Here is a 72089-nt window from a genome sequence, read left to right on the forward strand (position 1 = left end):
ACCCTATGGGGGGGTGAGCCCCGCAAGGACCCCACGGCGGCTGAGCCCCGGGGCCGGGGGTTCTCGGAGCGCCGCAGCGCCGAGCCAGCGGAGATCCGCGCTCCCTCCGCGGCGGCCTCTGCAGCCCGGGAAAACGGGAGGGAACGGCCAGGCTGATGGAAGGGGAATACGAATGGTAGCGGTATGCAGGCTCAGGTACTTTGGGGCCACGCTTGCGGGGACAAGGACAGGGACAGAGAGGTGCCATGGGGAGCGGGAGTCGCGGCTGGTGCCCGCACGGGGGATCCGCGCCGCGCACGTCCCGCCGGGCCCGCAGGCGCAGACGGCTGCTCCCGTTCACCCGCGGCGGTCAAATACCGTCTGAATTACATCCTTGTAAATATTGACTGTGGCCATCTTCTTCGTTCCTGCGCGCAGAAAACCGAAACGTTGCGCCCGGCGGGGCCGGGCTGCTGCTCCGCGGGGCTGCGGGGGTGCGGAGCGGCGGGGCCGGGGGAACAGGGGCACACCCGTGGGAGCGGGAGCGGGCCGGGGGCAACCGTGGGCATCGCCTGTCACCGAGCATCGTGCCTCTGCGGGAGCGCGCCCGGGATGCTAAAGGCAGCGGGCCGCCTCCCGACTTGGACTGCCAGCTAATTTGCAGCCCTTGGGCTTATAGAGGGGACGCACGACTCACAAGAGAAGACGGGGAAGCGTGGTGGGAGATGGTTCCTGGCATGGCATCATTAAACACCGGTGTTAACGAGTGGCACGCGGCTGTGGCTACGCCCCGCTCCCCGACGGGGGTCTCTCCTGCGGTCAGCGTGACACCAGCCGGTGTCCTCAGCCGCCTTCCCCGGGGGGCTCCCCCATCCCGACGGTGAGCTGCCCAGCCGTGCACCGCCGCACCCTCAGATGCTCCTGACCGGACTCCTCCCGCCCCTCCACGCAGCGCCCCTCGACGCCGCCGTGCCCGGGCGGAGCCGTGCCCCGGCTGGGGCTGCCGGGGTCCCCGGGCCAGCCGTGACTCCCCCCGGCCATGGGGAGCGGCAGTCCCGACAGTGCGAGTGGCTGCGCGGCGGCTGTGCCTCCGGGCGCCGGCTCTGCGCATTTGGTGGTCGTTAAAAACAATTTGTTTCCCTCCCCGTTCGGGGAGGGGGAAGGGGAAAATCATTCCGGGGGAGGGGAAGGGAGGAAAAGGGAAGGGAAAAGGGGGGAAAAAAGGAGTGAGAGAGAGAGAGAGCAAGCGAGACAGAAACACCAAAGCCGACAGAAAACCCGCGCTCCGAACTCTTGCGACACAGAGTGAAGAGCGCGGCGGAGGCTGGCGGCGAGGTGCGAACGGGAGCGGGCCGGGCCGTGGGAGCGGGCCGGGCCGAGGAAGCGGACCGGGGCTGGTGGGGGGGCCGTGGGAGCGGGCCGGGCCGTGGGAGGGGCGGGCTGCCTCCCCCCGTGGGTGGGCAGGCGGCGCCCGGTGCCTCCGCGCTGCCCCCCCGCCGGTCGCGCCGGGCGGGTCTCGGCGGTTCGGCGCGGCTGCCCGGTGACCGCTGCCGCCTCCCCGCAGCGCACAGCGAGCCCCCGCACCTCGGAGCCGGCGGCCAGCACGACGGCGGCCCCCAGCCCCCCACCATGAACACCATCGTCTTCAGCAAGCTCAGCGGCCAGGTGCTTTTCGAGGAGGACGCCAAGGAGCGGGAGCGGAGCAGCCGGTCCTACGTGGGGGTGGTGGAGGGCCCGCACCACGCCGAGGTGCTGCTCCCCGACAGCCCGTCCATCAAGGAGAGCCTCAGCCTGCGCAACCGGCGGACGGGGTATGCCGTGCGCTCGTCTCCGCGCCGCGCACCGGCTCCGGGGGCGGCCCTGCGCTCCCGGCCGCCGCGTCGCCGATTTGGGGTTGCGAGATGGGTTTCTAGCTGGGTCTTTGCCCGCGGCCCCGGGTTCGTATTTTCTGGGATTCTCATTCCACAGCTATGGTGGGAAATTCCTGCGATAGGTGATGCAGGGGCGTCCGACCGGGCTGGAATATACCAGACAGAGCGCTCCTGTCCGGCTGTGCTTGACCTCCCCCTCTGCCTCCGAACAGAAACGTACCGGGAACACCGGGGCTCCACCGGCTCGTTCGGGCGCTTTATGTGATTCAAGTCTCCAAAACGGAGGCGCCAGGCGGGACGTGTGGGACCCGGGGGCCGGGGCGGCGGCGCGGCCGATCCCCGCGGGCAGTGTCGTGGCAGCGGGGCCGGGGCGGCGGGCACGGCGCGGCCCCGGCACTTGTTCCGCCGTTCCGCGGGCCCGCAGCGCGCCGAGCGAACGGGCGGGAAGGAGCTGCGCTGTCCGTGCGTTCACAGAGATGGCATTTAGATCGGACTAGCGCGGTGCCAGTCGGGGGCTCGATAACGTGATATTAGGATCGGGTTTGCTAAAACGGCAGCTGAAGCTAAGCCGCCCGAAGCCGATTTTGGGGTTGTTTTCTTTTTTTGGTTTGTTGTTTTTTGCGGGGGTCAGAGTTTTGGTTTTTTTTAGTGCCGGAACAGGTGAAATTGAAGGTGATGAGAGGACGTGCGAGCTCTGGCGTGTTGACAGCCGTAGCTCGGAGGGTTGAACTGGCGTGCGCTGACCAGACATTTCGGGTTAGCGTTACAAAGTAAAGATCGAGGAGCGCAGTCAGGCGGCTGCGAAACCGCGGAGTCCGGGGGAGTTGCTTGTGCTGACCAATTTCCCCGTAGCGATTGCATCAGCTCGCAGTTCTACCGGCGCTGCTGGCCCACGGGACGCAGGTGTGTGTTGTGTCACCGGGATGTTGCTGCGGCCGATCCCGGGGCAGCCGCGGGACCCGGGAGGCGGCGGCACGGCCCAGCCCGGCCCCGGGGCGCCCCCTGCCGCCGGCAGCGGCACCAGCGCCGCCCGAGCCCCCTCCGCCCGCAGCGCTGCCGCCGGCCCCAGCCCGCCGCCGGGCTTGCCTTAGCACTCCCCCGAGTTGTTCACTCACTTTTTATTGTAGGCCTTTATTTACAAAGGGACTATTTTTTAATTTTTTTTTAATCGGAACCCGACTTTCGTTCCCCCGGCATTCGCTGTTACTCGGCAGGCGCGGGGCTTTGCGGGCTGCCGCGCGTCGCTGCCGGCGGCATTGGGAGCGGCATGCCGGCTCCTCCAGGAGCACCGCTCGCCGCCGGCTCCGAGGGGGGAAATGATCCAGGAGCTGCTCGGTGCCGCGGGTAACTCTTAAACATCAGCGGGAAATAAACCCGGGCGGGGGAATCGGGCCGGGCTGGCCCGGGGTAACGCGCACCGCAGCTGCGGGATGCACCGTCGGCCGTGCGAGGTGCGGCCTGGCCGCGCTGGAAAGCCCCTCTGTAGACAGACCGGCCACACTCCGGTCGGGTGCCGAGCACCGAAAAAATCGGGACACAGCCCTGGCCCCGCTGAAATCCCCGCGGGGCCGCCGCCGGGGCCCGCAGCATCCCCGCGGCCATTCACCAGCTCCGAGTGCGCTCGCCCAGACCCTGCACAGGGCAGTTCGGGGAGCCGCTGGCATCACCTTCTCTTGAGCTGTCGTCCGGGCCGAGGGTTGCGGATGTGGAGATCCCCGAGCACCCCGGGAGGGCCGGGCTCGGCTTCTCCGGGCAGGGGCAGCCGGGGCTGGGTCCCTCCTCGGACGGGGCGCATCCACCGCGCCGCGCTGGGGAGCCCGGGGCAGGCGGGCAGGGCACGGGCAGCGGGCACGGGCAGGTGTCCCTCCGCTCCGCTCCTTTCCTCAGCGCCCCTTCTCCGCGGCAGGGCGAGGCAGAGCGGCGGGAAGGTGCGGCACAAGCGGCAGGCGCTGCAGGACATGGCGCGGCCGCTCAAGCAGTGGCTCTACAAGCACCGCGACAACCCGTACCCCACCAAGACGGAGAAGATTCTGCTGGCCCTCGGCTCCCAGATGACCCTGGTGCAGGTAAGGAAGGGAACCGCTTATCCCCACCTCTAAAAACCGCTCCGAGGCGTTTCATGGACGGGAGGGATGGGGACAGCAGCATCTGCCAAAGCTCCTCTGGGAGCTGAGCAGTGCTGGGTATTGGGAAGCATCGGTGCAGCCAGCAAAACCGGGGTCCTGTGCACATCCTTCTTCCACTCTCCCCTGGGCTCCCCACCCCAGCAGGACTGGCTCTCTCAAACCAGAATTGTCGTATCTTAGCTATCGTGGCTGGAGAACTGCTAAAGACAATCAGCAGAAAGTGTGTGCTTGCACTCCTAGGAATAGATGCCCTCGTCCTTTCATCTCATTCATAAATACGATGAAAATATTTTTGCTTAGTCTTTCAAAATTCTCAAGTAAAAAATATCAGTCATGGGAGAATTAAGCACAGAATAGAAATTGCTGAGGAAATTCCAGGGGAGCTACTCTTCCCTTTTGAAAAGGGGGTAGGATGGAAACTGTTCTATTGTTCTGATGATAATTGTCATCACCTGTTGCACAGACATCAGTGTTACCATATACACTGTGTGCATTGGCTCAGCACACACACTCTTGCAGGAATTATCATTGTAATATAGTTAGACATGGGGAGTAATTGTTTTGCTCTCAGGTAATTCTCCCCTGAAGTGCCTGGCAGTTTTCTTGCTGTAAGAGGCATAAATTTTGCTGCAAATGTTTATAAATCTCACTTCTTTGTTCTCTTTGCCATCTGGTAGTCTACTGAAATATGTGGTTAAATGCTATCAGTTGCCAAGTGATGCTATCTCAGGTCTGGATGCTGCAAAGATTTATGCATTGTGAATAATCTAATTTCCTTACTGCAAGCTACTGCTAGGTGTGTAAAATGAAACCCATGTGTTTGCAGGATTGGGTCCTCATCACTCTGCCTAACACATTATGTGTCACTTTGCAAAGAGCACAAAGAGATCAAAGCAACCTAAAGTATTAGAAAGAAACGGTGGTAATTCAGCTTTATTATTTTGAGTGCCCCTTCAAAAAAACCCTGTACTATGAACTTCAGTTCTAGTAATGGCAAAATGGGAAATTTTTACACTTCAGTACCTCACTATGAAACTATTGCACTAGGAAAAACACTATAGCTTTGACAAAAATAATATTAATGTCTCAGAAAATGCCAGTTATAACTGGAAGATATAGTTAAAACGACTTCTCTTGCTTTTAAAAAATATACATGAAAGGTTTAAACTATGATTACATAAACACTATCCCTTCAATGGCACAATTCAATAGGAGTATTTTATTGGACTATGGCTCTTAGAATACCCCTGCATTTTTAGATGAGATTTAAAACATATATCCAGAATATGTATTGGGACACTTTCACATTAGTGACATCTTGAAGAGTTCTGCTGTTCTTTTAAAAATGCCTCGGAGTGAACAGCGAAGGGAGAAGAGCTGGTGGGGTTTTTCAGGATTTCTCTCTGGCAGCTTTGATAAATCCTGATGGGGATAAGGAGTGTTAGCCTTTATAAAAGCATCAAGTGAACCATGGCCACTTCTCCACAGAGTTTTATGATCTACATAAAGTGTAGAATAAAATTAAAAAGATTCAGGGAGAGTTGCTTTTAGCTCTCTTAGACCCGTGACTCTAGCAGATTTACGCTGAAGCTGAATTTGACCAGTTTTGTTCTATGAGCTGTAATATTTGAAAGAACTGTGCAAACAGGCATATCTATCTTCATTTACAGAAGCACAACATCAAAGAGAAATCCCAGGTGTTTTTTTCATCTTTTTGTGCAATGCTCTTTTAATCCAGGAATTTGATAGCATCTGTATGAGATGTAAATACATATGTCTGGCACCAGCAGTAATTCCTGAGCCACAAAGAGCTAAACACACCCTACACCCTACTTTTTGGATGCTCAAAAAGAACAAGATTGTAATTCAGTTCAAAATTTTTGTTCTCTAAGAGTGAGAGAGAGCATGGCAGGGTATGGTCCCAGTCACGCTGGGTACATGTGAAACAGCTTTCCTGAAGGCTGTGCTCTTTTAGACAAGTGGCATAACCAAGAGCAGGTTTGGGACTGGGCTGTGGGTCTGTTGGAAAGCTTTGCTTCTGTCCCAGGAGGGGCACTTTGCAAAAGCATCAACCAGGGTTGCCTATAAATTGTTTTTCTAATCTAGTAATATTGTAGGTCATCATTGGAGAACAAGGAATCAGTGTATGATGTTTCCTCTGGGTTAAACACCTTCACATTTGCTGACCTGTCTCATATTTCCTACACTTTTTACATTTCTCAGTGTTGTCCCGTGGTGTTTGCTCCCACAGTTTTCCCCTCCTGTGGAGGCTGCTGTCTGCTGACAGCTGCTGCCTCTCCCCAGCATCCCTCACGTGCTGACACCTTGTCGTCACAAGCCGTAGGAAAGGCAAAAGATACTGCTGAATATCCCTTTGGTTTTCTGAGTTTCTGACAAAATCCCATTTAGGGAATGAATGGTTGGGGTGTTTTTTTGTTTTTCACCCGGCTGACAATCTTGGAAAAGGTCTTCAGCAGCTGCCTGGAAGATGATGATGGTCGCAGTAATTTTGATCATGCAGATGTAATACTCTCCTCCCTGTGCTTTGATCATACTCTCCTCCCTGTGCTTTTCTTTCATCTAATGAACCTTATTCCAGTATGTACCACCTATCCAAAGGAGCTTTTTTCAGGACCATGACATAGATAAAACCCATTCTGTGAGACAAAGAGATGAACATCCAGTCCTGGCTTTTTTACTTTTGTTATAAGAACAAACTAATGACATGCTAATGGCTAATAATTTTTGCATCTGTATGTAAAATCCTCCACAGCTTTATTGTCATTAGTTTTTCTATCACTCAGTTGGCTGATTTTAAATTAATTTGTTCTACTTTACTAATACTTTGGCCTACCCCACTGCTCCTGGGTGCAGTGGGACAGTGAGAGGACTGTTCCAGATGCATGTCCGACTGTAGTGCTGGAGAAAAGTCAGACTCTTTCAAGGAGGTAGGATTTTGCAGTCATAAATCATCTTGTTTCTTAAGTAGTAGTAGCAAAACCTGGGGCAAATTCTGGGCTGACTTTCTCCTGTGCAGGCCAACAAGGTCTTTGGGAGTCCTCAAGGCAAACGTTATTGCAGATTTCAGTCCAGCAGTCCAAAGTTTTCTACTTCCACAACTGCCAAAGCAGGAAACCAAAAAAGCAATATAGTTTGAAAAGGCATTTTATATTTTACTCCAATTAGATTCCAATTCAGAATCCAATAACTTGTCCTATTAATATGCTACATTTTCATTTGTATTATTACCATAGTGTTTGATTTATTTTATTTTAAATTTTGGTTTAGATGTTCTTGTGAAATAAAAAAGAAAAATGGCAGTATACTCCTTCCAGAAAGAAATACGAATGTGTGTATTGTTGGAAAGAAAGTTTTTCAATACAAAGATTTGTATATCAGTCATGTGCTGCTATGGATTTAATAATGTTCAGATTTATAAAGGCGTATCTGGATTACTGGAGGAGGTGAATCACTTGATGTCTGTTCTCTTTCTGAAAGTTTGGCTGCTGTTAAGCACTGAAGCAGAACAAATTACAATAAAATTGAAGATGTGTCTTCAGAAGTAAAGCCAGAGGGTCAATATTTCATGATGCTGATATAAGTACCTGATGCTCTTAGAGAACAACTGAACTGCTGTAAAAAAATGAATGCTGGAAAGCACATCTATTATCGTTCCCCTTGGGTTTTGTCTTTTTACTTCTCAAAGAACTACAGGATTGTTACTTCACAAGAATAGTGAGTTTCATCATGTGTTTTTTCAAGATACTTCTTGGGAGGTTTATGTGACAAAGACTTCCCCACTGGCTTTTATCTAAGTATTTTTTTTTGTTGTGTTTTTTTTATTATTTTTGGAGATCACAGTAGCACAGCTTGGGACCATTGGAAAGGTTGGATGTTTTTTGGCAGCTTTGGTTGTTTCTTTTTGTAATGGTTTAGGTAAGCGTGTTGCAAACTGGCACTCTTTGTGAGTGGGACCTACAGCAGTGGACAGGCAGGTTTTTAAAGACCACGCGGATAGACAATGTAAGATTTGGGGTTGGTTGAAATGAGTGGTAAACCTGCTGTTGTCTTGGAAGGAGGCAGGTGGAGGTCAGGGTGAGCGTGCTGCCTGTGGCCATGCAGCTTGTTCCAGCCCACACACCTGGAGGCTGTCCAAGACTGAACTGTGACAGAGGTGCTGACTGTCATGATGTCTTAGAAATCAGGATTTTCCAGCAACATGCACCAGTGCCCAAAAGCTGGAAAGCAGCTAGAGACTACCCAATCATAGATTAAGCCCAAAAATCTCTTAAATGGATTTGACTAACTTTCCTTTCTTCCAAGGCTTTAATGGGCCTTGTTGTAATTGCATTTGGGATAAGAGTTCCTAGAGTGAGTTTGCTGCTTCTTGCTTTAGTTAAAGTTTTCTCTTCTAAAAGTGGACTGGAGGTTCTTTCACAATGATAGAGTCATTTAGTCTGGAAAATACCTTTATAATCATTGAGTCCAACCATTAACCCAGCACTGGCAAGTCCACTGCTAAACCACGTCCCTAAGCACCCTGTCTACATTTCTTTTAAATACCTCCAGGGACAGCAACTCAACCATGGTAACTTTCACTGGGCAGCCTGTTCCAGTGCCTGGCAATCCTTTCTGTAAAGAATTTTTTCCTGATATCCAATCTAAACCTCCCCTGATTGAATTAAATTCCTCTTGTCCTATCACTTGTCACTTGGGAGAACAAACTGACCCCCCCACCTACAACCTCCTTTCAGGTTGTTGTAAAGAGCAATAAGATCTTCCCTGAGCCTCCTTTTCTCCAGGTGAAACCCCTGCAGATCCCTCAGCTGTTCCTCATCAGACTTGTGCTCCAGACCTTTCCCCAGCTCTATTGTCCTTCCCTGGACTCTATCCAGAACCTCAATGTCCTTCCTGAATTGAGGGGCCCAGAACTAGACCCAGCACTCAAGTTGCAGCCTCACCAGTGCTAGGCACAAGGGTACAATCACTGCCCTGGTCCTGCTGGACACATGTTATGGTCCAGTTCTTAAAATTGTTAGAAATGCCTCTGCCTGAATTAAGATGCAAACCAGACCACGTGCCAAAGGGTTGGAGTCTCTGACACCACACTATTGCTGATCCAGGCCAGGATGCCATTGGCTTTCTTGGCCACCTGGACACACACTGGCTCATGTTCAGCTGATGTCAACCAGCACCCTCAGATCCTTTTCCAGCAGGAATCTTTTCATCCAATTCCCCCAGCCTGTGGCACTGCAGGGGTTTTTGTGACCCAGGGCAGGCACTTGGCCTTGTAGAACCCCATGCAGCTGGCCTTGGCCCATGGATCCAGCCTGTCCAGATCCATTGTGGAGCCTTCCTGCCCTCCAGCAGAGCAACACTGCCACACAGTTTGGTATCTCTGCACACTGACTGAGGGTGCCCTCCATCCCCTCATCTAGATTAATGATAAAGCTGATAAAGTGACCAGGTGGATGTAGCTTCATTCACCAACACTCTCTGGGCACGGCCACACAAACTGTTTTTTATTTAGCAAAGAGCACACCCATCCAAGCCATGGACAGCCAGCTTCCCCAGGAGATGCTGTGGGAAATGGTGTCAAAGGTTTTACTGATGTCCAGGTAGACACAACCACAGCCTCATCAATTAAGTGGGTGACCCTGTCATAGATGAAGATCAGGTTGTTCAAGCAGAACCTGCCTTTCATAAATCCTTGCTGGCTGGGTCTGATCCCCTGATTGACTTGTATGTGGTGTGTGATGGCACTTAAAATCATCTGCTCCATAAAGAGCAGGAGGACAAGATGCAATGTATTTATGTCATTATGAAATAATGATCAAATACTACTATTCCCTTCTCTCACAGCAGAAGACTTAAAATATGACTCATCTTTTCATATTGATATGCAGAAAGCAAAGCAATGGCATGGGAAGAATGAGCCCAAAATAAACCAAGCGTACCATGCAGAAATCACTCCTGCTAAATTTAATTGCTTTTATGTATGAATCACACTAATACTACCCTATCTTTTCTGTAAATGGCACTTCACTGATGAAAAATTTCAATATGTAATAGAATGAAGCATAATGAAATCTTTATTGTGAGAGGTTGGAGAGCTGTCAGTTTGGTAAAATGCTACAGTAACTGCAATTCTGTTGATTGGGACACTGGATTGATCCATCTCTACTGTTAAATACTTGATTTCAGAATTACACTGTCATGCAGCAGGCGACTGCTGCTTCAGCTGAGCAGTCTGGTGTGACTTTGCTAACAGCATTAGAAAGTGCATGGATTCCAGCCCATCCCTATCTCATTTACTGTAAAAACTACTGTGTAAATACGAAGATTACAAGCAAGTAGCCTCAGAAGAGAATTAGAATTACTTTGCCAGCTAGAGTTTTGGTTTTCTAACCTGTCATAGTAAACTACATGGCTTGTAAACTTACATGTTTGCCATCTGAGCACTGATCCAGTGCTCACCGTATTTTCAGTGGAACCCTGTTCAATGTAAACGTGATTTTAAGTCAAATCAAAGTGACAGGCATAAGGCACCACTGCTAAGTTCTAGCTGGGATTCTGAACTGAAGCTTTGCTTTTTCTTTAGGCACATAGTGTTTATTTTTCTCATAATCGCTTTAGAAGAGATTATTGATACAGAATAATAAGATACTTCTGTGTGATTTATACAGTAACCTTAGCTACAACAGACAGATGACAGAACTCAGGACAAAATCCAACACTAAGGTCTACAGTTTGGCTCTCTGTTAGGTGGGGTAGCATGTATTGATAAAACATGTATGAATTGCTTTGCAGGTTGAAGTAAATTAAATGGTGATCGTTCCCAGGTCAGAATATGACAACAGTAGTCTGGCTTTCTCTTTGTGTGTGTTCACAACACAAAGATGTGAACAGGGCTGTGGGCTGCTAACATTCTTTACATTCTCCTTTGCAAGTGATGCTACTCTGCCTCCTCTTGCAGAGGTCATGTCAAAATGCACTTACTCCTGCCAGGGTTAATTAGTACTTTGAACACCTTATTTATCATTTAGCAAGTATCATTAGAATGTAGGTCACTTGCCTCTGCTCTTGCTCATAGTAAAGATAGAGTTCTCAGTATTTTCTATTTTCTGTCTTTTTAAGTTGCAGTAGAATCAAGGCCAGCATTTTCTCAGGTGTGCTTTAATGCAAAGTCACTGCAAGTACACGCATCCCATTTGGTGTTTTAATTAGCACTGCTGGCACTGAAGAGTAGACCGTGCCTTTTTGCTCATTCAGTGCCTAAAACACTGTGAAATACTTGTGTTTGAGCCTGACTTTGTAATGAGTCTGTGTGCTAGAGGGATACCAACATGAATCCATTTTGCTAAGTCAAACTCTAGAAAATGCTTTGAAGTTGGCAAGGAAGACAAAACAGGCTATTGTTTAGTAGTCACCTTGTGAGGAATTGCATCTTTACTATACTTTAAACTGCTCATGACAAAAATAGCTTGTAAAATCAGCTTCTCTTTAGAGCAAATGGTGGATTTCTGCAGTGAGTCAAAGTACGTTGTACTCTGTGTAAGACTTTCCTGATGCCCACGGCTTGTCAGACTAAGAGTTCTGTTAAAGTGAAGGGAGAATTTGGGGCTTTCATATATATATGTATATAAAAAACAAGGGCTTTTATATATACAAATTTAGAATATCTTTTCTGTTCAATAGCTTTATTGTAGCCTATATAAATATCAAAGGAAATTCCTGAATACTAGATTTTAGTTTAGGATATTTAGGAAGTTGGTAATATGTTAAAGGTTCATATTAAAAATTCAGGGGTTTATTTTTAAAATTAAAAAAAAATTTAATATAAAACTGGTATTTGGGACACCTTAATTGAAACCTTGTGATAATGTGGTTTTGCTAACACTTGGGAAGGGTGGGAAGCCTGAAATTGCCTTCCTGTATGAGATTCCTGCTCTGCTCAGTGGTAATTTCATGGACTTCTGTTCATATTTCTCTTATTTGTGGTCCCCTTGAAGCATACATAAAACTCTTGAGGGCTCTATGGATTGGTGGATTTGCCTCATTTTCAAGGGAAGCTAATGGACATGCTTGTGTGCAGGTCTCAAACTGGTTTGCCAATGCAAGACGTCGCCTGAAGAACACTGTCAGGCAGCCAGACCTGAGCTGGGCTTTGCGAATAAAACTGTACAACAAATATGTTCAGGGAAATGCTGAGAGACTCAGCGTCAGCAGCGATGACTCCTGCTCTGAAGGTTTGTTGATGCTCTTTTATCGATTTTAAACAGAGTAAAATATATTTAGAAAGTATTAGATACTCTAAGTTAGCTGTAGTTTTTAGTCACAAATACCCCCAGTGGATCTGCCTTTATTGTTTTTGTGAATTAGGTGCCTCTTTTGGCTCCCAACTACTGTGCAACCTTGCAAAGCAGGATTATGTAAGTTGTTCAAGGTGGCAATCTGGCTGTGTGTTATTATAATTCATTGTTGCTAGAAAGAGAATTGTTTGTTCATTACATTCTATAAGTCCATTCCTTTAGTCTGCATTAAAGGAAAAAATTGATTACATTTGTTGGTATAAGGAAATGAGAAATCATTTGGCTGTTACTTTCCTTTGTGGAAGGGCTATAGCAATATACATCATTAAAGGGTTGATTGTGGGGCATCTTAGATGGTAAACTGAATATTACTGTTATTTAATTGATGTATTTTGCTAGCAGCTGTTTTACATAAAGGAGGTACTGGAACTCTCTTTCTTACTCAAATTAACAAAAGCAGGAATTTTTTTAAGTACCCTGTATTTTTAATAGAATTCTTCTATTAATTCTGTCTGTGAGTGCTTTTTTTAGACAGTTGTGACATGGAGATACAATGACAGGAACAAATCCTACAGAACATTGTCAGAAATCTGTATGTGAATTTTTAGAAGAGTATGTCTCGATCTGTACTCAATTTTAAATATCTTTGTTCCAATTTCAGTCTGTACTCACATTTCTTGAAAAATGTGGGAATGTACTCACATTTCTACTCACTTCCCTTGAAAAGATTGCTTGCAGAACAATTAAAAGAGTACAGTTTAAGCAAATGTACCTAAATATTCTGCAGTGTTGAGGCAAACCAAATTTCAAGTTATGATAGTAGTAATCCAGCCTATTCACACAGCTTTTTAAATGCTTATTGAGTTAGGGCACTTTCCATTTTTTTTCTACCTGTCTTGTGTTACTCATGAACAAATTAGACTCAAAGATTTTTCTATAGCTAATTAATTTAGAATACTTGGAACATCTGAGAATCATGGGAACTACTATGAGCAATGTGTGAACAGAAGCAAATGAAAATCAGTGTCTAATGCTGAAGTTACTGTCTAGTTTCAGTTATATTTATCCAAAACATGGAGAGAAAGCCTCATGTTAAATATTAAGTACTCAGTGTATTACTGTATCTTTGTTCTTTTGTTTTCAGATGGAGAAAATCCTCCAAGAAACCATATGAATGAAGGGGGATATAACAAACCAGTTCACCACACTGTGATTAAAACTGAAAGCTCAGTAATAAAAACAGGAGTGAGACCAGAAGCAAGTGCCAATGAGGATTACGTGTCACCCCCCAAATACAAAAGCAGCTTATTGAATCGGTACCTAAATGACTCATTGAGACACGTCATGGCTACTAATGCAGCTATGATGGAAAAAACAAGGCAAAGGAATCATTCTGGTTCATTTAGTTCCAATGAATTTGAGGAAGAACTAGTGTCTCCATCATCATCAGAGACAGAAGGCAATTTTGTCTATCGGACAGGTAAGGAATATTTTTCTGCATGATTTCTGTTAGAGACATTTTCTGTAGACATTGGCTCCTGGATTAAATGTCTTCTGATTGTGCCCTTTATGAGACTTCTGTCCATCCTGTCATATCACAGTGGATAATTCCTGTCCATCTTCTTACTTGAGAGTGGATTACTCCTGCCCATCCTCTCGTAGCAGAGTGGATAAATCCTGTCCACCCTTTCATTTTCTGGAGAAGTTCTACCTGCAGTATTGGAGTTAAGTGCTGTTATTGACTGCTAATGAAGCTGGTTTGCTTTTCAAATGGAGCAATGGGAATAATTTTTGAAATTACACTTACAGGCCACTTTTTGTCAGCACTAAGATGAGCCTAAGGAAGGAGAAAGCTTTTGCGTATTCTGTTACAATAAGGGAGGACTGGAGGACTGAAGTTCTCCAAGGCCACAGCTGGGAGGAGGAAGAGGGCTTTGAAATTTCAAGGTGGCTGTTTGTGACACTTACATGAGTCATATTTCCTTCAGGGGAGTGCATGTGAGCACCTTCCCCTGTTGCACAGCACCTTTCTGTCCTCAGAGTGCCTTGCCCAGTATGTGACCCTTTGGTGCTCATGCTTCTCTTAGGGATACAGGCATTAGTGAAGGCTCATTTCTGCATCACTCTCCAGAGCTAAGGGGCCACAGACTTGGCCATTAAATACCTTGTCTTCCTTTTTTTTGAAGGGTTACACATAGTTTATTATTTTAATTTTACCAATAAAAACATACAAGCATGATGTAATGTCATCCACTGTATTACCAGTCAGAGCAAGGCACATGGGACTGCCTGGTTCATGCCAATAAATTGTTCTAAGTCAGGGCAAGATCAGGACTTGCTTAAATTCCTGTGAGTCAGGGGGTGCTGGAAGGCTCCTCTTGTGAAACTTCTGTATTTCTTTGGGACATAAGGTAAAAAAAAAAAATTAATTTTGAAAAATACGAAGTTTTGCACCCCAGTCTCTGAAGGTCTCCACCAGTGTCTCAGGATTTTGACTCATTGCAGCAGCCCCTTGTGTTGTCCTGGGCCTTTCTTGGCAGGTTATTCTGCCAGGGACCACCTTGGGGGAAGCATCACTTTAGGGATGGATATTGCTGAAAAGTACTGGAGGATTTTGCAGTAAAGTTAATACAGATTTAGATTTTGCACTTGGTTCCCCTTGGCTTCCTTGGCAAGCAGGTTCAGGTGCCTTTGCAACTTCTCCAATTTGCAGCCTTTGCTCTCTCTTTTCTGGCACATTTCCTGGTGGGGGGATTGTTCATATGGAGGGGCCACAAGGCTGAGTTGTGTAGGTGGGGATTAGGAGGATGTTTGTGTGTGCAGGCTGTTGGGAATGACCAGAGAATGAGAGGGGACCCTGTAGAGAAATGGGATCTCATGGAGAGAAAGAGTAGTGCATGCTCAGTTAATAAGTTTCAAAATAAACTCTCTCTGCTTAATTTTTTTTTCTGAACATACCAAATGCATTTGGTCTGCATTATGAGTATATTGTCTGCCAAGCTTTATTTTTAAGTGAAAAATTACTCAAGAGCAGATGCAGAAGCTCAGATATGTAAACTTCTGTTTTTCTGTACTTTATACCATAATCTAAAAATGGATGCAATGACTTTCTAAAATTTATAATAAATTTGCTACTGGGTTAAGTTATTCTTGACAAATTTCAAGTTGCATTGAAAAATATGGTCATTAATGTGAAGGCTGAGGGCGGCACACTGTAACTGTGTAAATTCACCAGCTGTGCTGGAATGACTAAAAACTAGTATACTTGTCCTTAAAGTTCCTGAGTGACAGTCCTGGAACTCCTCTTGAGATTGCATTTAATTCAGTTCTTAAATATCTTCCTTCATATTTTCACATTTTTTGAGAACAGACCAGCAGCTCTTAGGATATAGTTTTATTGGTTTTGCACTTTGAAAGCAGACAAGCAGTATATAGAAAGAAAAAAAGATCATATATATACACATTATATGCATATGATAAATATATATACATGACTTTTTTACTGTATCGTTGCTATATATGTGTGAACATTCAGGAAATACAGGTACAAATGGGCTTTTTTCACTTACAAGATTACAGTCCCATTAATGATTTTCTGATGTTACACATACAGGAATTAAACTTTTCATGAAGAAAGCATATATTTACAAGGTATTTTTCATTTATGAAAATTACCTTCAAATCGATGAAATTATCCACATGATTGTTAGTAGGGAGAGATAAATAAGGACTATATACTTTTAAAATGTTTTTTCTTTGTAATTTGAATACCTGGGTTGGCAATTCCCAGTGTGGTACAGTACTAGATCTGTATCTGTGTTTTCCCTAAAATAGCTGTAATACATTTGGGTTAAGCAAATAATGGGTATGGCTGACTTTACCACTCTTACCCTCCTGAAAGTGGCAAGTGTGTTTTGAAGTGAGATGTCGCCACTTACAAGAAGTTCCACACTGCAAATTTTTGTAGCGCCAAACAGCTAATTTTTAACACAAAGGAGCTGTTGCAGGATTGTCAAGTCCCTACTAGAAATTTTAATTTATGAAGACATGTTAAGCAGCATTTCGAGAAGCACAGAGTGAAAACTGATTGATGTTTTATTTTTGAGAAATATTTGGCAAGGTCATTGTGCCTGTAAGGACGGGAAGTCACTGGAGTTTAAACTAATTCTCTATTGTGCTTTCCTGGAAAGGCAACTTTTTGTAGCAGATCAGGAGTAAGAAATCATCCTCGCCCTGTCTGGTTCTGATTAGGGGCTGGACTGTGATTTCAGGTACATCAGTGTGTCTGGAGCTGGTTTTTTTGTGTGCCCAGTGCTGGGGTCAGCGTGGCCACGCGTGTCCCAACAGCCTGCACCAAATTAGCGGCGTATGCGTGCAGCGTCCAATAACAAAAACAAGAAATTGCAGTTTAAAGTTTATAAGGAAAACGGGTTGTAGAGGTTCCCATTTCAGTCATTAACATGCTTATAAACACGGGACCATATGCTACTCCGGCTTCATGCAACTGGGAAATCCCACATAAAGATCAAGGACAGGCTGTATAACTGACTGTGGGCAGAGCAGCCTCGTTTATACCTCCGTGCAATTACCGTGAGCTCATGGGCAGCAGTTTGGGAGCTGGGGCAGGAGCAGCAAGCCCTGAGCAGAGCCCTGGTGGGTGCTGTGCCCTCAATTCCCTGCCCCATGCCCGGAGCCCTGGCGGGTGCAGTGCCCGCACTGCCCTGCCCCATGCACTGCCCTGCCCTTCCCCATGCCCAGAGCCCTGGTGGGTGCTGTGCCCTCAATTCCCTGCCCCATGCCCAGAGCCCTGGCGGGTGCTGTGCCCACACTGCCCTGCCCCATGCCCTGCCCTGCCCCATGCCCAGAGCCCTGATGGGTGCAGTGCCCGCACTGCCCTGCCCCATGCCCTGCCCTGCCCCATGCCCGGAGCCCTGGCGGGTGCTGTGCCCTCAATTCCCTGCCCCATGCCCAGAGCCCTGGCGGGTGCTGTGCCCACACTGCCCTGCCCCATGCCCTGCCCTGCCCCATGCCCAGAGCCCTGATGGGTGCAGTGCCCACACTGCCCTGCCCCATGCACTGCCCTTCCCCATGCCCAGAGCCCTGATGGGTGCAGTGCCCACACTGCCCTGCCCCATGCCCGGAGCCCTGATGGGTGCAGTGCCCCATGCCCTGCCCTGCCCCATGCACTGCCCTTCCCCATGCCCAGAGCCCTGGCGGGTGCTGTGCCCACACTGCCCTGCCCCATGCCCAGGGAGCTGGAGCTGCTGCAGGAGGCAGCACGGGCGGACAGTGCTGGCAGCCTGGGGAAGAGCGGCTGTCACGGGTACGGCACAGCCTTCCCAAGCCTGTCTGTTGTAAGCTGATATTCCTATGTATATAACAGGACATACACAAGTGTGTTCACTTAAAGCAGAAAATTTCAGTTCAGATCAATCCTGGTGCAAGTATAATATATAAGTATAGATAATTGGTCAAATATGCATCTTAAGCTGATGACTGAAAGGCTCGGTTCAGTGTTTTTGTTTAGTGAAAAAGCTGTGTTGGAGAACTGCTTTTCACTAACTGCTTGGCATGCAGTCACTCACAGCGGGTTCTCTGTGTGACAGGAATAAGTGAAAGCAGACTTGTCTACCCCTATTTGTTTTACAAATGCATGCAGAAATAACAGTCTTGACTGCAACAAGCACTCCAGAAATCTACAAGGAAAAGATCTAATGTTTGTAGTGAAGCTGAATATTAATCTAAAGAGGCAATGTCAGTCTTTGGTTTACGGATCACTAAAATGCTGACTTCTCTGTAATCAAGCTGCAGTGCTCCCTGAGTGCCCTCTTGTCAGTCACCTGCAGAAACAAAATGTTCTGCATCGTTGTAGCACAAGGAAATGAAAACTCCCAGTTTTCTGGGATATTGTTGTCTAGTGAAGGAAAGGAAAAATTAAAACGAGAAAAAGAGATGAAATGGCAGGACAGGGAGTCCTTTTTCTGTAGGCAGATTTTTCATTGATTTCACTTTATATGTTACTTAGCACAGTAGAGAAGCCAGAACAAATAAAAACAGTGAGGAAGCTCAAGACTTGCAGGGCTGGAAAAGAGGGTGGTTTTAAACAAGCGCTTGAATGACTGGCCGATTTTTGAAGATGTTTGATCTCTATTTTTAGACATTTATACTCAGGAGTGCGCTCTGTTTCTGATGTTTTCATTACTACTGACTTTTTGTTTCCTCTCGCCTTCCTTTCTTTCTTTCCTTTGGATCCTGCAAAGTTGGTGATTTATAAAGCACTATCCTGGTCATTTATTGCAGCACACTGAGCACCTCTGATGAGACCCTCATCACTCTGCAGGATCAGGGCCACATTCCTACAGAGCACTTGAGTGTAAGGGTGTAGCCATGCACAGAACTACTGTAGAGAGACACGAACTGCAGAACAGTGCTGTGATTTTGTGTGGTCCTTGCCAACTTCTCTTCGCAATTTAACATTTTTAGAAATTAGCATGTAATTTAAAAATAAGCCATAAAATTTGAAAGCATAATATGAACACAATGGAACCTGTTTTCAGAAACAACTCAAGGGACGTACAAAAACTGCTCACAGCAGTGACTTTTGCAAGTTGGATCTAAACGGTGCTGGAAACTTTGGGGATACGTTGAAATAAATGGCAACCTGGGAAAGCTGAAGGAGGTCTTTTTTGCAGATCCTAATGTCATCCAGAAGTGAAATGTAAAAGGTGAATGTCAAGTATAGTATTAAATGCACACAGCAGCATAACTGCAATTTGAAGGTTACAATTTAAGATCGAATTTCTGCAGGAATTTTATTATTACATGACCTGATTCGTCTACTAAAATAGCATGGAATTGAGAATTGAGGAGAAGATTGTGTTTAATTTACTGTTCTGTTGTTTTTTCTAAAGAAAGAATAAAAGGAAATGGCTTTACTGCACGGGAAGCGTCAGGTTTAATATACCAGATGTGATAGCCCAAACCTAAGAGCTTTAAAGATCCCACCCATTCCCTGCTAGTTTGGTTCACTCATTGCATTTCTTTCAGTTCAAACACCAACAATCAAATAAGCTGGTTTTTAAGTTCTCTTTAGTTTCTTGATTTCTCAGTATTTGAGCTGCAAGGGGAATGGGTCAGGATTTTCTCCACATGACCCCAAAAAACAGTGCTTCATCAAAACTGAATCTTTTCTGTGGGAAGGTAGCAGTTCCAACCTCTCTCAAGTAGGAGAATGGAGGAAGAGAGCACTGGGTGGGCTGGGAACAGCAACAGCTGGGGCAGAGCACTGTCCCAAAGGCCTGGGCACCCAGGGACTGCCAGCCAGCAAGGGAGAGCTTTGCCTGGAGCCAGCCCTGCTGAGAGGGGAAGCAGCACTCGGGCAGTGCAGTTTTCCTGTGCCACTTCGCTCCATTCTTTCATTGGAAATGAGAGTATTTGTTTTCTCACAGGTGTAAATGCAAAAACTGTGCATTCTTGGTTTATCTGTTTGTTTTCAGATGCAAAAGGTTATGAATTTTTAAGGCTTTTTTTCCTGTTTAAAGCCAAAATATTAAAGATTCCCACCTCTATGCAGATAAGGTGTGCTTCAAAGAGCAGCATATTTGTGCCTGTTCTATAACTCAGGTATAATTGCTGTGGGGACCCCACAGAGCAGAGGTGGACTGTAGGCACATCTTCTGGTTTTGCTTCTCTTGATGTCATGGCAAATTTTCCACATGCTTCAGTAAAAACTGTCTTGAGCCACTTATTGGCTGCAGAGGATTTTCTTCAAATCAGCTTGCCTCAGAGCAGCACGTGTCAGGACTCCTGACAGCTTTATCATTGTAGGGAATGGGATGTTCCTGCATGAATGATTTGAAATGGAAAAGATTACAACATTTGACCAAAAAATCAGAGAAGGCACCAAAAAAATCAGGGCAGCAGCCATGTTTCCATAGCCACAGGCTGTTGCTGCCTGTGCTGGTGCAGCAAGCCCGCCTTTGTTTCTCCGAGACCATTAAAATTTTCCCAATGCAAATATTCACAGCAGTGGCCAAAAAGCATCAGATCCCTGTGCTTGCCCAAGACCTCTCTCAGACATGGCAGGAAAAATGTGTGGTACTGTCACAAATTTCTAACAACTATATTTTATTCTATTTTAATGCTCGTCTTTAGACTTAGTCAATGCTCCAGACCTCAGGAAGGGCTGTTCTCTGGCAAGCCTTAGGCTGCACTCATTTAATGAAGGTGTTTTCAAAGAGAAAAAAATATTTATCCCCATTTTCCCATTGTTCCGAATGTCTTCAGAATTATGCTTGGTTTTAAAGCCCGGGGCCAGCCAAAATGTGAATGTTTCAGGAAATTATGTGCATGGAAAAGCACATAGTCATAAATCAGACTTTTTTCCAGTTTTAGCTCTAGACTGCATGGTTAGTAATGAATATAATAGGGAAATTAGTTAGAAAATTAGCAGTTAATTTAGGGATATTTAAAGAGTGTGTGAAACTACAGCTTGGGAAAACTCATTTAGTGAAATGGATGTGATTCCTTCTCTCCTTCCACTGCCTGAGCAGGATTTTCCCCAGTAGCCAAATTTGCGTGCAGATCTCTTGCAGCAGACACGCCGGGCTCTCGTGCTGCCTTGCCATGTTCTGCCCTGATTCAGGGGTCCCTCAGCCTTGCAAACATCAGCCAGCTGCAGCCACTGCTGCAGAAAGAAACACTGCTCAGAGAGGAGGGCAGAGTGGGGCTCAGGGGAGACAATGAGACGAGATAAATGAGCCATGCCCCAGCTGCAGCAGAGCAGCAGAAAGCCCTGGGTGCTGCAGCCCTGGTGCAAGGGGCAGGGGCCGAGCAGGGCAGCACCAGGCAGGAGCAGTGGTTTGCATCCCAGGGATGTCTCCATAGCCTCACTCTGCCTTGGTGTGCATGCAGAGGGGCCCTGGCACTGCTGCTGTCCCCCAGAATGCTTGTGAAGGCACTAAGGACAGTGTGTCTGCTCTGCCCCTTACCCAGGAAATCCAGCAGCAAAATGTGAGTGAGTATCAGCTGGTTTTGCCAAAGGGGAGATGTATGCCAATGATCTTTAAAAATATGGCATGATTTTATACTTGGAATAGCAAAACAGAGGAATAAAACACAGAGATGTGTGCTGTCACCTCATCAGAAGTGGCTCAGAAATCACACACAACTTTGTATCAGTGATGGGGTAGCCCCTCTGAGCAGACAAAGCCATGGCTGGAGGCACATCACGGGGTTGTGAGCAGGACTTGTGCTGGCTCCAAGCCTGAAATGTGCCTGTTCTGCTCCTCAGGGCTCTTGTGGCAGTGCAGCTGACTCTGCTCCTGCACCAAGACACCTGCTCATGGCACCTGCATGAAGAAAGAGAAATGACAGGGACAAACCTCTTTATTGCCCAGTGGATCACTTTTACATTTGAAATCTATAATTTCCACCATGAGTAACCACTGCCTTACTAACATATTAATCTGTGTGCAGTGCAAGGAAGTGTGACCAGGAGGGGACAGGCTGCAGACAAGGCAGGCACAGGCGAGACAGGGGAGGAGCAGAAGGGGAAAAAAGGGCTGGACTTTTCACATTCTGGCTGGGGCAGTAAACTTAAAGGAATGGCAAGCCCATAAAAGTTTCACTTCTCTCTGGAAAAACATCTGAATTGAAACTTCACACCTGGCATGAGTTTTCTGCATGTCCCAGCCTCCTTCCGCCGCTGCTGGGGAGAAATAATGTGACTTTGGGTAAATCCTGGTGGATTCTGCTCGTAGTGCAGACTGTCCCTCGTGCAGTGTTGGTTACCTTGCTGCTGTTCGTGTTGCTGTAGTTAAGGTTGTACCTGTGTTTCCATTAGAACCCTTTTAATCTGCAAATTTATGACCCAGCTGTAAAAATTCAATCCAGACTGAAACTTGGCATGAACAGTGTTCACTCTCCCATCTGTGGAAGGGATTTAAGCAGGTACATCCCAGTAATAACCATCTGAGTTAGGCTTGTAAATTTGGAGCATGATGACTGGTGAAAAAAACTGTGAGCTTCTCAGTAGTCCTGGAGTCTGAAATATTTTATGCCTGTGGTGAAACTAGTGAAAAACCAGCTTGTTTGTATTCAGTCATATAGCTGTAAATAAAGAAAATGGTTTGGGTCTCTCTGTGTTTGCTTACATGCACAAACACATGCATTTTCCTTACCATGGCAAGATTTTTATATGAGTGGCAAACAATTGAAACTCTCCAGTCTCGTGCACCAAAGCAGTGTTTGATGATTCTCAAGTAGGTTAAGAAATTGTATTTGTGCTGGAGTAAATGGTAAAATTTATCTATTGATTGTAATAGAAAAAATTAGGGAAATAAGAAGACTTTTTTTTTTCTTGGATTTTTTTCTTTTGGATGAGATTTTTTAAAATTTTTCTTAAAATACTGTAAAAATGGATGCAGTATTGAACTGCAAAATTAGTTTTATTCACCATTGCTTCCTCCCATTTTAATTTTCTTTTCTAAGAAGCTACACAGTGAACATGCCTGACGATATAAACTAGTGATCTTATCTGATCTAGCAAATCCTATTTCCCTTTGCAGGTTTGTGGGTTTTAAAAGTAATTCTGTAATTTGAAAAAAAAAACAACAACCCTCCTATATGTGTTTAACTGAAATTTTTTGGTCATTTGTCCGTAATGTGAATAACAGAAACATAATGATGAAAGCAGTTTAGTGAGACCAGATTTCTGATATTCCATGTGTACTCACAGAGAAGATTTTGGGAGGGTTTTGACACAATTTGAGAACTGGACTGAAGTGATATCTGCATGGAATAATGCTGGGCTGTGGGTAATTTTGTACAGAACAATTCAGAAAATGTCAGAAACCTGTAGGTATTGTTTGCAAATGAGAGTTTTATCAGCCTGAAGGAGAAAGGGGAGTGCATTTAAAAACACGTGTTCTGCAAATCCTCATCTAGTGTTCATCTGTAGAGTTTAATTTCTAATTATTCAGAAAACCAGAGTTGGATTCAGTGATATTAAATCCATTTCACTATAGACTTAAAAATTTGGGTATGAGATAAAGAGACAGATGTGGAAATTACCAGTGATTACTAAGACCTGTTGAGGTCTTTTATGCTTTATGGCATTAAATTGGCATTGAATCACCACTTTGAATCTGCTAAAGGAGAAATATGTCCTAACAGCAAAAGCATGCAAAAGGCTTGTATAAATGAGTTTTATATGAGCTAAAAAAAAAAGGACCAGGAGTTTTTTAAAGCAGGGAAGAGATTTGGAGAGGTAAATTACATTGTAGAAAATCTGGAAAAGTGAAAAACTGTTCAAACAGAAAGAGATCAGATAAACATTTGAAGCTGGAATAGCTGTAAAGAAACACAAAAATAGGTAAAGCAAAATTCCAATGAGGCATGAAATCTGTTTTCCTTAATTTTTCACTGTGGCCTTGAAAGCCGATGTCAGAGACTCTATCTCTGTTCTTTCACTGATGGCCAGAAATTGAGGTTAGGATGACCAGATCATTTGGTATGGCACTGACATTTCAAGTTAAAAGGGATTGCCAAGACTCTCAGTTATGACACTAAAATATACCACTTTTTCTAGAGCCAATTTTCAGTCCCTCCCTCATGCCTCCACATTGATTTAGGCAACAGATGCACAAAAAGCAAAGCAACATTCAAAATAATCCCCTAGCTGAGGCTGGGGGAAGGCTGGCTAGTGGGCTGTAGCCAAAATTCCTTAAATGTTACAATGTTTTACATTTCTAAATGTAAAAACTTTCTTTCCAATGTGAGGTACCAGCCAAATGTCTTAGTTACGGTATCTCGGAGTGAAAACTGGCATGTGGCCTTGTGGTCATTTGTGGGTATTGACAGATTTACACCCTCCAAGATCAAGTTAAACCTTGTCGGCTTCTCCATCTCCCCTTACTTTGTCAGGGTGTTTTTTTTTCTCTCTGTTACTATTTGTCAACTTAAATACTTTTTTTTTTTTTTTTTTTTCTGGAAAAATGAAGGCTCTTCACGACCTGGCTCTTCAGGAGCAAATTGCCTCAAATTCTTTCTGCTAGCCAAGGTATTTTGTAATGCATTGCAAAACAGCGGCGGGGCTGCGCTCCTTGCCCTGGATGAGCTTTGTGGGCCAGACACTGCGGGCAGTTTTAATGAGCTCTTGGTGTGCTGGAGAATTCGTCTTGGCCCTTCCCTTCAGGGAGACTTTGGTCCCAGGTCCCTGTTTGTCTAATTGCTCTTCCTACCCCAAGGAGCAGGATCTGGCTTTGTCCCATTGTGGGATGGATCATACAGAGTCTGGACTGGTGGCTGCTCAGGGTGCAGGTTCTGGGTCTGGTGTGCAAATCCAATGGTCTGCTCCTGACTATTTATGGCAGCTTTGCACTATGGGGGTGGATTATCCTCTACACAGACACACTAAAATCATTGTCCTGCTTTTCTCCCTTTCATGCTTTTTAGCTGGTGTAGTTGTTGACTTTTGCATCAAATAATTTCTCTGGGATCATCTTGAAACAGGAGCTTCCTCCAGAAGACAGCAGCCTTTGTCCCTCTGTCAGGGGAAGCTCTGGGTGTCTGCAGCACTGTTTGTGCCAGCAGTGTCAGAGGGAGCCATGTGCAGCCTGTGAAATTTATGTCAGCTGGGGGAGCAGGGCTGCAGGGTGAAGCCTGGAGCCCCTCTCTGTCTGCAGTGCCATAATCACAATAGTTCTGGGCCTCCTACTTGTTGAATCTCAGCAGTGCTGGGTGTTTAGTGACACTTTCTGAAGCGAAGAGAAACCAAAAAAGCTGTCCTGCTCTGGCCAGCGCTTGAGATTGTAGTGGTGTTTGTAAGATGTACAATGTTTCATATATACACATACACACAGATGCACATGCATTTCCTTAGTGCTCTGTTACAATTTCTCTTGCTGTTTTGCTGTGCTTGTACCTTCAGCTCAGAGCTGGGCAGAAGTTTACCATGGCAGTGAATTTTGCAAAGAGAGAGGAAAAGAGGCTCCCAACAGTATTGTCTACAAACAGTGACATATCTTGCTTTCAAATCCCATACCTTGCTGAGTTGCTTACTCCAGATTGCCCCTGCAAATCTGAAAACCCTTTTCACGAAAGCCAGCAGAGGTGACAAGGTTGACCTACAGGTATTGATCCCATTAATCCTTTCTTTCATGGAAAGGCTTGTTTTTGCTGTCTAAACTGATGTGAAGAAATACTTGTTTAAATATTTAAATGAACAAAAATGGCAGGTGTCTTTATAAGCCTGTTTTCCTTTTAGCATTTTGTCCCAGCCTTTCTGCTGCTGTTTTCACATCTTGTCCAATGAGACTGTGATTGATAATTTCTCCTTGCTACTTGTGCACATAAGCATTAATTTGTGTTTATTGCATTTGCTGTAAATCTATACAGGGTAAATGTCCTTAATATTTTTCATTCTTCTATACCTCATTCAAATCACAGATTGACACACCTGATTCTCTTCCCTCTTATTTCAGAAGGGGTTGATAATTATCTCTATACCCAACTCAAAGGGCCTTTATCTTCACCTGATTATTGAGGGACAGGCACTCAGATATGTTTTAAAACCAACCCTTTGGAAGTGATTGGAAGTGCAGAAATCCAATTTGCCAGGATCTGGTCTGGGTTTTGAGTGTTTTGGCCCCAAAGCGTGCTACATGATGTTGACACACAATGTTCATGTGTTCACAGAGCTTTCCAAACTTCATTTTGTGAACTCCTGCTGATTTCAGTGGGATCTTTGCTCACAGATCAAAGACTGTGAGCCTCAGAGAATGTAAGTGCTCATATTTGGGTACTCCTTATCCTTCATTCCTTGCACAAAGTAGGAAAAATAAAGGCTGTATTCAGTGCTGTGGTGCTACTGCATTTGCTGAGGTTTGGGGAGCTCTGATACCTGTCTGTGGGCTTTATGGCTGCTCAGAAACACTCCTTCCCTGTCCAGAGCAGTGGCAGCACTCAGCCTGGTGTGAGCCCACCAAACCCTCTCCTGCCTCATGGCTGCATCATCTTCCCATCACGTCTGGACAGGCTCCAGACAGTGGCTCCACACTCCCCACAGGACCAAAAATCCTTTTACAGAAGGTACAGGAGACAGGTCTTCTGAGGCAAACTCCCCACGAGCCACTGGCTCCTGCCCATGGTTGCCCATGGGGAGCTCGTGTCCCACCGTGCAGCACCTCCAGCCCCCGGCCCAGCTGGGAACAGGAGGTCTCAGAAAAAAGCCAGGTCTGGGTGAGCTGGCCAAAGGGTGAGAGGGAAGTGTTGGAGCAAGGTGTGTGAAGGAGGTAGCTGGGAGAGATGGGTTTGTCCTGCCCCTCAGGCTGTGAGGGACATGTGGGTTACCCACTAACGGGGCTCAGCTTCATCCTTGGTGAGCTCTGCTCCATCCAAGGATATTGCTCTGGATATTGCTCCCCTGGCCCCCACACACCTTCCAGCTGGAATATGGGTTAGGTAAATCAGACACACCGAATTCACAAATACAGGGCAACTGTTTGGAGAGGAGAGGAGGGAGAAAATCAACAAAGGCCTTTGATATATTGGATGTCGTCTGTACGTGACACTCCGAGACCTTCAAATGCTTAAACTAAAAACCTAAATATAATTTAGTTAGTAAAAATATACCTTAGTTATAATAAAATGATAATAGTGGAACTTGGCAACAGAGCAGCTAATAAATACTACACTTTTGAAATGTGCCTGGGATCCAAGTACATACTCTTTTACTGTGTAGTTAAAGCATGTGGCAGGACATGCTAGACCAAGATTTTCTTTTTGTCTTTCCAGTGGAAAACTAAAGTTCTTTGTTTAAGTGAAGCCCATTGGGAATTTTTCTTAAGTAAAACAAGGAGCTAAAGAATTCCATTCCCTTTTGCCAACTTTTTTTTCTTTCTTCAAGCCAAATTATCGATTAATGGGGCATTAAGTAACAAATACAGCCTAGTTAGAATCCTACACTTTTAAATTTAGGCTCTTTCAATGCTTTCTTATTGGTGCTTCAAACACAGCTGAATTAAAAGATGACATATTTTATTGGAAAATACTACCCTTTCTAAACCTTTTTGACCTTATAAAAAGAAAGGTCAGTAATCTGAAAGTAATTACATTCGCATGTTTACCCCTATTTTTGAATTTTTAAATGAAAAAAAAAAAATCTGGACTGCTTTAAGGTCTTCTTCCTGAGGTTCATTCTTTGCCTTCCTCATTAGCTGTCTCCATTTCGGTACCCTATCGTTTTGCCAGCAGAGCAGCCCAGTGAATGCTTGACCATATTTTTGTCTGGCTCTAGTGAAACCGTGATCTGACAATAGAATACTTTTCGCTGGGTTTTCCTTCTTCCCCCAGGGAACCATACTTCAAGGGCAACCTGCTTGTCCAGCATATGAACATGTGGAAAATCCACTGCTATGCACTAATGATTTTCAGATGGGCAATTGTTGCTAAAAATCATCCCAAGAGCAGCAGCTTCTCCATTGTAGCACCTAACCACTGTGGGATCACATTGCTTGTAGCTGCTCTGGAATAAACCCTTTGCATTTATGTACAGGGTGGTGACATCTGCTGCATCACACATATGTGGTGACAAAATTTAGGGGAAGAAAAGGAGGTACAAGTTACAGTTGTGGTTATTTTTTGGCCACTGTAACATGAATCAAAATCTGACACTTATTTTACATTGAAAGTATAAATGTAGGAAAAAGTTGAGCTCTGCCAAAGATTCACAACAGCAAGGCAGAAGCACCCTAAATATTGTCCACAAATTAATAGCTTTGAAAGTTGTGTTTTAAATATTTACAGAGAGACTTGTCACACTCTGGGAGAGAGAAAAATGAGTTTTAAATTTTAAATAACTTCTATTACTGTTCTTAGAATATGCATTCTTTTTAAACAACTTTCACTTTTAATCTGCAATTAAAGCCAAAGTTTTCTTTTAATTTTAAAAGCTTGCCCTTGGACTAAACCAACATGGAACATTTTTAAACATTGATCCAAGCTGCAGTAGATACATTTTATTTAAACCACAGAGCCTGCAGTTGGATTCCTTGCTTTGCCAGATCGGCTATGAACTGTAAGTGTGGCAGTAATGATTGTGGAGTCCTGGATGCTTCACTAACAGTGAGGAGGGTTGTTTTTCTGAGTTGTTCCTCCCTTTGGGCCCTATTCATGAATGACTTAATCTCTGTCTATGATCAAATGTCGTGCAAGTTACTGCGCACAGAAAAATCAAGGAATGCTTCTCTTTCCTGCGTTCCTTACATGGAATTGCTGTGCCTGCCCAGCAAGCAGTTGGAAAGTGGTAAGGGTGGGAAGCAAGCAGCAACAAAAACACACAGAGAAAACCACCAGAAGCAATATAAAAAGAGTGAGACAAAGAAAACAGAGAAAGTTTTGTAAGATCTAGTGTGCAACTTGGATTGAGCCATGCACAAGACAGCTCCAGCTTGTCCAGGCAGCACCAACTGGGCTTTCGACTGGGGAGTGTTACAGGGGCAATTTATTCACCATGAAAAACAAGAGTGTTCCCCAGTAATTCGTCTGCAGTGTTGGCCATAAAGATGATTTCTACTGCATGTTTCTGTTAGCTTGTTTTGTCTTGAAAAGCAAACATTACTGCTTCAATGGGCAGATCTCAAGAATTTCAGGGAGCGAATGCTTCTTAGTCTTTTTATCCTCTTGACCTAATTGCTTGTGTGGTAATTCTGTCCTTTGACAGGATGTTACACCACTTTATTTGAAGCCAAGAGTAAGACTTTCATTACTAGTGATACTGATTACACAATGCATGCCATGCAAGGAATTTTTCTTGTGATATTTTGGTATTTTGTTAGAGATCCAGCAGAATACGGGGGTGAAGTGGTGCATAGCTGTCTCCATATTTATACAGGTCTCTTCCTTACTTTTTAAGTTTCAACAGTTTTCACTTGAGTTAGGTTCTGTTCTCAGTTAAGAGTGAAGAAAGGACTTACATTATCAGAGTTGTTTTTCTCATCACCAACACCCTGCAGCCACTGCATGAAATTCTGTCTGTCTCCGTGCCCTAGTGTGAGGACAGATTGCTATAGCAGGACTCCCACGCCAAACAGTCACTGGTGGCAAATGGGAAATAACTTGACTCAGGTGCTGAACTCCTCCAGCTGTTGATGGGAGTTACACTTGTTTGTCCAGGACAGTGACTGGAATAGTCGTTTAGCTCTTTTTGAGATATTTTCCATCCCTTTAGTCTTGACAATGGACTTAAAAGATGTAACTCTCTTTTCAGGTAGGTCACGGCTGGAGTATCATTTTAGCTCTAGGAGGGAAAAGATAGAAGAAAGGATAGGGAATTAAGGGAAAAAGAAAACTCAGAGCTAGGAAATAAATACAGATAGGAAAATAAAGAGCAGAAAGTTTTGGAAGATTGTAAAGAGAAGATAGTGTTGGGAGAGGACGCAGAAAGGGGAATGTGAGATTAAGGACAAGAACAAAAAGAAAAAGGAAAGAAAAGGGATCAAAGGGATGAAGGCAAGAAGATAAAATACTGAGGAAGCAGTTATGGAAATAATGGTAGGAATCTGGAGTGTAACAGGAAAGGATTCTAGAATAAATTAGAGAAGGGAAGGAGATATCTGCATTTTTAAGTCAAAAATTAGAAGTTTGATATTTTCATTTTCAATGTGTTTGAGAAATGAGGGTAGATAAGCATTCAAGACACTGCCACTCTTCTTGGAAGGAACCTTTGAGTGCAGTTGTGGTGTCTTGGCATTTCTTTCCATGTTACACAGGCTAAGAAGAAATGCACTTCCAGGAAAGGGTACGACCTTGCTTAGGATACAAAGCAAATTAATCCAAACTGTTGCTCCATAACTTAGGGCAAAAACACAGTTTAGTCTGGGACTGGGAAATGCTCCAGTGTTAGTGGCAGTGGTGGCAGTGATGGAGGCATCTGTGTGAGGTGTGTGGTTATTAATTTCCCAGTCTCTTGGTGCATCTGCAATCCCTGACTAAGCTGGACACAAAAGTATAGAATACTTCTCATACTTTGGCTTAATCATACCCAACCCAGACTTTGGCGGATTCTACCAAGACCTGTTTTGAAAACTGTAAGTAGTTTTCAGGCTACTGTGAGACAATTTGGCCAAGTGTGGAGGCTTCCTTGGCCCAGTGCTCCTGAAAGTTTTAACTTCTTTTAGGTCTGCTGCCTTCTGTAATTTTTTCAAATCAAATATTCTCTTTGAAATTTTTTCAAGTCATCATCTGTAAGTTAAAGAGAAAAATCTTTTTAACCTAATGCATGGTTAGCTGGGGCAGTGTCTTTGTGCTCCTCTGAGACGAGCATCTGTCAGTAGAGTAGAAAGGACATCACCTGGGATGGACTGGTTGTTTGATCCTGTATGTCAAAACATGCATTCCTATACAGTTCATGGTACATATGAACCTAAAATATGTCATGCCAGATCTGATAATTACACGTATAATTTTCAAGTTCAACAAAAGGTTTTGTTTCCTTTTCCCCCATCATTTTTTAAAGAAACAGAATGTATCTGAAATAAAAACATGGTTGGTGATGGTGAGTGGGTGGTTCTGTTTACCCTGCCACATTATATAGTACCACTTTTACTCCTTGTTTGGATAGCAGTCACAAGACCCAGATATCAAGCTGTGAAAGTATTTTTCTTGCAGCAGCCTTTCTTTTTTTGGCAGGCAGTGGCTTTGGAGATGCTTTGCATTTTGTCATGTGATTGGACTGCTGATGAGGTTTGTGTGTTGCCTCATTTTCCTGGATTCCATCTGAATTAACTCTTCTTTGGGTCACAGTCATTAGCACATTTCTGAATGAGTGTAATGAACACTAATACTTAATCTCTGTAAGGAAACACCCTGTAAAGAAGGAATTTGCTGCATTTGTTCCACATGACAGAAATCTGTTTTCTGTACCTCCAGCTGTCCACATTGAAAAAAATATTCCTTCTTTGTAGTAATATTCCTTCATGAAACAAGGGAAAATGAGGGGAAATGACTTGTATGTAATTGTTCCATCTAAAAATATTCAGCTTAGTCTTGTAAACACATAAACTAGTTCTTTGTAAACAAGCCTCTTAATTTTCTTTAAACGGAGTATTTAGATGTTATGTTAGAGAAGCTGGCTATATCAAACACATATGGTTCCTATTGCATCAGGGACTTTCTTAATTTTGGTGTTCTAATTGAAGAGATATTTTTGAAATCATGCTAACTTTACAGAAACTAATCTGACTCTGTTGGGTCCAGACTTTATTCTTCCATCTATCAGCACACTCTGGAACCATTTTCCACTTTAAATGTGCAGCAGTAACAGTATACCTCATGGACTTTGAATTGCCCTCAATACTGCTAGTGTGTGATGTGGAAAATATGGTTTGGGGTAGTTGAGGTTGTGGAACTGACAGAGCATTACTTGAAGGGGAGAGAATTAGGAAGAGGCATCAGGGAAGGAATGAGAGTAGGGACTATAATTTATTCATAAGATTTTGCCTTATTCATGGATAATTTATAACACAAAATACCCTAGACTGAGTAGTATCTTTAACTGGACAAAATTTCTATCCACATCAGAGAAATACTGCAGTTCTCCTTTAAAATATAAGTTATTCCATAGATGTCACGAAACAACTATTTCCCTCAGATAACACAAAATTTCACTTTGGCATCCAGTATGTATTAATTTTCCCTCCTACAAATAATAGGCAGAGAGCTATTAAGTTTACATTTGAGGTGGGAGCACTTGAAATAGAAAGCACATTTCTCTCTCAGGCAGTGCTGTTGTGGTTTCTGCCAGTGTGGGCTCCCACTGCAGGTGCATGTTCTGCAGGGCTGAGCAGGGCCCCTGGGCTGGCAGGTGCTGATGGGGTGGGATGTCCTGTGGCTGAGTCAGAGAGTCAGAGCCCCCTCCCCAGCAGCACCCTGAGCCACCTGCTGCCTCTGAGCTGAGGCAATGAGCACACCAGGTTTGCCACTGACTTGGGTCTGAATTCTGGGTAAAGACACCTTTCCCAAGAAACCAGAATATTTAACAATAAATTGCCTTTTTTTTTTTTTTTAATTTTTTTTATTATCCAGCAACATGTACAATATAAAGTCCACAAAGGTCATAGAGGTAATTTTTTTTATTAAATGGAAATACTTGGGTCCAGAAACCATTATGAATCATTTTGGTGTTTTAAGTTCAGGATGCAGGGTAAATTATTCCAAAAATAATGGTAGCCAAATGTCATTCTCTCCAAGTGTTTGTGTAATATCTATTTATCTGTGGGCAGATGACTGCTATGTATAATCAGAGGCAGACTTTTGTCAAATTGAGACTAAGTAAACACAGCTGAACACAAGCAAGTTGGACTACAATTTTTTGAGTTCTGCCAGCACTGTTATGACCTTGAAAATGAATGTTTTTTCAGAGCAATCTGCTTTCAATATGGGAGAATTTTTAGTGTTTCAAATTAACAAGTGTTGACTGAAAATTTGTTCTGTTAATTTTAATATTTTTGTCCAAATAAATGAAAAGGGTATGGTTGTCCAAAGGAGGGCATCCTTTCTTTCGTTTGGAAAGTAGGGATGTTTTGTACAGAAGTGTTTCTTGCATGTATCTATGAGAACAGGAACAACAGTTAGAGCTGTAAACTCATCTGAAACGTCATCATCAAAGAAAATTTTCTATTGTTTGCTTGAAACATAAATGCTCTTTTTTGTGTTCCATACAAGTAAATGTAGAATTCAGGCAGTAGATTTTACGCCATTACATATTTAGGTACTGTTTTCATCATCCTTGAAAACATAAGACTCCTTTTTATAATTTTTGCCTATTTTTCTAAAGCTTAGTATCCTTCTAAATTTTTTGTACAGACCCTGTTTTTCTCTGATACCCAAAAAGAAACTAGTCTGATTTTATAGCCGAACAGTACAATTTCAATCTTTGTTTTAATGTGGATTTTCTGCTTTTACAGTACCAGTCATTAAAACAGAGAACATTTTGCTCCCTTGACTTTAAAGGTCACAGCATTTGGAGCTCAGAGAGGGTTTGGAGAGAATTCAAATAGGAGTCCTGATCAAAAATTTGTCTTTCAGTAATTACAGCAAGTGAGTGTCATCCATTGCCAATATCTGTGTTTCAAGGCGCTTCTTTCAAAGGGATTTTTTTTTCCATTTTAAATGCTGTATAGAAACCAGCTTACATACCAAACTCAGGAGTAGGACATGTGCACAGAGTTGTGGCCAGGGGAAACTTTAACAATGTCTTTGTGCTTCATATTCACAAGTCATTCTTCCCAATCTGCCTCTTTGGCAGGCAGCAATTACCAATTTCTACCCAATTCTTACAGAACAAGGGTTTAATGCCAGCAGCTGAACGTGCACTGCTCCTCGTATTTGATGATTGCTGCAGTATGACTTTGGCAAGCCAGGTGCCTTCCCAACAGGTAGTCCTGGATGTTTTTTGAAAGAACTCTTCCTGCTTCAGTTTTCTCTTCCCTTATCATAGCAGAGAAAATAAAATGAGGATCCAGTTGGAAATGGGGAGGAAGTGGAAAAAGACAGATGTGACAGAAAAGATGACAACACAATTGAGAAGCAATTCTGATTGAGAATTGCAATCACTGATTATGGCTGAACATTCCTGTGTTTTGTTCTCTCTACTGAAATGCAGATTTCACAAATAAAGCAGAGGGTGTTGCTCTATCTGAGCAATGTGGCATCCTAATGTTAACCAAAATAATATGGAAAAGTCCTTGATGCCAGGGTTTTAGACACTTTGTTGTTTATTCTGGGCAGGTCCTCCTTGGGGTCTAAGGGTGTGGATATTCACAGTGTCAGTGTCCTGGTTTGTATTCTGGAATCTGGAATCTCTGCTTCTCCACAAAGGCTAAAGAGTCTTATTAAAAACAAAATAAAGGAAAGGGGCAGGTGTCATCTAAGCCCCAAAGTGGGCCTCTGGGTGTTTGAAGGGTGCAAGGCAAGCACTAATTGCACAGCTTAGGAGCAGAACTCACCTTGTGTTATAACAGCCTGAGGCAGCCAGCTGTGTTGGAGGTGTGAGAGGAAGGGTGGGTGTTGCTGCAGATGGGGCTGTGGGTGGTCAGCAGCCCTCAGGTTGCTTTCATCAGCTCTCAGGATGCTCCTACCTTGTGGGAACCCAGGAAATTCCTCTGGCTGTCCTGGATTGCCAGGACCCCTGCCAGGGGGCTCAGAGACCCTGGCACAGAGCCCAAAACACCTGTGGGTTTGATTATGACCCATGGAGCAAATTACCAACCTTATATGAAGATCAGCAAGCCACAACAGTTTAGGTAGAATAATGGTGAAATTATCACAAGGTAGATTTTGGGGTTTCTAGAATGGGGGTTCAGGGGGCAAGATGGAGGAATGTGGGAGTGTCCAGCCTTTCTCCTTCTTCTTCTTGGCCTCCATCTTCTGCTGTGATGTTGGCACTTTTGGATTGTTTTAGAGTAGAAGCTCGCTGTCTAACGTAGGTGATAGGTATTGGAAAGTAATTGTAAATATTGTATATGTAGTTTTTAGTATAAAGACATAACACCACCCCGGGGGCAGGGAGAGTGCCTGGACTGTCGTGCTGAACAGACCTCAGCTGGACAGGAGAAACAATTTGGCAGATAAGGAACAATAAACAACCTTGAGAAAGAGAACTGAAGAGCTCTGACTCCTTCTTCAAGTGCCAGGCTGGGAAAAGAGACTTTCTAACATTTGTGGGGGTCACTCTGACCAGTGAGAGATGGGATGTGCTATCCAGAGAGAATTTTTAAAAGATTTGCTGAACCTGGAGCCTCAGTTGGGGTTGATGGTGTCCGCCAGCACTCACCAAGACCTGCCTAAGAGCTGGGTGAGCCACTGCCAGGGCTGCTGGAGGGGCTGGTTTTGCCAACACCTCTCTAGTTTGTTTGTCTGAAGTAACATGTGGGTCCCACCCAGCTAGGGTGAATTTTGTGCATCCTGATGAATCCATATTATCAAATACAGCATTTGCTGGTGATGCAAGGTCTGTTTGTCCTTTGTTGGAGGAGGACAGTGGGCAGGAACTCAGGCACTGTCCACACATGGGATTTGCTCTGTCTGCTTTGCAAAGCCCCATAAACTTCACAGACTGTGATGTATAGGCAATTGTTCTATGGGAAAGCTTTGGCTCAGGGGCAAAAATAAAAAGTTCTTGCAAAATTAAAGAAAAAGCCTTTCTTGTTATAAAAGTGGAAACAGAAGTACTACTAATAATAGCAGCAAGTTAATTAAAAAACATGAAACAGTTCACAGAGCTTAAAGACTTTGTGTTGTAGCTGCCTGGCTTGCATGGCTGCTGAGTCCTCCTCTTATCCTCTGTTCAAAAGCTCAGAGCCTAGGGTTGAACTGTGTTAGAGGGATCAAAGGATCTCACTTTCTTTTACCACAGTTATTTCCTAAAGACTATAAATGTTCTTTATGTCTGGAGCCATGGCTTCATGTCTCGTTGTTTTCTTTATAGAAGTAGAAATTCAGGATCTTAATTCTTAAAAGGCAGGTGAGAATGCAAGGCTATCTGTACAAATGTATGACTGTTACAGATCCTTCTTACCCTTAGGAAACATCTAAGTAGATTAGGGAAGATACCTTAACAAATTCCATAAGTGTGAATTACTCTGAGATAAAGTTAATTTAATTGCTCCTTGAACAAAAAGTTCACAGTGATTTCCAACTGCATCTGTGTAAGGAATTGTTCTATGAATGCTGGTATTTTCTAATTTTTTTATTCACATATCTGTAGCTCAGTTTCCCATTGCAAACCTTGTTGGGTGAAGAATTTTTAGGGGTTGTTTTGTTTTTTGTTTTTATGTATGGTAACATGAAGAAAGACCAATTATTTATAATGCTAATAAACCTTCTGAGCTGGTTTTGATTTATAGAGCTTCCAAATTAAGCAAAATTTATATTTTTGAAGTATTTCAGTTGATTTAACCATAAATACCATATGGCTTTACCATAAATATATATGTGTGTTTTAAGTCTGATATGGCAAACTGTTGCAGGAGAGAATTCCCTGGCAGAAGTCTCCTGGCTTCCAGAAAACCACATATGAGCTAATGTAAAACAAAGTATATATGACATTATCACCTTCTGCAACTGTCTTACATATTTTTAAAGCATCTTATGTCTGCACCAACCTGATATTTTTCAACAGCACTCACCCTATTTTGAGGAAAAATGTTACAAGAGCTACTTCAGATAGCATTGTCTTTTATCTTGGAAGCTGATAGCCAGCAATTCAGTTAGGGTTTAGAGGAAGCTATTGGCTTTATTGCTTTTAGATCCCATTCACTGGTCAATGTGTTGATGCCTTTTTGGGAGAAGTATGTTCAATACCTATAGACAATATATTTTTCCTGTGGTAATAATACACTGTGCATTGATAACTCATATTTGTATTATGAAATTTTATTAATAAATTTATTACAAAATAATTTTATAGTATGAAGGGAATGGATTACTTTTATTACTCATTATTTAAAAGATACGTATTATTACTGTCACAATTATTAGTAATACTATTTTAGTCCAGTGCCTATTTAGGTACAGCGGCTAGTGTAGCTTTTTCAGGTGAGAACTGTTTGCAGTGATCTCAGAAAATCGTCTTCTTCACTCAGAGAAACAGGCTGAGCACGTTGCCCGTAGTTCAAAAACCCTGTTTGAAAGCCAATCTGTTTGCTGTGAAATGCTGCGGCTCGGGGTCCTCCCCGGCTCAGCTTTGCCAGCAGCTCTTGCTGAGCTGAATGGCAAAGGCTGTGAATGCGCCTCGTTGTTCTGCAGCGTGTCCTGCAGGAGAGGAGCAGAGCAGAGCTGCTCTGCAGCTCCACAGAGGCTCTGGGAGCTGGGCAGTGGTGCTGCACCGAGAGGAGCAGGCAGCGTGTCTGGTCGGGGTGGCTGTAAGCGCTGTCTCTCTGCAGTTTTGCTGCCATGCAGGTCCATTATCCGCTGCTGTCACAGCTCGCTGCTCTCTGCCACGTGGATGGATGCTCCGTGCCTGCTGCTACTGCTGCTCATTTACTCGGCCTGAGGCCTGGGGCGCAGGGAATCTGAGCCCAGCCCCTGTCCTGTTATCAGTGACAGCGCTTCCCTGCTGGTTTCTTAAAAATCACTGTGTCCAAAAGCAGCAGTGTGTGTGTTGAATAACAAACCCCTTCACATTCAGGCTCTTCAGGTTGGGGAACAGAGCCAACATTCTTGAAGAATGATTTAGTGGCCAATAAACATCTGCAAGGTCTGTAAGACTGTCAGAAGCAGTAACATTGAAAGTGAAGATCATATCAGTAGCAATTTCTCTGTCCTGACAAGGCATTCAGTGCAAATATTTGTTCAGTCATCCTCACTCTCATTGCTGTTATCACAGACGGTTTCATACATTTTGCCAGAGAAGCAATTTCATCTTCTTCCACAAAGCCGTTCACATCCAAGGCCTCTGCAATGTTAAGTACTGGCCTACTACTGTTTCAAGATCTCCCGCACGTGCTCCTTCAGAGTCCAGGAGCCTCATCTGTCTTGGGCAAAGGCTCTGCTGTGAAAGGGACTTAAAACTTCCAATTAGTGAGTATCTGCAGTGTTAAAGTTTAGCTGCTCCTTGAGAATTCAAGTCCAGTGTGGCTGATTTGTTCCACTGCACCAATCTCCATGATAGCCCAGACAGGCTTTGAGCTCTTCTTAGAATGATTCTTCTGCAGGGTTACTGGAATTGCACTGCATTAGGACTCAAACCATTTTAAACACGAGATGATGTTTTGAGTACAGAAGCTCTTGGCAAATAGGCACATCTTCCTGAATAGCTCTGGGCATGATGCTCTGCTCCAAGAGCCTTCTGCCTTTTAGTGCACTGGCTGTCACTCACTCAGTGAATAGGAAAACTGAAAACACAGCCCTTCTTGATAGGCCTCCCAATTTACTAGGATCTCTGAGGGCCTGTTTAAAAGGTGCTTGGGAATATTTAGGTTTGGGAAGAAATCCTGTAATGGAAATAATAATAGTGCAAGTTGTGGTAAGCAGGAGCATGAAGACTGCAATAGCTTCACAAGGGAAAGTAGAGGAAACAAAACTGAAGAGCTGACTCAAAAATAATACTGTCAAACACTAAAATCACTTTTGTTCAACTGGAGATGGGAATAATCCACAGGCAGCTCCTTCCCCTGCAGCTCACTCAGCACTTTCCTTGTGCTGATTATTCTGTATATGGTCAGGGAGGTGTGTGACTTAAGCTTTCTGTGTATGTTGCTGTTATTCCTCAGGATGCTGAATAAAGGGGTTCCCATCACATTTAGAGCTAGATGAGGAAAGAGGTACTTTTCTGACATATATGACCAGGCCTAGTTTGAAAGATGTCTCAAAACTTATCTTAAATCCTCATTGGCTGCTCACTGCTGGTTCTATACCACCAAAGCCACAGCATGAATGTAGCTGAGCTCCTCTCAGGACAGGATGATTTCATGATGTGCTGTTCAGTGCCACTTGATACATTCTATTTGGCCCTTTTCAAAGTTTAATAAAGGTATTTTCATAAGATATCTGTTGGATTTCACAAATGGATAAGTAAGGCATCAAATAATTACAATTTAAAGTAATTTTAGCTGCGTAAGACCTTGAGGATGCTCAAGGTTTCATGGCTTTTTATGCATGCAAAGGAACACTCTTGTTTACCTCATTTGCACCTGTGAATACTCAGCCGTGCTGAAGTGGAAAGCCTATGCTCTCAAGGTAGAGAATGTTCTCTCAGACCAGGGAATGTACTGTAGCACCTATGAGAAGGTTAGTTAGAATGACTCATTGAGCCCCACACTAACCTGTAGCACAAGCAGAGAGACTGTCAGCCCCTAACATGATGTACTCAATGTGTTAAGTCCATCTGTCTTCTCTCTTCTTGTGTCCTCTTGCAGCAACAGCCTTGGAGCTGCTGTGTCATGGCACCGAGGTTGTGCAGGGAAAGGGGTCACTGACTGCTGCAGGTTCAGCCTGGCACAACTCTGCCATGTGCCTGCAGGAAGTGGTGACCACAGAAAATACCACGTGTGACTGTACTGCTGTATCTCATAATATACCTAGTGTGAAGGCAGAATGCTGAGCCATTCTCATTTCTATGCAAACATAATGTAGAAGCAGATACAGGTAGGTATATATTTGAAAATATCTATATCTCCTTGGAGATATAAACAATCTTAAATTTCACATGTAATCCCTGGATTTACAGGATCTGTTGTGCAACAGTTGTCTGGGTTACCATGAGGGTTGCAGCTTACAGTCATTTTTATAGCTGTTTGATTGCTGGAGCCCTGCTGATGCACTTTTCTTACAAGCTCCTTGAATTTGTAAGCTTATGATCCCACAGCACAGTAGGTTTGGGACACTGCTGAGCTGCCTGGGGTTCAGTATTTGCACACGTATCAGTGGTAGTTTGTGTGGATATTAGGAAAAGGTTCTTCACCCAGAGGGTGGCTGGGCACTGGGACAGGCTCTCCAGGGAAGCAGTCACAGCCCCAAGCCTGCTGAAGCTCCAGAGGCATTTGGACAATGCTCTCAGGCTCATGGTGTAATTCTTGGAGCTGTCCTGTGCAGGGCCAGGAGCTGGAGTTCAATAATCCTTGTAGGTCCAGCTCAGGATATTCCATGATTCTGTGGTAAGTGTTGTGCACATTTCAGTACCCCATACAGTGGGTGGAAGAAGCTGTGTTTAAAGAGACCATATTTGTAATTTCTTTATCTTACAGGTGAGTGAAAGGAACTGATTTTTGTCTCTCAGACACTCACCCATTCTTTACTCCATGCTTCTGGCTAAACAGACCATGGAAATCAGTTCTGACATCCACTGATAAGTTCCTCCACTTGCCTGAAAATACAGCACCTTGTAATTTAAATTGTCTTAGCACAGCATATGCTTGGCTCCCAGGAGCAGGAGAGGAGCTGGCTCCTGCAAGCAGGGCTGCAGGAATGGGTGGCACGTTCCTCTAAATTCTGCAAGAAGCTTCTGAAAATATCCTGTGTGTGTGCATTCATATCATAACATTACACTGCGTATATAGGGTCTGCTCCCAAACCCACAGCCAACTAGCATAACAAAATCAGATTTTACTGCTGTCGTGTCAGCCTAGGGTTGAAATATGGCTTTGAAACCCTCCCTTTCACCCTGCTTTTTTAATGAAAAACAATCGTGCTGGAGTGTAATAGTGCTTACCCTGGCTGCATTTGACTTTAGCTTTTTATTTTTAAAGCCTTATTTTAGTCTTTAAGAGCTCCCAATTAAAATCTTTAGATCCAGAATGAAAGACTGAACGTGCCTGCCTGCACAACAGCAACTTTCCTGGGTGGGAGAAGGATATTTTTGTATTAAAAATAAAGAAAACTTATATAGTGACATGTTTTCTCCCTTTATATTCCTTACTCTTATTTTTCCTGGTGAATCTTCATTTGCTTTTTGTACTTTTCTTCTTTTTTTTGGTAACATCTAGTCTTTCCTTTATTTCTTTTTTCTCTTCCTCTTCTCCTTTTTCCTCTTTTCTTTATTTCACCCTCCCCCTTACCTGCTGCCTAATGTGGTTTTCAATGTTAACCCCCAATGGTTTGCCACAGAAGGGCAGACCACTTCACCTGATGAGTCAGCACAGCACGTGTTGTAAATACCTTCCCAAATAACATACACACACACACACACACACACAAAAAAAAAAAAAAGGAGCCCAGGTCAGATGTTCCTTTATGCATTGTGAAATGCATGTGGGAGACTATCACCAAGGAATCTGACAACATTGCACGACTCAATGAGGAACATGCCAACTCAATGAGAAAAAAATGTATTTCAGCCAGCTTTGCAGCAAACTTGTAAAGAAAATAAAACCGTATAACCATCATTTTGTTAACAGCTCACCTCAACACTCACAGCCCCAGCTCCTATTATAGGCTCTGCTAAGGTCTGGCTAAGAAAACAAGACTCCCACAGAGCCCTGAATCTCACCAAGGAGAACACATTCTCACTGGTCAGTGGAAACCTGGAGTCAGCTGTGACAGCCTGAACAATGAAGTGATTTACACCAGTTTTTTATCTATTGTGCTAACTGATAAATTCTTACATTCACGTGCATAATTCAAGACTCTAAGACCATTTGCACCAAGCCAACTATTATGTGGGGCTTTCAGTGCACTTATTAATGCAAATATTAATATAGACTTGCAAACTCAGTTCTCTTTTATTATTTATAAAATACACCTATCACAGTCTCTGTGGGCATGTACACTCATTTTATAAAAATCACATGTATTAAAATGTAATTAGATGCCTACTCCCACTGCAGCAGGCTCCAGGCTGCACAATGTAAAAAAGTCTTTGGATGCTCAGATATTCAGCAAAAAACTTGATTGTTAGCAGTCCTTCACAGTTAAAGCTTATATGCGAAGTTTGATGCAAGAAACAAATTGCAAGGAAGTATTTTCATAGAAAAGGTTTAGTCTGGGGCACAATGGAAAAGGGATGTTTCTAACATTGGCAAGACCGACCATATGGATCTTAATAGAAGATGTCAGACCAGGGCTATAGCTGTTCCTGAGAAAAAACCCACTGGGTGAGCAGGGAAAAATATTCACTCTAGTGGTTACCGTGAACATAAATTGTCATTATGCAGTTTGTTCATCTGAAAGGACATAACAGCTGATGACAGGTCAGTTGTTATACTTGGTGTCCCTGGGAAGCCAAAGGAGTGAAGTAACAGGGTTGTGGGGGTGACTTCATTACAAGCTGCTCTGTAACCTCCTCCTGGAAGAAAGAGAGCAGTGGTAAAATAAAGCTTTGCTGAAAAGGAGCTTTCTCTAGAGCCTGGGCCCACAGCTCATTCCTGCAGGTTTCTGACAGTTTTCCTCCTCCCACCCAGCTAAAGGACATGGCAATAAATCTTTGTCAGTAGAAATCCAGTACACCCCTGAGATGGGACCAGCTGTGATTGGTATCCTGCCCTCTCCCAGGTCACACTGCCATGCTGTGTCTGCAGCCACAGGTCACCTGAAACTCCAGCAGGGACTTTCATTCCTCCACCTAAAGGTTCTGCTGCATGAGTGCTGCCAGCCCCAACCAGATGGTTTCACACCGACCTTCCCAGCCCAGGACCTGCTTTGGGGGCAGGAGGGGCAACACTGAAGGGGTCCCATGTGGAGGTGGCCTGGGGTCTGCAGGAGATCAGCTGCCAGGGCGTGTTTGGGGAATATTTCTGTAGGAGACTCTGCGGTTTGGAGTCTCTTCCAGCATGAGCTTTCCTGTCTGCACTTCTTCATAATTCATCCTTAATAGGTCTGCTGTCCCTGAGGAAACTGGGAGGATGGTGCAAAAGGAAAAGGGTTTTAGGAGTTTCAGTGCTGGGTGGGATGAGCCCTGCCTGTGTGTGGAAAGCCTGTGGTAGTGTGGGTCTCTGGCTGAGCAGTTATCCGTGTTTACAGGCTCATTTGTCTGTTTACATTAGGCTCAAAATGGGAGGCTGCAAGTGTAAATATGGGATGGACAGTTCCTTCTTCCTCCAATTCTAACTAGAGAAGCTGAGGCTTTCTTGTTTTTCAAAACATTACTGTAGTTTTTGCACCAAGATTAAATGACGTTTTTTATAAGAGCCCTGGCCTGCTGCTTTGGGCTACAGTTTCCCCTCCCTTGCACTGCTGAGCAGCCTGGGCTAAGCCACACTCCCTCCCCAGATGTGGGTGAATATCAGTGGTGTTGTGTGGTTCACAGTTTACTTTGGGATCCTTCAGGAGTAAAGGAGCTGTGTCAGTGCAGAAGAGCACAGGAGTATTAACTCAAATTAAGCCAACTTTGTTCTTGGGGAAACAGAGATCTGAAAGTCTTATGCGCCCTGAAATTGTGGTTTGGAAAATACTGGGATCAAGGTGTGCGTGAGTACGTGACCTACAGAAATTCTTCATCTCCCCACTAATTTACTCACACATGTAATGTTCATTTTTCTTTCAGCTGCCCAGGTTTATTTCCTGTTTCTCCTTCTTTTTCCTCTTCTTGCTTGTTTTGAAAATGCTGGTCAACACATGTTAAGCCAGAGTCTCCAAAACCAACAAAAGAAAGTTCAGGAGTGGCAGTGGGAGAAACAACTGAATAATGTTGCCAATTTTAAAATGAAGATAAGTTATACAGGACCTTTTATTGAACCAACAAATGTTTTATAGTGTTCACCATTTGAGGCCAGAAGTTCTTTTTTTTCCCCCTCTATTTTAAGCTAGAAGATGTGTAATTCACCAGGAATCTGTACATGTTTAAGTAGCTTCAAAAAATACGATGGTCATGTGAGACTGACCTACTGTGCCTTGACTTCTATGTCCATTTTTTCCCCACTACATAATGTTCTGTACCCTTCCATCTCTGTCTCATTCCCTCATTCACACATTCTTTCCCCTGTTGGTTTCAAGCCATCTTTGCTTTGTCAGTGTTACCTGATAACACAAAGCAGGGTTTGAGCCAGTTGTTGTGGCTCAGCTGGACAGCAGGGTGAGTGGGGGAGCAAAGTGAGGCTGCTTGGTGCTGCATAAGGGCTCAGCCCTGCTTTCCCTGCTCCCAGCAGGGCCTGGGGGTGTACTTCATCACTGCACACATGCAGTGCTTAGTTTAGAATTCTCAAATTCAAGTGATAACATCTAACTGTAATTAACGTTATTTAGCACACCCCTGAAGTCGTCCAGATATATTAAAAAATTCTTAGTCTTGATGCAGCAAGCAGTAAGGGTCTGAGTTGTTCTGAAATGTTTGAATGTGCTGCAAGCTCTGTGTCACCAGAGAGCCTTTGCACATAGCAAATTGGAGGTATGTGATGCTATTGTGCAGTTTAAGGTTGGTTTGCCTGCAAGAACCCTGGGCTTCATTTTCTTTGGCTAGTCCCTTCTGATAGCAGAAGAACAAAGGAAAACATTTTAAATATAAGAGAAATCCTGGAAAACTCTGTTGTTGAATGCTTTTGAAATAGGCAAAATATTGCCTAGGCAGTATTTTGACTTTTGACTTCTGAGTCTCATTTACATCTCTGCTGAAATGGGACAGCAGGCTACCTTGCAAGAGAGTTGTCAGGATCAGTGAGTTAATATTTATGAAGAAATTTTATGGTAAAAAAAAAGATGCCATGTATATTATTAATAATTATGTGAGTCCTGAAAAATACCATGCTGTATCACAAAGCTGGTATTGTCTGGTGTCTACACTCTTGGCACTATGCCCTACAGTAAACTGTATACTGAAAACTCATATTAATGGAAAGGTATACAGAATTCCTTTGGTAGGTGATTTATAGTGACTTCCTATTATAAACAAGAGGGAACAAATATCCTGCCTTGCTGGTTTCTTGGGGTGGATGTTGAGAGCAGAATGAGACATTCTTGGCCAGGCAAAAGCAATTCTCTGGATGCTTACAGAATGAAGCACCAGAAAGTGAGGTATAAATGACAACTCCTAATTTTAAATGATTCAGTTTCTATTTTCACAGTGTTTAAAATTTTTTCTGGCTACAGAGCAAATGACCACTGTTGTAAGTGATTTCCAAACATGTAGCAAAAATGTATTTCTGAGGTTTAATACTAAATAGATTTATTATAGAATCTCAATACATGTTGAAAGCCTACCAACATCCTTTGACAAGAAGCATAATCCATTCTGAGATGCTACCAAACACCTTCAGCAGCAGCTTCTTCTGGTTTCAATTACTAAATATGCTATTGAGCACTACTGGTGTTTGTTTAGGAAAACTATTTGTGCTAGCCAGTTGTATGCTGTTAAAATGTATTTATGTCTGTATGTAGTAGGGTAAACATAATTTTTAGCCTATCAAATGAGCCTTGGGAAAAGTGTGGAATACAATAATTCATCAGTGCTGGCTTTCCCAGGAGTCACTGGGCACACTGATCTAAGCTTGACCAGTCTGTGGGGGTTTAGATTTGTGTGACAGCTTGCCTTGGTCTGACTATGGAGAGAGCCCCACACTTTGTGAAGAGACCAGAGGTTCTGCCACCAAAGGTGCATGAGGTTCAAGGTAACCACAGTGCCTGGAGAGAACAGCTCTGCTGCAACTTTGGCACCTCAAGGTTGGTAAAATGCTGTAGGGAGAGGGTCAGGAGTGGAGTGCCCATCAGCACTTGCTCTGGGGTGAGTCCTCAACTGAGGCTGCTTGGTGAGATTCAGCATGCTCCACTGTTTTTCCATTCCTTTCACCACCATTTCCAGAGGTTATCCAGCCCCAGAGCCATTTCCTAATTGCCTCAGAGATTAAATCTAGGGATGTGTTGTGTGATCGTCAAACAAGTGAACACTTTCCATTTTGAGAGTGCAATTCTTTGATTATTTTCATGGAGCAATCGCACCAAAATAATCTTATAGTTTTTAATATTTTATAGTTGAAATATACTTTGAAATTCTTGTGAAGGTACCTCAAATATTAAAAGCTTCAAATTATCAAAATCTTTAATTAGTAGTTGGAGGCAGAGCAGATAGATTACAAAAGATGAAGAAAAAGCAAAATATTGGGTAAGACTCACAATTTTGCAGGTTTTTTTATATGATTGATAACATTTTGTCATCTATGTTCTTTCTCTGGGGACTGAAGAGCCAGACATGAGTAGCCTGCATTTCTTCCAGGCTGAGCTAAGCCATTAAGGCTGTAGTTATACTAGCAGTGTCTAATGTCTCTATATAAAAATAGATATGAATCATTGATATACTGAATAGCCAAAGGAGAGAGATGGTCCTCCCCCATCCAGCTCTCAGCATATCCACATGGATGATAATGCTGTCCAAAGGACAAAGTGTGAGGAAGGGGCCACAGAACAGGACTCAGGGATTTGGCTTTGCAGCAGCGCACAGGGATTTTGGGCTGCAGTGTTGAATAGAGTGGCTGAATCCACTTTTTGGGGAACATCTCTATTCTTTATGAATGGAGTCCAGACAAAAAAATGTACAAATTTATGTGACTTAGATGGCACTTTCATGGCATGTGAAGTGAACCCCACTTTTGCTTTGAGTCACGTCAAGTTGGTTTGACTGACAAGATGTCAAGGACAGCATAAGGAAAGGTCTTTGTCTATCTCACTGAGGTTATCCCCAACCAAAAAAAAAAAGGTACTACTTATTTCCTTTGCTAAAGGCTGTTCAGACACAAGGGAGCTGCAAACTGGTATATGCTGTCAGAGGTTTGGTATAGCAGAAAAGGATTTTTGGCAAGAAAAAGAGGGCCTGTTCTTTGAAATTATGGATTTTCAGACTTCATTGTGCTAACATGCTTCAAGAGCAGTTATTAGCCAGAGCTTTGCAAATTATCAGTGATGGTTTTATTTTAACCTAGCTTTGAGTTTCTTTGACATAAGTTATTTGTTTGAAAAAACCATAAAATCTGAACAGAATAAGAAAATATGTGTGATTCAGGAAAAATCTTCAGCAAAGTTAAAGAATGGACAGCTGTTTCCTCCTGGATTTTATTTTTTAGTTTTGCTACTGCTTTTATATACCATGGGCAAGATGCTTTCTTTGAGAGCTGGCTAAACACCAGTAAAAAATATTTGCAAATACTCCTTCAAATAAACGCTGGAATTGGAATGTGTGTCACCATTCACACCTACTTCCCTCAGAAGTTTGTACAAGCAATTTTTTTGTTCATAGGAAATATTTTCCAACAGCAAAAGAAATGGACAGATGCTTGAGAGAGGTGTATTTATAGCCAGGTTTGCTCTGGCCATGATGTTCTCTATTACTTGCCATTTCCATTTCTATACCTACTGATCTATTCAGTCCTAAACATCATCTTGAAAATTGTCTCTAATTAGAAAAAACAATGAAGCAGGGCTGAGGAATTCTTCATAGTGAAGTACAGTGTGAAGAAGGAGATTTTTGTGTAATCCAGTACCTCTTTATGGATCAAATGTTTCTTTTTTCCTTGGTTCCTTCCTCTGCATAGGCTGGTCTTCCCCTTCTTGAATCCCATTCAAGCATGGTTCTAGGAAATATTAAGAGACACCGATTTAAGCTGTGCAATTTTTGAACAACACTTAAATCTTGGTCACCTGGGAACATTTATTTATAAAGCTGTTTTTCAAAAGGATAGAGGCCTGCTAGATCAAACAGGCAAACAGCTGATCTCTGAAATTGCAGCTGGTCTCCCTGTGGCTCTTTATTGGAACTGTGGTCTCCATCAGTCACCTCCAAGTGCTGGGCAGTGCAGCTGAGCTGAATTATTGCCTGTAGGAGACAATGGGCTGCTGGCTGTGGTGGGCAAGGTTGCTCCTAAGGGAAGGGCTACCAAGGGTTATTCCACTGGATCTCTGTTTAAAGAAGATCAACTTTTAATTAATAATCTGATGGAAATCTAGCAGTAAGGTTGATTTTATTTGGGAATCTGGCCTCACAAAGATGTACATTACTTTTTGAGATTGATGTTGTGTTTAGAGGCTTTTTGGGTCTTGTAGCCATTAGTGCTCATGCCATTGCTGTTTCTTTGGTTTGACCTGTTTTCCATAGGAATTGCAGTTGGGCATCAGCTTCTTGCTCCTCTATAATGTATTTCTGTGTCAGGATAGCAGACCCACTGAATAAAGCTTATACATTTCTGTAAATATTTCTGGCTTCTCTGGGACGTGAGGACTCACTGAATGAACAAATATGACTCTTGATGAGGAAGTGTAGTTTATGCCTGTGATGCAATTTCATGTCTGAGGGCTGTTGACCAGGTGTGTTTGTTACTTGTGTCCCTCTCAGCTGCCTCTGTGACTGAGGCACTGCCTGGGCAAGGGGAGCACTGAATCCCACACACATCAAGTGTCCTATTTTTAGTGCATACTAGAAGGCATTCACTGAAAGGCAATGAAGCTGATTTTTATTTTTAGGTTTTGCAATTCCTTATGTCCTTGGTATTCAAAACATAAATATGTTTTGAAGAGCTCCTCTATTGCCCTGCAAGATGTGGGTGAACCTTCAGGAACAGCTACACCTTCAGTGTAGCTTTCTCCAGGAAGATGCCTGCATGAAGCTGGTCCTTTATGTGTGTCAAAGCAAAGATTTTCTTTTAGATCTGGTAGCAAATTTGGAATAAATCTTGGGTTATTTTTCAATATGCCTATTCCCTGAACATGCTTGTTTTTAAAACTATTAAAATAAAATAGACTTTTCTTTTCCTGTTTTCAGAAAATCTGGAGAATGGACCAAATAAGTGTGAAAGGTGAGTAAGGGACTTCACAGTTTTCCAAAACTATTGTTGCTATTACAGTTTTCCTGACGCCATGTAGCTATGTAAGATGTGTGTGTAAATATTTATTATTGCTTGAATCTAGTGCAGCTAACAGAAGGGGACCCAGCAAAGACGAGACGTACTGGAAGGAGATCAACGCAGCCATGGCCCTAACGAACCTTGCCCAGGGGAAGGACAAACTGCAGGGAACCACCAGCTGCATCATTCAGAAATCATCACATATATCAGAAGTAAAGACTGTTAAAGTGCCATTAGTTCAGCAGTTTTAAGGGGTGGGTCCTCTTTCTTTTTCACGTCAAACAGACATTTCCCTCACAGGATTTGTTTTCGGCAAAATGCGGTTCACAGACAGGGGGAAAATGTGGAAAATAGGTCCCCTTTTACAGAATGGTCAGTTAAAAAAATTGAGGTCCCTTCTGACTCAGATGTTTTCATTGTATTAAATGAAATGTTCAACTGCTTCTATAAAAGGCATGTAAATTATAAAAACCCTGTTTTTATCAAAACATTAACTTATTTTATGTTAATCGAAGTGCGCATAAGATGTTTGCATTGCTATTACAGTAAGTGCCTTGCTTTGAAAAAATAAGCTATAACGTGGGCATAGTACAACAGTGGTATGCCTCAAAATGACAATGCCATAATGCTTAAACTTTGTATATTATTCCAAGTGGGCTTAAGCAGCCGAGGGCTAAACACATTACTGCTGAAGGCCCTGGAGATTCGTGCTTATTTGACTTGTACAAATTGATGAGTCTTAATGAAATTGTTACATCATTCTCACTCTCTTTTTTTTAATCAACAGTGTTATAAAAATTGTACAGTACGTTTTGTCAAAGTGACGATAAGGTTGTTATGCATGTTTCCTACCTGTATATGCAGTATATTAAAATACCAAAACCATTCCTTTGAAAAGTGCAATACTCTAGAACACACAAATTTAGGAAATAAGTTAATTGTTCAGATTATTTTGAACTTATACATATGCTGTGTTGCTCATTAAAGATTTCTAGTTGAGAAGGTTTTAGTCAGACTAGTTGTAAATTCAAGTTGAATTTCTGTAATTTTAAAGCTTTACTGGTGACTTACTGAAGTTTTGATAGAAGTAAAATTGGTTTCTTCTTGTACAAAACTAAAACTATGGTGCCATTCAGAAATGTTTCCATGGTGGAACTTATTACTTTAATGTGGTTTAAACATTTTTATTTTGTATGTACTGCATAAATGACGACAGTTGATTGACATTTCACATTTCAGTAAGAAAAGCCTGTAATACAAACTATCAAAGCCCAAACAAGAATTAAAGAAGGAACTGAAACATTGAAAAATCTCAGCATTTAAGGCAGGAAGGTTTTAAGAAGATACTAAACCACGTATTAAATGTCATGTCTCTAAAATTGACTGCTATTGAGTGTAATAACTGTCATAAAACCAGGTTTATTTTAAAACTTTATCTGGAGGTGTACAAGTTATTCTTAAGTCATATAACAATAGTCTAATGAGGTTTACAGTGCTTGAATAAACAGTGGCAAAGCCAAAACCAATTTATAGAGAATCTGTTACAGAAAACTGGAAAAGAGCTGATTGTTACTAGGATTTGGATTTTTTTCCTGTGGGTATCCTGTTGGGTTTTTTCCTACTTATCCCTTTCCTTGCTTCTCTTTCTGGTGAGCCATCAATGAACAAGACAAGACTTCAGTTCTGCTCCTGCTGAGTTTAATGGCAGAACTCCCACATCAATGGAAGCAGGACTACACTAATGATGTAACTAACTTGCAAATAGAAGCTGTTTGAGTTGCACTAAAATAGTCAAGACACATTGCAAATATCAGCCTTGGTGTGACTTCTTAGGAAACTTCTTGATGTAACATAACGTTGTTGGTTTTATTTAGTGTACAATGAAAATTATTTGATATGAAAATATTTTGTACATATATATTTTTACTTTGTTTTCTAAATTGCTGATTTGCATTGACTTAAAGTGCCAAGCAAGAAATGTATGTTGTGACTGTATGAACAGTTGAAGTATGTTTTACTGACTTGCATCATTATATGTCTAAGATTCCATGACATTAATTTTTAATACTTTACTGGATTTTGGCATAATAATGTGAGTTTATAACTAATAGCAGAGAGTTAATACTTCACTTTTGTTCATACTATTATAAGTTATTCTGGTATTAAATATTTTGTGACAATAAATTCATGGTTTTGACAAACTCTTCTGTTAGGAATATTCAGTGTTTTTGTCTGTATAAACAACAAAATTTGTCATGTAGAAAGGGTACTTCTGGGGACTCCTCTGAAGTAAAACTGGAGAAGGCAAGCCATTGTATAAACAACTAGTTAATGGTTCTCTTTTCCAATGATCAAAGCACAAGAATAATCTGTAAAACACATCAAGTGGGTTTTAAATTTAAGAAATACTTGGCCTAATTTCTTGTTACTGTTTCCTTTAATTTATTTTTTTTTCTACTGCTGCTTTAGAGTTTTCTGAAAACACAAATTCTGATGAATTATGTGTGTGTCTTTTTTAAATAACGAAAGTCATGATCAGTGCTGAGCCAACAGCTAATGAAAACTCAGTAATTATTTATGATATTGGAAAAACAAACATTATTACTATTGCTCTTCTTTGTTTCAACATATGTAACCATTTTAGTAAAATAAATAACTGCAAACAACATCTTGCTGGTTTGAATTAAATATTCATTTATCTGTCCTTAGGCATTTGCATTTCTGGTTTCCTGTAATAGTCAGGGTTTCCCTGTTCTGGGACACAAGCCTGTGATGGGCAAGGACGAAACAGAAAAGTTGTTCTGATCCATACACCTTGTGGTACATAGTTGTGTGAAGTAGTTTAGCTCCTACCCAATGAAAATGCCTGCAGCAAGGTTTGAGTAATGACTGCTAATGACAACGTGGCCTGATGCTGATAAATCCTCCACACTGGAGGAGGGCAGGGGGAGGCCATAGCTACTCACGGACCTGAGTCCCTGGAGAAGGTCCATCAGCTGGGGAAAAGCTTTGGTCATTGTGTTTTTTTGGGAGCACAGGCTACATTTGCCTACATTACCCTGTGTGGATGTTTGGCTGGGGAACCAGGTGGAGAAGGAGATGAAGTCAGCCCATCCAGGAGCTCAGTGCTCATAGCAGAGAGCCCAGTGCAAGTGATCTCTTAACTTTTGTGCCTTGGCAAAGCTGCTCCACTTGTGTGGGAGGGGTGATAGCTCAGATTTGGTGGGCAGTCATCACTTTCAGGTTTTATGTCCTGCTGATTTGTGATAAAAATGTACTTCTGCAACACCTCTGGCCACCCAACATGTTAGTGGAGATCTGGGTATTCAGCTGATACGTGAGTTCCTGAGGGAGTATGTACAGCCTGACTTTTGCTGTTGGGAATGTGTAAAAACACCCACATCTTAATGATGCTGAGCTACTTGGCACCTACTTTGTACCCGAGTCTGACATGAAGACACCAACTCAATCTGCTCCCACCTACTCTGTCACATCATTTGCCAGAGCTGAGCACTCCAAATTCTTATAAACCACTGAGTAAGGGGAGCTCCAATTTTCAATTCAGTAGTTAGAATATTTCTCAGGTTCAGGATTGCAGACTCTCCTAGCACCACAGAACTGCTGCAGCCACTGAGCTATAGCTCTCACTTGGTAGCCTCATATCCTCCACTGGTGACCAAATGCATAAATACATATGCCAGGTGAAGCATTCCACCAGAGAGACTGAGACCAAGTCCCAGGACAACACACAGACCATTTTGAGGACATTTGATAACTTGGTGGCTTATGTTTTAATTTGGAGTTTGGCAAAGGACAGCAGCTAGACCTGGATACCCACACACAAGTGTGTGAAGTGGCCACTGTACCAGGAGCTGGAAGGAGAAGATGAGGGAGGAGGTTGATAAGATGTCTGTACTGTGAAAGGAAGAATGGGTTTAGCTTTGGCTAGGGGAAATTCTATGCAGGCTTAAACCCCTTTCTTCATGATTTCTTTACTCACAGAGATTTTCATCATATTCCCCGGCTTTGATGAATTATGTTTTTTATCTACCTAAATTATCCATCAGTGGAGATCAACCACACCAAATGTGAGCTGCTATTACAGGAAGCAGATTTGGTTATTAAAAAAATCATAAGCTTCTGGAATTTGCTGTACTTTTAATGCTCAGAAAGTCCTTCTTTTTACCCTGTGTGTCATCCCCAGCAATGGGAGACAGTTTAGGAATTGTTCTGCATTAGTCAAAAGGGGCCCTGCACCAGGGAAAGGCCTTGGTGACTGCTCTGGGGATGCTCTGAAATGCCAGGGAACTGCCTTCTCTCCCTGATTCACCACAAAGAGTGAATGAGGAATCACTGGCATGAGGAGTCCTTCAGGGCCAGTCAGAGAGCATGCCAGTGGGGCACAATTCACCCTGCCTCCTAAGGCACTGCCAAGTAGTGGGACCGCAGCCAGCAAGCTCGGATCCTCCTTCAGGGATCTTTCCAGAGGCTTTCAGGTTCCATCATACCTCTGTATCTTTCAGTCTTGTGGAAGTCTTGGGCCATATTCCTCACAGGGCTTCTAGGGGCTGGAGGAGATGGCTTTATCTGCTGGTGAGTCCCCTGTATGGGGTTGAAGATGAGAGTAAATGATGAGTGTTTAGTCACCCAACTTTCCAATGTACAGAAAAACTTCTATAAATTGAGCTACACTAAGGCTATACAAGTCTTATGCATAATTTCTGCATTCAGAAGAACACTGAGGACCTTGGAGCAGCCCTGGAACAGCCATGATCCTGGTACTGCCAGGAGAGAAAAACAGAAAAGCAAAGCTTGCCACTGCTCCTGGCATTGCCTCAGATGTCCTCTTGCTGTGTGGCAAAGGGAAGGGTGCAGCTGTTTCTATCATGTTTGACTTTCACAGAATCACAGAATCATGGAATAAGCTAAGCTGGAAGGGACCCATCAAGTCCAGATCCCATCCCTGCACAGCACCATTCTCTAGAATCACACCATGTGCCCAAAAGCATTGTCCAAACACTTCTTTAACTCTGTCAGACTTCACACTGTGACCACATGACACCACCACTGTGTTGTCTTTCAGGTATTTTTCAATACCTCCCAGAATCATCTCCATAACTTCATCAGGCACTAAACTGACTGATAAGCCTGCAGTTTCTGGAGTCCGCCTTCTTGCTCTTCTTGAAAATTAGGACAACGTTTGCCAGCTTCCAATCAGCTGGGACCTCTCCAGATTCCCAGGACTGCTCAAAAACCATCGAGAGGTTTTGCAATGACACCAGCCAGCTCTTTGAGGATTCTTGAATGATTCCCACCAGCTCCCATAGATTTGTAGGGATCCAGCTGGGGAGGCAAATCCTGCACAGTTTCAGGGTTGAATGGAAACTGATCATTCTTGCAATCAGGGTCCTCCAGCTCAGGGCACTGAGACCCCCTTGATCCATCGTCCATGTTGAAGATAGAGGCAAAGAATGCATTTAATGCCTCTGCCGTGTCCATGTCCCTCCCTCTCTGTGAGGTGAATATCTTCATCCTATAATGGTCCAAAGTTGTTTTTGCACTGCCTATTACCATTAATACATTTGCAAAAAAATATTTTTAGTGTTCCCCACATTTCTGTCCAAATTCAATTATTTTCTCACACAAACAAATTTTTCTTGCTGTGAAATCCCATGTTCTGCTATGGCACCTTCAGCACACGTGTGCCTCCATGCAGTCCTTGGTGTGACCACACTTTCTTATACCTGAGCCTGGTACTTGCAGGAAAATAGAGCCTGGACTTGGCACAGACTGAGAATAGCAGATCCTCCAGTGCTCCACTACCAGCTCTGAAGTCCAGTTGGTACTGATTCAGTGGTCACAGTGACAGCTTTAAGCATGACAACCCCTGTTCTCATTCCTGTGCAATATGAACGATCTGTGAGACTCTTGGAAAATTAGAAAGAACCTCAAAGGGTTTCAGGCTCCTAACCTAACAAAGTGAAATGCTTCTGGAGGTCTGAGGGCCAAGTCATGTTTCCATGGCCAAGTGCAGGCAGTTGCATGCCTACTTTGAGCCAGCTGGACAGAAATTTGGGTAGCCAAGTCTGGCATCAAACCTGAGCTGCTCTACCAAGATCCCCCAAAGAGCATGAACTGGACTTAGTATGTTGTGAATATGACTGTGCAGGTTTGGGATCATTGATTTTTCTATGTCTTATTCAGATTATCCACAAATTTCTCTGTGCTTTGGTACAGTATTTCAAAGAGGACAATAATACAGCTTTGTGTGGCTGAGTTGATGTTTGTAGGAGGACATTGGTAGTTGGAAGCTGCTCTGGTGACATCCCTGCCCATCCTAATTAGGTAGGGCAGGAAAGAAAGGTGAAACATGATACAAAGGGCCGGATTGCCTCAGAGCACTGCACTGACACACTGCAAGGGAGGCTACAGGAATCCAGCCTTGATGCCAGTTCATGTTTTACAAGCTGATTTGCAAGTGCCAGTGTGTGCTTGATTCTCATTAGCAGCAGAATTGAGACCCAAACCCACAGCTTTCACAGTGCTGGGTTGCTGAGCCAGTGTTTAGGTTTGGGCCCCATCTTGAAACTCCTCTTGTTTAACAAGAAGGGAGGCAGTTGGCTAAAATACAAGTACCTTGAGGGGGGAAAAAAATGAAGAGGAAAAAAAAAGAAGTGGAAAAGAGACATGAATGCCTAATGCAACAGAAAAAAAAAAAAAAACCCAAACCTCCTTAATGTTGCTGTTATGTCAGCTTGGGTTATTGGCAGTGGAAGTGGTTATTGGCAGCGGAAGTTAGACCTGGCTCAAGGCTAATATAACTTGTGCACCTGACGTTTTAAAAGGAGCTGAGATCTGGTTTCTTTATGGATGGGCTTTTTTCATTCTTGGTATTGGTCCTTTCTCCAGATTTCCTTAACTTTCCTTTCAGCCAGCTTTGGACTTAATTGTCCTTCTATCTTTCCTCCTGCCTGAAAAGTCTCCTGTTTCATGCAGACAGCAATGGGATCCTTCAGGCCAAGGCTCGTTCTTCTGGCTTTGCAGTTCCTAGGGCCATGTAGAGCGAAAATGATACAACAAGCTGCTGCTCAATGACAAAGTTTGGTATCTCCCTTCTCACAGTCCAGCCAATGAACATATGAAGCCTCAGGGGTGTGCAATAGAGGCTCTTCAACCAACAAGCTCACCATCTATCACTTCACTCCTAACTACTACTGCTTTTGGCTATCTTAACTCCCAAAAGGACTGTCAATTTAACCATAACTACCTAAGAACTGCCAAGTCTCATTTTATGAGCTGCTTTTGAGAGTTTAGCTATTTAAGGCTGATTTTAAACAATTTTTATTGGTACTTCGTGGCATGTGTCTGATTTACAGTGCTGTAAATAACCACAAATTAGGGACATTTCTTTCTTTACAGTAAAGGCACATTATCTTGAGCATAAGAAAGATATTTTGTTGGTAAAGAACTGGAGTGCGGGCCCTTTCCTGCCACAGACTCCCTGTGTGAGTCCAGGTAAGCCTTATTCTGAGTTTGGTCCATGCAGACAAGCTGACTCTTCCCTGGGGTGCTCTAAAGACCAAGGAATGTCTTGAGATGTCCCTCAGTGCTGTGGTAGGAGACAGCAATGCTGTTTTGTAAGTGGCACACTCAGTTGGATGCCCTCAAGGAGTGATGGCTTTCATATGTTGAATGTAATTTCAAATTTCACCTCAGTCACGTGTCCCAGTGCAGGCATCACCTTCTGCAGCACTTCCATCTCTTCACTGACTGCAGGAAGAGACTGAGCTACTGAGACCAGATATCCAAATCTGACACAGCTAAAGTTGGGGAAGACAAACTGGACTCTCAAGAAACAAGACTTTGGGATCCACACTACAAAGACTCTCACTGGGCTCAGGCCAACACTACTGACCTTCCTTTGCAATATCAGCTGAGGAGCCCACTGGAGCACATGGATAACCTCATCCTAGGAAGTCTGAAATGTGTCTTTAAGAAAGACTTCTTGCTGCCCAAGAATTCGTGGATGAACAAGTTCAGGTGTAAGATAAGATGTTTCATTTAGGACTGTCCCTGTGACTTGGGAATGTTCAGCAGAGCAGTCTGATTTGCCTCAGATAAACTGGTGCAGGGAGGAGAATCTTCACTTTAAAGGGTTTAAAGCTCTGTTTTTGCACCTTTCAAAGAATTTTTCTCCCAGGTCTGAGACCTGGATAATGTGCTCATAAGAATCAGAAGAAACAGAGAAGTCAGGCAGCACAAGAAAACCCTGCTGTGATTTTGGGAAAGGACATAGATACCACACTGGGGTCTTCAGTGCCATCACTGCACTGCACAAATGGGTTTCTTTCAACAGTAAATTCCCTATTTACATTTGTTGCCTTCACATACAGAGAAAAAAAACTATTCATAGGGAATAGTGAGAGTTTATAACTGAAGTACATGGCTAAATGGTTTGGGCAGCACTTAAAATGTTAATCTTAACTTTGGGAATCTTGTGAAATGGCCACAAAATATGTGGCCGGATTTTAAAATGTTCCAAGTACTCAGTGGCAGCCAGTGTAGTCATGAAAAATGGTCAGCAGCATTTCAGCTAAATCTTTGTGAATTAAATGCCAGGTCAGCAAATTGGAAACATTTTGTGGAACAGGACAACTGTGTTTAATTTCTTTGGATTTCTTTTAAGAAAGCTTGGAGATGATAAATCCCCAATTTATATATTTTTTTAAATTAGTAAGTCTAGTTTTTCATATTTATTTTTGTTGTCTTGAAATGTAAGATAATTACATTAAAAATTATTGAAATCAACACCAAAATAGAGATAATTGAAACTTACAAAAATATTGACGTTTCCAAATTATGTTTACTGACTTTTTAAAAATGCTCTTCTGGCTATTTCTCTTAATTTGTTTCTTTATTTACACTTTCTAACCCATTTTAAAACAACAACAACAACAACAACAAAGTTCTACCATATCAAAAATATCTACCGCCAGGGAAAATATATTCTCCACAGTTGCACTGAAGAACTTTTAATGCTCATTGTCTTGAAAAATAGACCACTTCTGCATGGTGACCTGTGGATATAAAAGTCTGTCTCTATCACTTTGCTTGAAAGTACTGGGTTTTATGCTGAATCATTCCAACCAGCACAATGCTGCTTTTACTGTAGGTCACTTTTGTATCAGTGTCCTGTTGCCTTCAAAAAGAAAGGGTTTAAGAGGAACCCTTTTTGAGGTTTTTTCTGCTGTCTGGGATATTGAAAGGAATTTGCATTCAGGTGGAAAATGAAGATAGTGAGCATAGCATTTGCTGGTACTCCTCAGCCTTGGAGAGCAGACACCCACTACAGTAATGGACAAATCTCTGTGGTGTTCATTCATGCATGCTGATTACAAATAATAGAGCAAGCAAGAGTAAGCAAGGGGGTCAGGTTGAAGAAGGCATCTCCATCACTTAAAAAGAGACTGCAACAGCAATAATAAATATATTTCTCAGTCAGAAGTGTAATGGCAGCCAGAAAACTGAGAGTGCTCCAAGTTTTGCACCAACCTTTTACTGGCAGTGAAACCACATGCAAAAAAAAGTGAGGAAAAAGCTCAGCAAACAGCCAAGAGTGTCTCACCATGCTTCAAGACGCAGAACAAAGAAAATCTTAGTAATTTCCAGTCCTTAAAACCTTGACTGCAGTCCTGAAGCTGACGTCTGCTGGGCAGGGTGTCTGTAGGTGGGCAGCAGAAGGGTCTTCTCAAGAGCAGCCTGGCCAGACTGGGGCAACCCCATCAGGCCGTGCCCAGTGCCAAATTGGAAGAGACCCGGCTGGAAAGCCTGGTGCTTTTGTCACTTTAACTTATGTGAAGTGTTATACAGTTACAAGTTATATTTATCCACCCTCTTTTACTCTTTTATTTAAAAGCCTTTCCTTTATGTACTGAGTTCCTGGAAAATCACATCTCCCTTACTGCTATCTCAAACAAAGCTGCTTGCAACAAGTGTTTTCTGTGAAAACAACATTATAGGCACTGCTGTATAATCCAGTCAATATCAAACCTCTTCTAAGACACATCAATCAGATTTCCCTCCAGGAACAAAAATACAAGAAGGTTGCAATCTTTTTGAGATTTCCTCATGGGTAGCTGGGGTGGGAACTATAGACATAATTTATAAAATGAAATATTCCCTGTATCTGTTTCACAAGGACCTGTAACAGCATGAGAGGAGGATTTGGTGGTACCTGGATTTACAACTTGAAATTAAATACAGGCATGTGGAAACATTATTATGTAAACAAATACTAAGCTGCTTCTTGCTGCATTCCCTCAACAGCAACAAAATAGCAGCATGGAAACCAAAGGCCAAGTGTAATTTTTTAGCTTGTTCTGTGAGAATGAAAAGAAAACCTATTCCATGTAGAAGAAGGAGTCATTACTTTTTCATCTGTGAACCCTTAAATGTCACAGACCCTGGGCTGAACTCTGCTTTAATCAAAACCAATGGAGCTTTGATACTGGTTTCCACTTGAGCATGAAAGATCCCAGAGACTCCATTTTTCACCTTTTACTGAGAATCCTGGCAATGTACTCCAATGTCTTGCTTTCAGTAGTTTGTTCTGATGGCTCCTGTTGCTCAAGTAGCAAGTAAATTTCAGAGACACTGTAGCTCAGAGACATGACAGCTCTGTGCTGTGATTCTAGCCGGAGGCACCGCTGCACCAACCCAGGCAGAAGGGCAAAGTGTTCTAAGATACAACCAAGTTACCTTCATGTGTCTTTTACCCACTTCTCTGGGCCCTGCAGATCAACCAGGAAACCACCAAAACAAACACTTGAAGCTTACCTGTGCCCTGATCCCGGCCGCACCTTCACAATAGCAGGGCAGAAAGAGGCACTTGATCCTGTAGGGCAGGATAGGCAGCCCCATTTCTGGCTATTTGCCCTGTACAAGGGTGTCAACTGATCCACCAACACATGTGCTGCCCAGCCGTGTGAGGGACAAACTGTGGAACTCCAGACAGCTGGCTGCCATCTCAGGGATCTGCAGGAGCAGACAGTGAAGCTGTGCACAAGGCAGGAAGGGACCAAAAGTAACAGTCAGCATGAGCTTCTTGGAAACATATCACATAAACCAGTTTGATTTCCTGCTGTGACATGGGGCAAACTCCATGTATAGGAGATACACAGTAGAGCAGACAGCTACTGGCACTCTAGTTAGACTTCTGGCAACCTCTCATATGACATTGTTATAAATAAGCAGAGGAAATATCATGGAGCTGAAATTACCATTCAGAGTGTATAAAACAAATGGAAAGCTCAGGAAAGTTATTAGGGACTCATTGTCAAAATGAAATATCCATCAAGGGCTTCCACTGGGGTCTGTCCTTGGCAGTTTGTGTTTAGTATTTTCATCAATAGCTTGTCTAAAGGAATAAAGAAAAGGTTCCCCAGATATGCAATATGTGCTATTAGCTTTATATAACCAGCTCCTAGGGGGCATATAGCCTGGAAAAGACGCCTGGCTGCTGCTGCTGGGGCATGCTCCCCCTGCCTCTGCTGCTCTTCATGGTGGTCTGGAGAAGAAAAAAAATTGAAACTCTTGAAATGCAGAATCCTGATACTTTTTTGTTGTCAGCTTGGTTCTCCTTGCAAGTCTGTCAGCGGCCAGGGTAAGAAGTCCAAATTGCCTTGATGCATTGGAGAAATGGTCTGAAAAATAACAGAATTCATCAGCTGTCTTGCAAGGACCTGTGAACAAAAGTGATGGACTGTACAGTGCACAGTGAGGTAGTGTCCTGGTTTCCTCAAAACCATGACAGGAGTTCTGTAGAAGATGTAGGCTGATCACAAGGTGAAGGTGATCCAAAACTATTCTGATATTGTGAAAAAAGAAATGCCACACTGAGTTATATATGTAGGTGTTGGACTGTATGAAGTGTAAGTGAATGTCTTGCTCTGTTGGGGCTGCACTTACAAGAGGTAAGTATCAGCTGGAGGTACTCAGTTACCATACCAGGAGTTAACATGTTCTGAAAGGTAAATCTAATTGATCTGGTGTTGTTAAGTGTAGAGGATTATGAGCTTCAGGTATATGTGGTCAGCAGAGACACAAAGAGAATAATCCCTTCTTTGTACAGCTTTACACTTGAGTAATAATGGGCTTTAATTACAGCAAAGGACATGGTAGGTGAGTTCCTGGGTAGGACATGCCAGCTGAAGGGGGATCAGACAGGGAAGCACTGGAATACATATCCTATGTGGGTGGCAGACTTTCTATCAATGAAGCTTTTTAAAAGAACAAGTTAGAGACATATTAATCAGGAATTAAATAGGTATCATTGATGATACTTTGAGACAGGATGGCTTCTCGAGGTCACCTCTCCGACCTGATTTTCCATTTCAGGAATCTGCCTTATAAACATAGCATGGTCTGTTGCTCAACAGAGGGTTAAAAGAGTGAATAGCAGCTGGTTTATTCCTCTGTTTTTGTGAGGTGTGTTTACATTCCAGGCGTAAGAGTGGAGGGGAAGGACAGCAAGTTCTGATCCCACCAGCCAGCCAGCAGAGGAGACTGGGCAGCCATCCATGGGAGGCTGTTTAACTTTCACAGCCTTTCAGAGTCTAACATAAGGGACAAAGGTGGCTCCCAGATGGAAGACAGCAGACTTGAAAAACATGCAAGTTGACAGAGAGGGATGTACATTTAACATGTAAGTTCAAATTGCCAGAAGAAAGCAAGGAAATTTCCACCTAGGTGCAATGGAACAGCTCCTGAAGGATCTGTAAGTGCTTTTGGCCTCCACAGAAAATACTTGGGCAGAAACCCTCCAGAAGGTATGTTTGTTTTGAGCAGAACCTGGAGTTCCTGCACAGAGCTCTCTGAAGGCTGTGTTGCAGGATTAGCCCATATTCTCTCTACTCAATGTCATGGGAGACTGAATGTTTTCACTGTTTTCTGGAGCCTGACACAGGCAGACAGACCACAAAGAAAAACACGGGAACAGATCCTATAAGCCGCTGCAAATAACACTTGCTCCAGAGCATCTGGTGAATGATGAGAAGTTCTAGTCTCACAAAAGATGCCAACAGGGAAGAAATTATTTCACAGTTTGCCTCAAGCTTCAAAAGGGGTTGCTGAGCATGTTAACCAACACACTTTTGGACAGGCTGGTTTGTGGCCACTGCCGCTAACGAACAGGAAAACAAATGCCTGTAGTCGGAGCAGGGATTCACACTCAGCACCACAAAGCCAAGGAAATTACTGCCAGAGAATCCCCAGGGCTGCTCAGCGAGCACACACAGGCTGGTAAGTTGTGTGAAAAAACAGCAGGAATGTTCCTTATGTGACAAGATGGATCATTCAGAAGGAAAACTGCTTGGAATGTAAAGATTTGGTGTATTGACGCAAGGAGACACTGAATGCATTCCTAGGTATGAGCAGCTCACTTCAGAAAGAAGCTAGATGACAGAGAAATGGAGGGAGGGTTGGAGTAGGAGACAAAACACAGTCAAGCTATATACAAAGATGAAGAATGAGCCAGAAGTAGAAAGGGAAAGTAAATCAGAAGTTGAGTCTTGCATACATTCATTATGATATGGGGTGTTTTTTGCAAGCACCAGCAATTCCATTAGCCAAAGAGATACACAGTTATTTTTGATACAAGAGAGACAAGAATTTTATTACCACTGCATCAAATCCAGTGAATACAGAAAATTCAATCCCCTTTCTCTGCCAGCTACATGATTCACAAGGTGCTCACTAAAAGGACTGACAGTGCTTCTGTTTGTCTGTGCCGAATAAGCTATTCTGGATGCAAAGAACTCACATATATGGGCAGAAGCGTTTAGAAGGATGATGAAACCTGAAACAGATCCAAGTACAGCATAATAGAAACAGACTCTGGCTCTCAAGGTAGGAAAGAATATCAAGAGATACTGCTAATGGGAACTGGTTATTAAACAAAACTACTGATCGCTCGAGGATGGAAACCAGTCAAATGTCCTAAATCTGAAAGACCTGACCAACATAATAAATTACCTGTTAGTGACAGAACATGAATTCCTCCCCCCACCTTCACCTGGCGCCAGGGATTAAAGAAACCCTGATTGTCACTTGCCAGTATTTCAGTAAGGCTGCAAGTCTAGTTCTTTTTTTAGAGCAACATCTCTTTTCTTATATTAAGATTCTGCTCCTTTAACAAGAGTTACAAGACTTGTGAAAACATACTTACTTAAGGAAACAGCAGAAATGTCTCATCAGATCCTTGCAGGAGCAACACATAATACTGATACTGTTGTCTGTCTCTTGACACCAACTTTTTATCAAAAGGCTTTTGAGAGGTCTGCTTGGAGAATATAGTATTAACTCCATAGTCTGAATAAATGAGTGTGAAACATTAAGAATTAGAATATGTCTTTTCAGAAATTACAGTCTGATTGTGTGTAAAGGCAGTATTTTTTCTCTCTTGCAGTATTTTTACTCTCTTTCTTAGAATTGCCAGACCAAGTATTTTTCAAATTGCCAGCATAAGCAATGAATGTTCCAGTTCCAAATTATAATTATTATTTATCATTTAATTATTTTCTTTGAACTGAATTAAAATGCAAACTTCATTCCTCATCCCTTCAGGTTGGAATTACCTCTGCCCTTTAGACTAAGGGAAAATGTGAAGTCCTAAACCATCACCATAGCTTTGTCTGCAACCTTTCTCCCTCCCTCCTTGCACTTCCCAATATATCTTTACCATGTAGGAGAGGAAATTTTTCAGGGATGAGTTGACTTTTACAAGACCTGGCTCAATAGGGCTTCTAAATTATGGCTTCTTTTTGACAATGTTTACTACTAAAGAAGAAGCAACTACTGAATAAAAATAATCTTGAATAAGAGTAAGCTTGTAGGGTTTGATCATATTTTGATCTTGGTTTACAAATCCACCCATTTCTGTTGAGTGGAATCTGTATTTTGTCATGCTGTGGGGAGCCAACACTTTTAAGGCAAAAAAGCTATGAACTAAATACTGTAACTGTTGGATAAGTTGATTTGCATCTTGAGTGCTGCTATTTGTAAAGACAAAAAGATGGTGCTTTTGAGATAACACTGGAGCTGCAGAGAGGGCCCGAGAACATAAAACCCAGTTGTGAATGGACCCTTGCAACATGAATCCAATCCTACAGCCAGCATTCACAATCCTGCTGAGAGAGGCTTTTTATTTACTTTTCCATGCCATTGAGAGCAACAATTCATTTACTCCTTATATATAAATGCAGACACACACGACACCAAGTAATATCCTGCTGATGTGAAATGCTCCCCTGGCCTCACACCCTCCCAGCCCAGCTCTCTTTGCTCTGCAGCAGCGCAGCCCTGGGGTGTAACTGAGAAACCTCTGCTTCAGACAGGGGAGAAAGCTTCATGAATCACCAAACAACACTTCTCAGGTGGGAAAAACACATTCTTTGTTCCTCTATGTGGAATTAGAAAAATATGTGAGGAAGTAAAGCCCCTGAAAATCCCAAGAGAGCAATTGTGCTTTTTTTTTTTTGTTTTTTTTTTTTTTGGTTTTGTGGAACTTGTGATTTTTAGGGTGGTTTAATTAAAGTCTTAAAATTCTTTAACACTAACACTCATATTTTTCCCCTGGACTTGCAGAGTTTCTGTCCTCCACTTTTTCTCGTGTCACTTTTACTCTGCAATAAAACAATTGAATCACATGCTGGTACATAAATATTGGCAGATTTTTAGGTTTGCTGCTTCTTTCACTCAGCCTATTGGGCAAACAGCCTAGAAAGGCTAAGTTATTTGCCAGAGTTTGAATTTCTGGCAAACAGCGCAGATCCAGCACAAATCTCAAATCATATTTTAGGAATGCCGTTCTTCTACTGCGCCTTTCCAACTCTTCTCTCTGCGCTCTAATGACTATTATGGGGAAATGCGTTCCAGAAATGTGAAAATCAATGTAGTGGGAAATGCACCAAAACCACCTTTCCACTTATACAATCTCAGTTGTCCAAGAAACACAATTAATTAGTGTTATTGAGCTGTTTAGCTCCCCAATAAAAGCTTTTTGAGTGATTATATGAAGAACTATTGGTACTGGAGACTTCATACTGAAGTAATTAATGGAAGTTGATTATATTCTGACAAGCTAAACACAGGTTTGTTTGATATTACACACACATGGAAAACACATGCTCTATTGAGCTCAGTACCTAGGAGTTTAGATTAATGGTGTTGATGAATTATGTGGAGATTATATACTTTGCAGACACATAATGGACCTGATTTTGAAAAGCAGGCTCTCATTTTGCTCCTGCAATTTTGAGGGTGTGAATAATTGCAGGTGATTTTCTAGCAGTAGACATCTCGCTGCCTGTTGGAATTCCTTTGGGCAGAGGTCATGCCTGGTTTTGTGCAAGGCACCGGGAGGCACAGGGACAGCTCCTGTAGACAGTGAGGAACAAACCTGCACTGCTGCTGCACACTGCAACCACAGAAACAGCAGGGACAACTCCTCCACCTACAGTGGCAGCTCAGTTGGAGCTTCCAAGAAATGTGTTCTCTGTCCAAGTTCAGGGGCATGTGGTGAGCTTGAGGCTCACGCACAAGAAGGGAAGACAGGAGCTGTCAGTGTGCTTCCTCCTGCTGCCAGGCAGGTGTTGGACACAGACCTGACAGCCCCAGGAGCAGCTGCTGAAGCTGTCTCCATGGGACATCATTTAGGTTTAGCCTAATGTCTCAGCCCACCGTGTAGCATTTTTCTCTTGAGACTGTCTAAAGGCAACTGCATGTCATTGGGATGAGGATAGAGGTAGTAAGGAATGCTAATGTTTAAGGCCTGCAGGGGATAGCTGGGAGGTAGAAGGCCAGGTTCAAGTGAATGGCTTGACTCAGGCAGGAAATGAACTCAGGTTTTGGTTTGGTTGCACTAGTCTGCCATGTAGAGCAGCCAGCATAGAACACTCAGCCCAGATCTGATGCCTTCCCATGTTGCTTACCCACAGGAACACATCAAACCAGTTTTTACAGGGCATTTACTGAGGGCTTGGATCACCAACCAAGCATGCTCCATCAGGATTTTCCTAGGAACCTGCCCAGAAGAAGCTAGCACTACAAGTATCCCAAAGCCATGCAATGAAGGCAGGCTGCAAACTGCAGATAGCAGTCTGGCTTTCACAGCACTCCTGGGAATGGCTTCTGGCTCCATGGGAAAGCTCAAAGATGGATGAGCATCTCCTTCTGAGAGCAGATCCTGATGAACCCCGAAGATGTGATTCAGTTCAAGACTTCAAATTTGTAAGCCAAGATGCAACTTTCCATGTGAACCCGGCAGATAAACTCCATCAACATGAGAGACATCTCACCTAAACTGACAGGGAAGGATAAAGAGAGATTCTTTCCCTCTAAAGCACTGTTCTCTTGCTAAACTGCCTACACCTGCTCTGTACCTCAGACTCCTGTGGACACCTACCACCAGAAACCCCCAATTAGGTGTCAGGCACCAGGTGAAACCCTGCCCTTGGAGATGCAGAACAGGAACAGCACAGCAGCAGCAGGCCATTTCCAGCACCTCTGGGATCACAGCTGTAAACTAGCTGCTCTGTCCAGACCTGTGCTGTCCCTTGGGTGGGACATGTCCATCCCCCAGTGGCAGCAAATCACCACCAAAACCACCCAGCTCTATCCAGCAAAGAAAAGAGCCCCCTGATTGCTGCTGGCTGCAGAAGTGTGGGATATCAACACCCAGGGCAGGGCAAGAAGAGCAGACAGCCCTCCTCCTGGGACTAGCAAACCTTCCTCAAAATTTCAGTGCTCAGAGCTATATAGTTATTTCATTTCAGGTCAAGCTGGCAGAGAAATGAGTTGGGACACATTCTCCATATTCAGTGGTTGTACCCAGAGACTTTCTTTAGATTATAACTTGAGGTATTTTGCACAAGGGGAGAAGACAGACCTGTTTGAGCTTTGATCTTACAAATGTGAAACACCAGCATGTGCCTACAGAGGTACGGTAAGCGGGAAGTTGAAGAGGGCAACACAGGAGAGTGAGTTTAGATACATATTAAGAAGAAATTCTTTACTGTGAGGGTGGGGAGGCACTGAACACGTTGCTCAGGGAAGACGTGGATGCTCCATCCCTGGAAGTGTTCAAGGTCAGGCTGGATGAGATCTGAGTAACCTGGTCTAGTGGAAGGTTCCCTGCCTATGGCAACAGAGTTGGAAATAGATGAACTTTAAAATCCTTTCGAACCCAAACTATTCTATGATTCTGTGATACCCTGGACAGTGCAGCTGGGATGGAAGAACTGAATCACAAAAGAGGCACGGGCAAGTTCCTCTTTGTCCCTCCACAGAGAAGACCTAACATGGAAGCACTGGTGTGAATTCTTTATACAGTTTGCTTGACCATATAAATACCCAAATACCCAAAAATATATAATATATATATAAAATATATTTTTATATATATAATATATAGTGTAAATGCCCAAATACCTTTTCCTAATGCTCTGCTTTGATCAGTCACCTAGTTGACACCCTATAAGAAAAACAGAATTAGAACTTAATCCTGCAATTATTTGCTGCCTCCAGGAAAGTGTAGTCATTGTTGGGAAAGGACTTTTAAGTCTCCCCCATGGTGATTGTCTGCTGGAGGCAGTGGATGATCACAGAAGCAAACCCCAATTCTTTCTGTGCCAGAGGACAGGAAGCAGTCCTTTCTGAGCAAGGGGAAAGACCTGGCTTCAGCCCCTGCTTCTTAATTAGCTGCTGCAGGTGGAGAGCTGTGCAAGTCCCTCACATAGCTTTTATAACTATCACATCTTTATGTGGCTGAACTGTTTTTTTCCACTGTAACTTGGACATTTTTGAAAAAGAAATATTTTGGGTCACATTATCAATTTTCCCCCTATGGAAAGCTTATGAAAATTAATCTATAAGCAAATTGATGTGAGGAAAAAAAGTTAGCAGAAATGTTTTCAAATGGACAACTTTCAAAGGACCTGAGCTCATTCCATTCGAATTACAAAGCCAGAGCTTTGGTGCAGCCACTCTTTGATTCCCTACCTCTTTCCCACCCATGCTGCTTTGCATCATACTTGAACAGGTCTCCAGTGAGTGCATTTTACCCAATGATTGAATTTACCATTGGCAGAGGTATCTTGATAGATTGTTCTTGAGGCTGAATGCTCTGTTTGCTGCCCACAGCAGGCACAAGAAGCCTCTGAGCTGCCTTTTGGATGGTGATGTGCTGATCCCTCTCAGACAGGTGGAGGAGGACACTCCTTCTCCAAGGCCTACACATCACTGTGACTTTCTGTAAATGGTGCCAAGACATTTCTCAGTTAGGGCAGCAATTTGTCTGCAGACATCAAAATAACCACCCCAGACTAAGGCCACCATGATTATGACTGTGTACTAATCACGTGCCATTTTAATTAGTGCTAAAACAAATTAACAATACTGAACTAAATGGCTGTAACCTACAAAAAACACAAGCATATCTTTTCTTTAAAGTGAGATGTCAATTGTGCAGGCAGACAAGCACTGAGATTGTCCTCGGAGGAGTCAAGCAGACCTGTAAGAGCCACCATGACTTTGGGATAAATGCAAGAGACAAAAGCCTTCAAGATGCTTTGTGTAACCAGAAAAAGTGAAGCAGCCTCCACACAGATGCATGCATTCCTGCAAAAATGACATAAAGAAATTACCTCTACTTACTGGTGTCCCATATCTCATAGCTATTGGTTTTGAGTTTATGAAAAGAAGGCAGAGCAGATCAGAAAAGCCAACCAAGGACTTGGCCTAAACAAACATCAGGATTATGGCTCCAAGAACAGAGGCAGGTTGGGGGAGGAGAGAATTTTTGGCTAAGCTGATTAAAAAGCAATTGTAACCTGAAAAAAACAGCTCCTAATTCCCCCTGTGCCTGAGATCACTGCACATTCCTTGTAGACAGAGGACCATAATAAAAAAAGTCTGAGTCTATCATCACCTTCATCTCTGCTGTCAATGTGTCTCACCTCAATGTTACCTGTATTTCCAGTGTGGTGCTGGAAAAGGACTAGGACAAGCCTCAGTACATTTGAACTCATTCAACTCCCCCAGGAAAAAGGTCTCCCTAGAGCCAGCAGCATGAGGCATGGTTAAAGCAGAAAGCATCAAATAAAGAAGGAAGAATCATCAAGAAGTCTCTTAGTAGCAATGGAGAGACAACTTGTAGGTGAAGATGGAACTGCTTTTGAGGCAACATCTGCACATGCTGCACACAGTGTCTAGCCAGGCTGGGAAGCCCCATGGCAGGAAGCAGAGACCTGTCTGCTGTGAAAAAGGAGGATTTCCATGGAGTCAGGAGACTCAAAGGGGTCCTGACAACCCAAAATCTGCTAACAGACATGAGCAGCAACAAGGAATGACAGATCTCAAAAAGTGTGTTGAGAAAGCAATGAAAGGGGCAGAGGTTAGAGCAGACCTCACTCAGCCACCTGGCTGCATGAGGGAGTTAGCCAAATGGCCTCAGTAAAACTATTTTCTACTTCATTTGTAACCCTCAGAGGCCAGTCAGGGAGAGGAGAGATTGTCCAGTTCAAATAATGCAAAACTTGATTTCTTTGAGAGAAAACTCCTTGACAGGCTCCTTGGCTCTGCTCAGTGTCTCAGCCAAGCGAGTGGCCAGGAGGAGGAACAGGAGAGGTTTCCAGCAGGCAGCCTGTGCACGCAGCCCATGACACACAAGAGTGCTCCAAGTTTGCAGGAGCTGTTGAGATGTGGTGCACAGGCAGCCATCAGGCAAAAAGAGCCAGATCAGAAAATTAGCAGCAAGGGGAAAGCTGAATCCTCTGGCCTGGCTGAGGACCAGACAGGACCTGTTCTTGGCATAATCTGGTGCAAACAAGGACTCCCAGGATAAATGGGCAGTGGAACAATTTATACAATTTATATTTAGCTGGACTTCAGCTTGCAGAGCCAGATCAGTGAAAGGAAATCAGACAGCCCAAAGGCTTGGGGGAATTTGCCCCATCATTTGAGTTTTTCTCTGCAGCAGCCAACCAGGAAAGGAAGCAGCTGCTAGCAAGACAGACATTAATTGTCATGAACCCCATAAGCACAGATAAGTCAAATGGAAAAGGTGACGCTAGTCTGGTCTGTGGCATTTTGGAACAATTAAAAATAGTGATAGATTTGGTTTGTAAAACAAGAGAAGTTGGCAATAATGCAAAAACTAAAGAAAGCAGTTAAGCGCTGGTACAGTGAAAAAGTTTGCTATAAAATGTCAGCCTGTTATAACAGGAGTCTGGGCCAGAACAAAACATCACAAGAGCCTAGTAAAAATCCTCTTTCCCAGTCTGAGGATTGCAAGGACACCACATTATGTTGTTGAATCCCAGAGGTTTTCGTTTAGATCCTTGCAGTTGAAGAACAGAAGGAGGAGGCTGGTTACAAATCATCGGCTGGTATCTGTGAAATGCGTGGAAAAAGTGGACATTGCCTCAAGGATAACCATTAATAGAGCAGACATGCTAAAAACAGCAAGGGGTAGACTGTCCAAAAGTGAGCCAACTAATTGGTCTCAAATGGCGACAGTGACAGAGAAATGTGCATTTGTCCAACAGTTGGGAAAATTGGGGTTGAAAATTGGACATCTGGAATTTCAGCTTTATTTCTGGATAATCAAGATAGTGGATGAGCTAATAAACAGTTTGGATTTCATTTTGCCTAATAGCTATATAAGTGCCAGGAAACCATGTCTTACAAAACCTGCCTGTGAAAATTCTTTTAAAATATGTATCACAGGTGAGTAAAATGACTCGTAGACAACTGTTTCACAGTGTTTCCTACACAGGGAATGGCACCTTTATAAGTGACATTCCATGGGAGGTTTTCATACAAAAAAATCACTTCCCAGAGGCTGAAACTGGTTTTGAGACTAGGATCTCAAAGGGATTTTAGGTGCTTAAGTGTTGGTCTCTGGGGTGCAGGAATCTGTTCCCCCTTGTGTGCTAGACATTTCTGACGATGAGCAAATAAAAGAGGGAAAAAGAGAGTAAATGCCAGAAAACACAATAAAGTAAACAGATGCAGCAAATATACAGATGAGAGCTAGCAGGGAAAGAAGAGTGGAGACAAATACAGGGATCTTGGTGTTCAGTGCTGAGGGTGCCCTACAAACCTCTGCTGCTGAGGTTTCTGGGGGTGTCCTCCTTCTTGTTGCCAAAGCAGCACAGGACTACTAATATAATAAGGACTAATATAGAAAGGTGGCCACAGAGCAGCCATTTCACTGCTTCACTAAAGCCAAGTACAGGAGATACTCTGGGCAGTTGGGAATTTCAGAAAGGTGAGACTGAGCTCTGACATCACCTTGAGTATCACTGGTTTTCCAGAGGAAGGAGAGCAGCCCCACATCCCATTCAGTCTGGGCCACTGCAGCCTAGTTTTCCACTCTGGATGTCACAAACAGCTGTGGACTCAGCAGAAAAATCTGTTCCACAGTGGCAGAATGACTGAATGTGGCTTCTTCCCCACCGCCACAAGGCAAGGGGTATTTCCCTGAGCACAGCCCTGCAGAAACACAACCAAACTCCCTCCCCGTGGCCCTGGCACCTCCATCACATCCATCCTGGGCGAGGTGCCCTGAGGGAGCTGCCTCCCCTGGCTCCTCGGCAGGGACGTTCTGCTGCACACACCAAAACCCATGGTCTCTACTAGGGAGTGTACAGATGTCTGAGACAAGCTTGAGTCTATCATTAACACTCCAAAGAAAGGAAATATGTCCTGATGAAAGAGCAGTTTGCTTTGGGCAGATGGGGAGTGAAGGAGGGGTTTCTGCTGACAGAATGACAGTGGAGAGGTCCTGAAACAGCCACTCTTCCTGGATGTGCAGGATCAGGGAGGACTTTTGCTCCTAACAAGAAGTTTACTTCTAAACTTGCAGATACTGCACAACATCAGCTACTTTGTGTAAGCTTGTGGCAGAAAAAAATTGCAATGATCATCAGAAGATAATTTAGTATTTGTGGAGTTACTAAGGCTCTTGTGACCATTCACACTTGGTTTTGTTGATTTTAAAATACCTTTTACACAGGAAACAGATGTTAAGAGACAGTGAACTTCTAGTTTAGAGACAGTATTTCTACAGTTATATAAAGGATTTGAAAGTGTCCTGATTGCAGGAAAAGTTTCAGGCCTCTGAGTCAATTTATTGTATTACTGAAGAACACCCTGGCTTAAAAGTCTTATTTGTATATTTTCAAGACTGATTTGATGGGAATAAAATACCTATTGAATAACAAAATACTCTGACAAGAAGACATTGCACAGTTATGTAATAATTAGTTTTTAACTATGACTGCATCAAATATGATTGTGATAGATGCCATATTTCTGTTTGCCTAGAACATACTCTTCAGACTATCATTATAGACTCATGACACTGGTAAGAATAATTAAAAGGTGCTTTTAATGGATTAAATGTATCTACTCTCTTTCAACAGGATTTTTGGGAACTCAACCTCAACAGCCTCCACATGAACCATAGAAAATGCTACACAGGCAACT

General features: G+C 43.2%; 1 protein-coding gene across 3 annotated transcripts; it reads left to right on the top strand.

Annotated features, from left to right (window-relative positions):
• The first annotated feature begins 1225 nt into the window (after window positions 1-1225).
• On the top strand, window positions 1226-51210 carry MKX (mohawk homeobox). Of its 3 annotated transcripts, none has more exons than XM_063149318.1 (7): window positions 1226-1314; window positions 1544-1790; window positions 3757-3916; window positions 12072-12225; window positions 13433-13768; window positions 48461-48494; window positions 48607-51210. In XM_063149318.1, exons 2-7 carry the CDS (start codon window positions 1609-1611, stop codon window positions 48791-48793), a joined length of 1053 nt encoding a protein of 350 aa, XP_063005388.1. In that variant the 5' UTR covers window positions 1226-1314; window positions 1544-1608; the 3' UTR covers window positions 48794-51210. The 3 variants fall into 3 exon arrangements, with proteins under 3 accessions (XP_063005388.1, XP_063005407.1, XP_063005398.1); XM_063149337.1 differs by having other exon boundaries at window positions 48612-48733; XM_063149328.1 differs by lacking the exon at window positions 48461-48494.
• Window positions 51211-72089: the final 20879 nt, after the last annotated feature.

The sequence above is a fragment of the Melospiza melodia genome, chromosome 1, assembly GCF_035770615.1.
Source record: "Melospiza melodia melodia isolate bMelMel2 chromosome 1, bMelMel2.pri, whole genome shotgun sequence".
NCBI classification, from domain to species: domain Eukaryota; kingdom Metazoa; phylum Chordata; class Aves; order Passeriformes; family Passerellidae; genus Melospiza; species Melospiza melodia.

Excerpts from the sequence above, each read along its gene's own strand:
- MKX (XM_063149318.1), top strand. The coding sequence starts at position 1,609 with ATGAACACCATCGTCTTCAGCAAGCTCAGCGGCCAGGTGCTTTTCGAG. Across the intron at positions 3,917-12,071 it reads CCCAGATGACCCTGGTGCAG|GTCTCAAACTGGTTTGCCAA; the intron begins GTAAGGAAGGGA and ends GCTTGTGTGCAG. Across the intron at positions 48,495-48,606 it reads GGACCAAATAAGTGTGAAAG|TGCAGCTAACAGAAGGGGAC; the intron begins GTGAGTAAGGGA and ends GCTTGAATCTAG.